The following is a 71,598-nucleotide window of genomic DNA, read 5'->3' as shown; positions in this document are numbered from 1 at the left end:
TTGATTTACATGTGGAAGCAAGCAAATGATTCAAAACAATAATTATAAGTTACAATAATGAAAATTACATTAATTACATCGGAAAAGGCGATTCACGTCGAAAATACCTTTAAAACGGATGATTTGATAAAAAAAAGGAATAAAAGAAATAAAAGAAATAAATTAACGAACAGAAGTTAGCGATAATACGAATATTAGTTGAATACTACGTATACTAATTAAACTACGTCAAGGCAGAAAAGGAGTTCAGAGACAGAAATCACCCTGGAACAGGCGCAGCAGGCCCTGCGCCCTTTGGAAGAGGCGCAGCAGTTGCTGCGTCTGTTCCAAGGGTGAGTTCTGGCTGTGAAGCCGGAACTGCAAACCGTTAATGTTAATTGGTAAATTTATGGATCGATTAAATTATCTACTCGGATGAAAGTGATTAATGGATTATTTACATGCGATTAAAGTCATAAAAACAGTAAAACATGGAATTTAGACGGATTAAGCGGATTAATTATGTGAAGGGTCGATGTTAATGAATGATTAATTAGTGACATCGGCGAATGGGACAAACTAAACAATTAATTAGACTAGACATGACGAATGATGACGAACATGGATGCAAATATATCAATGACGAATCTCAGAAACCCAATATGAACGGATTGAACTTCTAAAACCCGGGTTTGAATATTAATGACGAAAACCCGTAAACATTGATTATTTAGGATTTAAGTCGGAACAATGATGAATTAAACATGTTAATGATGATAAATTATAATACATGTGAATTATTAATGATGATGAACGAATTAACAGGCGAACAAAACAAAAGAAATATTTTTGATACGAATTACAGAGGACGGAGGAAGAAGAAAAGAAGCAGGAACTGCGGCAGCCTCACGAAGAGGCGCAGCAGGTGCTGCGCTCCTTTGAAGAGGCGCAGCAGTTGCTGCGTCTTTTCTCGACGTCTGTCTACTGGAAATCCGCAAAAAAGGTTTTAAAGACGGTTTTAGAAATCGGTTTTAATGAGGTACTTTCGACGTGAATCTTACAATGATGATTACAATAAAATAAATAACAATAAATAAAGAGAATTATTACACCCTCAGACTTACATGTTGACGAAACGAGATGAACTAAGAAGATCGATTAGTGAATGCTCGACGCGAATGCAAGGAAAGAATGCCCTCGTGAGAGGAAAACGATTTAACAAATTGATTAATTAGATTGATTGAGTGTAGTGGTCAAATTGGTCGGTCATGCAACGGAGAGGCTGGTACCCGGAAGGATCCGAGCTTACGTGGTCGAAGGTTCAAGCACGTAGGCGCCAATTAGTAAGAACGAAGTCTAGAATGCAAAGGGAGAAGAGAAGGGCGGACACTCGCGTGAGAAATATGAGGAACGAAAGCTCCTATTTATACTAATCACACGGAGGTTTAGGGTTTCGGAGACTCTTTGGAAGTGAATCTCGGAAAGATATAAAAAGATACGTAAATCATGCAAAGAAGGGCTCGGGAAGAGGCGCGCAGCGATCTGCGTCTCTTGGAAGAGGCGCAGCACCTGCTGCGTCTATTCCCAGGAGGTTTCCTCCTGATTAAGAAAGATTTCCGTGTTTAAGTTATGGTAGGACGGAATTGATTCGATTATCTTTAATACCTTACGTAAATATTACGGGATATTATTTGCCAAAAGATGAAATTTGAGAAATATGGAATAGAATTATCCAGGAACATTCCGAACATTCGACTCGGGATTTAACAACTATCGAGAAAATGGAGACGGTTTTTGACCCGGACTCGAATGCACTCTAATTCTGTCAAAACGACCGTATCGGGACGTAGATGACAACTAAGAGGTTGACATTAATATTTGAGCAATCACTTGACGATAATCTTACGAATTGTCACAAATCGTTCCGCGGATCAAACATGCGGCCCAATCATCACCGGGTGGTTTGCGAGAGGTGCAGAAACGAGGTGTCTACAGGTTTCTGAGTGCTTTTAACAACCCCTCCATTCCCGTGTTGAATCCGTACTCAGATAGCTTAGGAGGGTGCGGAGAATCATCAATTTGTTGAGTTTTTTCTGCTACCCTGCTGATATTGGGCTTTTTTGTATGGCTTAATTCTCGTCATCCTTCTTTTCGGTGCGAATTTCGCTTGTCTTGTCGAAGCCTCTTTGTACCCTTTCTAGCTTTGTATATCTTCTTCCAATCTTAACGCTGCAGTAGCCCTCTGCTGAACTTCCTCGAATCTCTCACAAGGATACATAGTTAATTCTTTGTAGAGGTTTGATTCCTTATCTGTGCCCCGCCAAGGCGTTGATAGCAAACGGTGGACATATCGCAGCCTCGTATTGAGACTTTTTCTGCGTTGAACCTAGTGACGTAGTCCTTGATTGATTCCCCTATCTCCTGAACGATCCTATACTGAGATCACTTGGTGGCTTGGGTGTTTGGGTTTCTACCGGAGAAGTCTTTGGTTGAAAGCGTTGACCAAGTCGCGAATGATGATATGGTTCCATTAGGCGGACCGACGAACCATTGTAATGCTGCTCCGGTTAGGGTTGAACCAAATCCCTTACACATACATGCCTCTTTTGAGGCTCCCGTGGCCGTAGTGACCATCATCTTTTGCTTGAATTGACTGATGTGGTCGTAGGGGTCTGTGGTTCCATCAAAGAGAGTCATTGTTGGGACGCTAAATCCTTTTGGTAAGGCCACTGTGGCTATATCGTCAGTAAACGGTGAATCAGCGTAGCTTTCTGGCGTAGCCATCTCCATAGGCAGAGGCATACCGGGGACCCTCCTGAGGAGGCTTCGTAGTTCCTGGTACTGCTGTTCTATGTGTGTCTCTCTTCCGGAGGGTCGCTGGTGCCCCTGTGGCTGGTGTCCTGCTCCTTGTACGAAGTTCCGTTGTTCCAGGATTTCTGTTTGACGTGTCTGCGATGCTGCTGCCACCGGAGCGTCTTCCCAGGTATATTCGCCTTGATTCGTAGCTAGCATCCTGGTTATCGGAACTGCAGTGGTGGCCCTGCTTTTCTGCGGTCCCGCCGCACCTGACGTGGGTGTAGGTTTCTGGTGCACTGGTTCCTCATCTGGTGTTAGTGCCCCTAGTCCTGTTGGGATCAGGCCTCCTTGTGGCTGTGGTGTTCCTTCCATATCCAGCCTGAGTGCTACTTGGCGTGGTAACACCCGTGCCGCCTTCGATCCCTACTTTTCTTGACGGCCTTCCAAATCTGTCTTCTTGCATCCTGTAAGGCTGGACTAGCGGCCTGGTTCCTTAATTCGTTGATCTGTGCTCGGAGGAGGTTGTTGTCTTCCTCCATCTGGGATCTCATGCTCCTATTCTCGCTCTGCATAATCCTGATGGTTCTGGCTAATGTGTCCAACCCGCTTATCATGATGCTGGTAGGACTCGGAGGTGCCTGAATCTGTTGCCTGGGTTGTGTTCCTCTCTCTGATTGCGGGACTCCCTGTTGTCCCTGAACGAATCCTGGATCTTTAATCTGAGCCTTTCCCGAGGATGGGCTTGCTGCGGCTTGAGAACTCTGACTTTGCTTGGCTGTTGGTATTTGAGCAGCAGTGGTGATTTTACTCGAAGTTGTACGTGCTACTGCTGCTGCCGAGGGAGATGGTATTTGTGTTGCTGCTGAAGGTGGCGGCACCTGTGTTCCTGGTGCGCCGCCGGTGTTGCCTGAGGTTGTTTCTTTGTGTCCGAACATGTTTTGATTGTTGAGTAGACTGACTAACGAAGACGACCACTATGCCCCACGGTGGGCGCCAAACTGTTTTGGTAAATTTCTACCAATTAAGGGTCAAAGCGGTCTTAGCGTTAGGTCTATATTGCGAATTGATTGTATGTTGTGTGTTAGTCTGTTTGAATGATGAATGCGATGAACACAAGCAATTTTGGTGACGCGGAAAACCCGATGTGGGAAACAACCGCGGGGGGAGACGGAATCCCACCAATATTTTCACTATAATTCGAGAGGAAATACAGTTCTTATGCTAACTATGGATGCTAAAGTGTGATTCTTGCGTTGTTCGATGATCGTTCTTCCTTGCATTGAGGCTCCTTATATAGGGGAGGTTGCGGAGCTAGGGTTTCTTACTTCTCCTCCAAGTTATTCCTAATTTAGCAACGGGTAGGTCTCTTCCTTCTTCGGATCTCGCAAATTACTTGGACTCTCACAAGCTTCGTCCGTGTGGATAAAAGCCCACTTCCTGCGCTGCTTGCTGATGCTGGCACCCTGGCTCCCTGATATCCTGCATCCGCGGCGCTCCCAGGCCTGCTGCCCCAAGTCAGCCCATATCCATATTTTGGGCCTAACAAAGACGATGATCGGATGATGATGATGATGATTTTTAGATCAGTGCTAATGATCTGGAATACCTTAATTATGCGGTTAATGATCAATTAATCATGCAATTGCTTGATTAAACAGTAAGCCTCTTTTAATTTTACGATTGTCATTTATATATGCATGTAACAGTAATTCTTGTTATTTACTCCATCCCTTCCGATCATTTATTTACCTTTCTTTATTATTGGTTAGAGCATTTAAATCTTTCAATCAGTCGGTTATTACATACTTGTAATTGATACTCCGTAATTGTCAATCTCTATTTGTTTATTAATTTATCGCAACAACGATATTAATCGAGTGTCGGACTATTGATTGTCGACTGTGGTGGAGTTACGACTTACGAGGCGAGATCGAGGCAGTCGCTCCCGAGCAACGGGAAAATTGAAAGTTTTAGTTAAAATTTTTGATTTTTATTCTAATTTACCTTCTACGAGTATATTATTAGTCCGCTGGTGGCTGGCCTTCCTCCCTAAAAATTTCCGCTCCTCCCTAAATTTAAATCTTGACTCCGTCACTACTTTTGCATGAGTAAGGAGGTCATACTTATGTTATTACAGTCTTTTATTTGTATGTTGAGAAATTCTTGCCTCCTTCCAGAGGACGTTCTCCCTACACACAAAGGAGGAGAACCAAAATGGGAATTAAATATTATAAAATACTCTTTTAAGTGTAGGGAGGACGCTAAGAATTTCTCTTGTTTTTTTTTATATTTCCAGCCTTTTTTCCAAATATGAAGACAGTGAATGTTGGTCCTTGTTTTGGAAGCCACATAGACAATGTCACCTTGTATAACCAAAATTCCACGTCACCGATTATAGAAAGCCATGTCATTATTTCTTATTTAAAAAGAAAAAAAAAATTGAACCACTAAATGCAAATAGCATAACAAACATTAACTTTGGCTTTTTTAATTTTTAGATAAATTAAAAAACCATTAAAAATAAATTCATATTAAAGTAACAAATAAATATCACATAATTATAATTTTACACCATTTATAAAATAATAAATAATTTGTAAAAATTAAGAGCAAATAATAACATACTTAACATTAAACATTAATATTTTAATTTTTAAAACTAGAATAGGTTAAACGAAAAATTATAAATTTACATCACTCTAATTTAAAAATGTTTATATGTGCAACTCTATCTTAAATCTTATTGAAATAAACTTGCTCAATTTTGTTAAATTTGATAAATAAATAAATCTATAAATAATTTATAAATAAAAGACAAGGCAAAATATCAATCTCTTTTAGTTCCGAAAGATAACTCCCTAAATAATTCTCATGTAATGTGAATTTTGAAAAAAAAAAAAAAAAAAAACCTTTTACATTTCATTTCTTTTTACTCTATATTTATGTCTATAATAAATATGCTAATGATGAAAACGAAGACTCAAAAATCATGAAACCTTTCTACATATTTATGTATATATTAACTTTGATAATAATAATAATAATAATAATAATAATAATAATAATAATAATAATAATAATAATAATAATAATAATAATAAAAAAAAAGTCTAAAAGTCATAAAAGGCATCCTTATTTGGCTATATAAATGTTTTAGGGAAGGCAACATTTGTGAGCCAAAATTCAAGACAAATTTTTTTTTATCCCTATTGCCAAAAGAACTGTATGTATGTGTCAATAATTTTTCCTATCATTATATCAATATCAAGGTAAGTGTATTAAGGTTTTAAATTAATAATTTTTTTTTAAGTTCGATTGGTTTGAAGTAATCTTCACATGTTTACCTTAATATATATGTAATTTTGTTTTCATTTAGAGGCTATCAAGATTTGTGGAGTTGAACTATTCAAAGGTAAATATACTTATATCTTTATAATTCAATGCCTATTTCTTACCTTATTTAAGAGAAAACTTAAATTAATAACGATAAGGTTAATATTACAAAAATCAAATTCCACCATTTTATTTGTTATTAATCACTCAGTGGATTTTTTTTGTATGTATAGTTAATTGGAGAAATAAGACTATATGAAGAAGAGAAATACCTATAATTGCTTAAACAAATACTCCCTCCATTACACTCAATACTATGTTATAAACTAACTGCAAGATTGACATCATGAATGTGAATGAGTAATTGTTTTTAGGTTCATAATTTTTTTTTATTATTTCAGAAATTTTCAACTATATGTTTTGTTTGGGTATGTGTTATTTTTTTATTCATCATTTTTTCTTTGAAAAATAACTCTCATAGAATGAAATTGGAGTTGTGAGGATCTCAATCTTATTAACAAGTTGGACAAAAAAATCTCTATTGCGTACATGTCATATTATCTTGTGTGTATATCTTATAACACAAATGAGATTGCAATGAAATTTGTAGTAGGCTACCATTTAACTCATTTTATCTTTTATGCAAAATTTTAAAATTTAGGATTTTTGATAAATTGATATAAACGATATATTAAGATTATTATTTATTAAACTTCATAATTAGGCTACTGTTTTGGTAAAAATTTACCGAGTTATTTATTTAATTGGTGAGTGATAGTGATTGATCTACGGCCGGTTAATATTGGATTATAACTAATTTAAAGAGTGGATATGCGATGAAGTAAAGAAGGAAAATATAAACAAAGGAATGACACGAGAGATTTTTGGTGACGCGGAAAACCCGGTGTGGGAACAACCGCAGGGGGAGTCGGAATCCCGCCAACTTTGCACTATAATCGATGTAAAAACGCCCAAGTAAGGAAATACAATTTTTACGTTGCTAGATAATTATCGTCAATTGCTGATGGATTTTTTAGAGTATAGTGTTGCTTGATGATCTCGTGAATGCCTTCAGTACTATTCTCCTTGTCCTTTTATAGCTGTTGGAGTCAAAGCTTAGGGTTTGGAAGCTGCCTCTGCGTCTGTTGCGGAATACCAGGTCAACTTCTCTACAAAATAGGAGTTTGTTTGGTGACTAAATTCTTATCCTTTCTTGCACGTGGGTTTCTTCCTTTTGGCCCATGTTGTGTTTGTTGTTTATTTGATCCTGCGGTCCATAGTGCGCCACCTCAGCAATCCCTCTCTTCCCTCTTCTACCAACCGTTGTGCTCCACGTGGCCATGCTTTTACCACTCCTTTCTGCTGATAATACGATGCCACGTCGGGATATTTAAATGATATTTTTATCCCTAACAATTGCCCCCAAATTTCCGTCTCAAATATTTTTAGGCGGGAATTTCTGTTGCGCTGCGGAGAACTGACGAAGTTTTAGCAGTTATCTTGGTTTCTACAACTTCTCCTCTTAATAGCTCTTCAACCGCCACAATAACTATCCCACTCTCCCACTAACTCTTCCTCTCTCTTTATATCCCCTCGGTATTCCCCAAAACTCCCTACTTTCTCACTTCTCCATCACCATCAATCACCTTCATCTCTTCTTCCTAAAAACTCTCTCTCCTTCTGCCGGTTGCTTTTCCACAGGTACTTCGTCTTCAACTTCGTTTTCTTTTCATTTCTTTGCATATCATGTCACAAAAATCCGTTTCTTCGACCTCGGCCTCGGATCCAGTGATGCCGTCTGACGATTTCCTCTCCGACGGCGTCCTTTCCGCCAAACATTCTTGTGATTCTGACTTTACCTCCGAGGATCTTGATTATATCAAGAAAACCTTTGGTTTCTCTGACGATGTGGTGTTTCACATCCCAACCCCTGGCCAAAAAGCCGACTCAGTGAGGGAGGGGTGGATATGTTTATATGAATATGCTTTCCGTCTGGGTTTGAGGTTTCCTTTTCCTCCTCTGGTTCAAGAGTATCTGAACTTGAATCATTTGGCTATTTGCCAAGTGGCTCCATATACTTGGCGGACCTTGCTTGCGATTGATGCGATGAATAACCGTTTTGGTTATGAGATTGGTCTCCCGGACCTTGCACACTTGTTCTCGGTCAGGTCCCTTGCTCGGGGTCAAGTGACCATTCGGGTTCGAGACGGGGAAAAGAATTGTATCATCTTCCCTGTGAAGCCGGATGACAGCAAGTGGTTCTCCCGCTTTATTTTCGTGAAAATTGACACTCTTCCTGCTCCGACTGACTACATTGTCAGTGTCTGGCGATCAACAGACGGTACTTGCATGCCCTTATTCCTGTGTATTTTTCTTTGACGCTTATATTTCCTTACTTGGTTTTTTGTGCAGGTCTGTGCCCCTTGCCTTTGTCTCCTGACAGAACCGCATCTCTTTCCAAACTATTTAGTCCACCTCCAGAAAATAGGACCTTTCCCAACCTGGTCCAGGATTCTGCTGCTGCGGTGAAGAAAACAGCTGCTGAAGAAAAATATTCAATGTCGACTAGTACATTGTTCTTCCTTTTTTGACTTGGTTCTGTTTCCGGATTTTTCGTATATTTGGTTCTGACTTGATCTTTGCTGCTTCCAGGTTCTGCAAAATCTAGAATTTCACTGGAAGATGTTTTGGCTCAGAGAGTGAAAGAGCAGGTTGTGGTTGCCCCCAAGCCTGCTGAGAAAAAGAAGTCTACCCCCGCCCCTGGTTCTAGGCCCCGTCCCAAGAGGAGGTCTGTTGCTGCGAACCGGGCTAAGGAGCAGTCTCCCATTGAAGCCACGCCTCTAGCTGTGAGGCCTCCGCTGCCTGGTCATGGGTTATCTGCTTCTGATGATCCTCCTGTTCCCAAATCTACTCCTGTTTCTGTCTCAACTACGCTTGCTGCTGGTTCGACCCCAATATCTGAAACTATCCCTGCTTCTGGGGCTGCCTCTGGTTCCAAACCTGCTCCTGCCATTTCATTTCCAGATGTCTTTGGTAAGGCCAAATCTGAACGCAATCTGGGCCTGATGGATCAGTTGCTGTTTCCTGTCCCTGAGTCTGTGATGGGGACAAGGGCTTTGCGCTATTTAGCAGATCGTGCAGCAGAGCAGTCTTTCGAGGTAACATATGTTTGATTGTCTCTGAAGAATCCCCCTTTTCTCTTTTGACATTTCGCTTTGGTCTGGCAGTCCTTCCAGATGTCCCTATATCTGAGGAAGAAGGTTCCTCTTATGGAAGCGGAAAATGCCAAATTTCAGAAGCTGGCGAAAAAAGCAAATGAGGATAGGCTTAAGATTCAGGCTGATCTGGATAGATCCCAAAGTTTGCTGCTGGAGGAGGCTGCTCAGAAGCAGAGTTTGCAGAACAATCTTTCTGCTGCTGAAGAGCGGGTTTAGTCTTGAGAGAAGAAGGTGCGATGTCGAGAAGGAGGTCTGCGATGCTAAAAGAAGGTGCGTCTTTGAAAAACGTGCCTCAGAAGCTGAGAGGCGTATCTCAGAGGTGGATAAACGTGCTTCTGATGCGGAGGCTCGTGTTGCCCAGATTCAGGAGGAGAAGGCTTCTGATGTGCAGGAGTTGAAAAGGACTCTAGTGGATGCTCTGTCCTATGCTGCTCTGGAAACGAAGATCAGCTGTATAAAGATGTTCCAGAAGAGGGAACATTCGGCCTGGGATTTAGGAGCTGAAGAGGGGAGGCTCGCTGCTACCTTTCCGGACGGTCTGAATCTGGATATATTGGCTGGCTTGGTGGAGCCCGGTACTGTTTCTGCTGATGACCCAGGCGCTAAGGAAGAGGTGAATTCTCTTGCTCCTGATGCTCAGGCAGCTGCTTCTGAAGCTGTGGAGCATATTGACATAGATTAGTTTTTTTTCTGCATCTGACAGACTTATGCTATGCTTAGTTAGTTTTTGGCCCTACGGGGCATGATATTTTTATTTTGGACAGCTTATGTACTTTTGGTCTGGCTCTGGTGCCAGACATACTTTGCTTTTGAAACTTAAGTATTTCCTAATGGTTATCTCTTTGTGTCGTACCGTTCCTGGTGCTTTGATTTGTGCATGCACGTCGTTTGTTTGGCCATCGCTGTTAGATTGATGGCTAAGGGGTCTAATATGCCCACTCGTTCAGAGGAGCCAGGCTTGCGTGGGTGCTAATGCATCGCGGGAGGCTGGTTGTCCCGGTTGTACGTGCTTAGCCACGGACACACGCCTTCTGTAATGAATACGAGGCTGCAGATTAGTTTGCATCTTATTTCCTTGGCTTATTTGAAAAAATTTAAATTATTCAAGGTGATTTTTTCAATTTAAAACTTGTTAGAATTAAAATACGAGCAAGGCTATTAGAACCATAAATGTTGAATTCAAAAAATAGCGTTTTGGAGCCAGAAAATATTCAGAATCAGGAGATATCTAGACCCAGAAAAATATTTAAAAATAGAAAAATATTTCAGAAGCAGGAAAATATCTTTAGGGCCAGAAAAATATTTGGAGATATAAAGATACTCAGAGACAGAAAAATATTGAGCGGAAAATATATAAGGCAATATCTAGAACCAGGTGGGTCGGATGTATCCGGTAGGTTGAGTGCCCGAGTTGTTGACCATCTTTGGTAACTTAAGTAAAATATTTTTCAAGTGGGTGATATTCAGGATGCGGGAACCATTTGCCCCTCCATAGTCATGAGTCGGTAGGCTCTATTTCCAATCGTGCTTTCTACTTGGTATGGTCCCTCCCGGTTGTAGGCGAATTTCCCCTTCTTTGGTTCTTGGTATTCGGAAGACTTTCCTCAGGACCAGATCTCCTACTGCAGAGTTCTTACTTTTACGTTCTTGTTGTAGCTTTTAGCCACGATCTGTCGGTAGGAAGCCATCCCGATCTGGGCGCTGGTTCTGAGTTCATCTATCGTCTCCAGACTACTTGCCATTTCCACCTGGTTCCGATCTTCTGTGATGCATCCATATCTATGGGTTGGGACCCTGACTTCAGATGGGATGACTGCTTCTGCTCCGAACACCAGGCTAAAGGGGTTTGCCCCGTTGCAACCTTTGGTGTGGTTCTGTCAAAGAGAGAACCGCAGGTAGCTCTTCCGCCCATTTGCCCCCAATCTCCTCTAGTTTCTTTTTCAAGTTTTCAATGATAATCTTATTCTTTGGATTCAGCTTGTCCGTTGGACTAGGGGTTTCGGGAGTAGATTTCGCAACGAGATATTCCACCTAGCACAAAAAGCTTCTGTCTTATTTCCAATGAATTGGGATCCATTATCACATATAATTTCAGATAGAATGCCAAACCTGCATATGATATTGCGTTTAATGAAAGATGTCACCTGGGTTTCTGTAACCTGGGAGAATGATTCTGCTTCTATCCATTTGGAAAAGTAATCCGTCATGGCGAGCATGTAGACTTTGTTTCCTGGTGCTCTGGGTAGTGGTCCCACGATATCCATCCCCCACTTCATGAAGGGCCATGGTGAGATAACCTGGTGCAGAGGCTCTGCTGGCTGGTGGCTGACATGAGCGTGCCTCTGGAACGCGTCGCATCTTTTTGCGAATTCCATGGCATCTTTGCGCATTGTGGGCCGTAGTATCCCGCCTCGGTGCCTTGTTGGATGGGCTCCGCCCCTGCATGGTTTCCACATTCTCCATTGTGGAGAGCATCCAAAACAGCCTGAGACTCTTCCCGATCCAGGCATCTGAGGTAGGGTCCAGCGATGGATTTCCTGAAAAGAACATCATCAATTAGTATGAATCTGAATGCTCTCATTTTAAAGCTCCTTACCTCCTTTTTATCTGCTGGTAGGACGTCATTCTGCAACCAGTCTAGGTAAGGTTTCCTCCAGTCTGGAGTATTTTCTTCACTGCTGGTGCTGCACACTTTTTCTGCTTCCTGCTGAGATTTTAGTGTTGCTGGCTCCAGCACGTGGACAATTGGTATCGTGGAGATAGTTCTGTTTTGAAGGTTGCCCCCGGGGGTGGCTAGTGCGTCGTCGCATTCTCGCTCCCGAGGATTTGCTTGATGTTGAATGTGACAAATCTGATTTTCAGCTCCTTTGCTACGCCTAGATATGCCATCATCCTAGGATCCCTGGCCTCATAGTAGTCATTGACATGGTTAACTATAAGCTTAGAATCACTGCAGACCTGAAGGTGCTTGATTTTCAGATCCAGTGCCAACTTCAGGCCCAGGATTAGTGTCTCATATTCTGCTTCGTTGTTTGTGGCTTTGAATTCACACCGTACAGCTTGGACTATGAGGTCTCCCTGGGGTGATTTGAGGACCAGACCCACTCCTGCTCCTTTGGCATTGGAGGCTCCGTCCACATGTAGCTCCCATACTTGCTCTCCTTTGTCTTCTTCCAGATTCAGGATATCCTGTTCGGCCTGGGTCCGGAGAGTCTTTGGATGAAGTCGGACACAAAGTGCCGCGAGCACGAGATTTTATGGCCGTACGGGGTTCAAACTTCAGATCGTACCCGCTCAGATGCACGGACCATTTAGCCATTCTTCCTGACAATTCTGGTTTTCTCATGATAGTTTTAAGAGGGTAATTAGTTATCACAGAAATAGTATGAGACTCGAAGTAGGGACGTAGTTTATAGGATGCAGTAACTAGTGCAAGGACAAGTTTTTCTAGTGATGTGTACCTAGTCTCTAGGGAGCAGAGACTTGCGATGTAGTATACCGGATCTTTGTGATCCTTCTGCTCTCGTACTAGCACCGCACTAATCTTCGCTTCATGGATCGATGATACGGGAAAAGTGGTTCTCCGGCTCTGGTTTTGACGGGAGAGGTGGGGTCTTTGAGATAGCGCTTCGGCTCTGAAATGCTTTTTCGTGGTCGTCCGTCCATTCAAATCTTTGGCTTTTTCTGAGTATATCATAGAATAGCCTGCATCTGTCCGAGGATACGGATATGAATCATTTAAGGTCGCCACTCTTCCGGTCAGTATTTGGACGTCTTTTGGTTTTTTGCGGTGATTCAGTGCCGCAGAATTGCTCTTATTTGCTCGGTCTTTGGCCTCTATCCCCCTTTGGGTCACCATGTACCCTAGGAACTTTCCCTTTGGATACTCCGAAGGTGCACTTCGTAGGATTGACTTCATTTGGTATTTTCGAGGGTATTGAAAGTTTTGCCAGTCTTTGGTGGTCTTTGTGAAGCTTGCTTCGATTTGACGACCATATCGTCTATATATACTTCCATAGTTTGGACTATTTGTTCTTTAAACATCATGTTCACCAGACCTCGATAGGTAGATCCTGCATTTTTCGGTCAAAAGGCATGACATTATAACAATAGATACCTCTCTCGGATCGAACTTTGTCTTTTCCTGGTCACTTTGGGGTGCATCTTTATCTGGTTATATCCGCTCCAGGCATCCAGGAATGTCAGCATCTCGTGGCCCGCAGTAGCATCTACCATGGCGTCTATGTGTGGTAGAGGGAATGGATCCTTTGGGCAAGCTTTGTTTAAATCCGTGAAAACGACGCAGACCCTCCACTTGCCATTCTTCTTTGGGACTACTACCACATTAGACAACCACTCTGGGTATTTTACTTCACGAATCTTTCCTGCAGCAAGCAGGTTATCTACTTCTTGATTTATAACCTGGTTTCTTTCAGAAGCAAATTTTCTTCTTTTCTGCTGCACAGGTTTATAGCTTAGATCCACACTTAGCTTGTGAGTTATCACACTTGGGTCTATCCCTATCATATCATCATGTGACCAAGCAAAGCAATCTATGTTAGTTCTCAACAACCGAACGAGTTCTTCACGAATCTTACCTCTACACTCAGATCCAATGAGAACAGTTCGTTCTGGATGCAGCGAGTCCAGGATGACTTCGTCTAGTTCTGCCTGCTGAGGCTCAATGTACTCGTCCTGGATGCGCTGGCTCTGTAATTGCTATGCGGGCGAACCGTTGTCGGCTTCGAGCCACCTTGTAACAATCCTTAGCTTCTTCCGATCCCCACGTATTTCTTGCACCCCCAAGGTGTTGGAAACTTCAGGCATTGGTGGTACGTTGAGGGAATTGCTTTCATCTCGTGGATCCAGGGGCCGCCAAGGATTACATTGTAAGTAGAGGGCCCATCAATAACCAGATACCTTACCTGTTTGTTTACACCTCCGGCGTAGGTTGGGATGATGATTTCTCCTAGGGAGTGCTTTGTTTTCGCCATTTGAAACCAACCAAGGGAATTGCCTTCTTTGCTAGATCTTTCTCGGTGAATCCCATTCCTTTGAGTGTTTCCATCATGATCAAGTTGGCGGAGCTTCCGGTATCCACCAGGATCTTTTTCACCTTGCAATTTCCTATAGGAAGCGTGATGATTAGAGCATCGTGGTCTTTGTTGGGAGTAGATCTGCGTCTGTTTCGTCGAAGGTGGTGACGGCGATTCTGGTGGTTAACCTGCAGGAGCCTTCCGGTCTGTCTCCCTTAGTCCTGGTTGCATGCCTCTTAGCCGCCGAGTATGTCGGCCCACATAGCTCGATCCACCGTAATGACATTCACGGTTCTAGAGCAATGAGGAGGAGGGGGAGGGCGAACCGATCCGCCGAATTTACTCGGGTTGTGTTTGGGTAGGAGATGATCCGGGTTCGTCATAGTGAAATTTGACTTCCTTCCGAGGGAGTGGCATTCATCGGTGTTGTGAGTGTTCTGTAGTGGAACTCGCACTTTTGCCTGTGTCTCTCGCCGCCGGGGTTTCCTTCCGGAAGTTTTGGCCATCGACTCTGCGTCCCGGCTCCTTCAAGGCTTTGAATAGTCTGCAAGATTGGTAGTGAAACCATACTCACTTACTTTCGGAGGCGGATCCGCCGGACTTTCCTTCTAAATTTCGAAACTTTATTCACGTCTGCTTTGTAGGGTTTGGATCTTTCGCTCTTCTTCTACCGGAGCCTTTCGGATCGGGTCTGAATCATAAGTGCCTCTTACAGGCGCAGAGTCTTCTTCCAGCCTCATGACAGCAATCGCCTTCGATTGCACCTCCTCAAAGGTAGTGCATGGATGCATGGTTAGTTCCTTGTATAGCTGTGAATCCTGGTGCAGCCCTCGGCGGAAGGCTTGTATAGCGGTTGCTATATCACACCTCGGAATTGACACCTTCTCTTTGTTGAACCGGTTCAAGTAATCACGGTAGATTCTCAAACCCTTGCACTAGCTAGGTAGAGGTCGCCGGTCCGCTTCTCGGCTTTCTGCTGCGAATGGCGATTGAAGGCATTGACTAGGTCGGCGAAGCTGGATATGCTCTTGTTCGGTAAGCCAACGAACCACTGCAGGGCTGCTCCTGATAGTGTTGATCCGAAACCTTTGCACATGCAAGCTTCCTTTAGAGATCCGATTCTTTGTTATCACCATCATTTTTCGCTTGTAGTGGTTGATATGGTCAAGTGGATCGTGGTCCCGTCATAGAGTGTCATAGCTGGCGGCACACATCCTTTAGGAACACCGATTAGAGCTATATCATCCACGAAAGGTGAGTCTGCGTAGCTATATTTGTTGCTTTCTCCAGTGGACAGGCTACGCCCGGTATCCTATACATTAGCTCCCTCGGCTCCCGGTATTCTTTGCTCGGCGAGTTACCGCTCTGCAAGAGGGTTAGAACAGGCGGGAAGGAACCGGCAGGTGTACCTCCTAGCTGTGGTGCCCCGTGAAGTTGGCCTGGTCTTTGGGTGACCCAATTACCGGTGTTATATCTTGCTTATGGATCCAGGCTGCCATCCTGGTGTCTGCTGTAATCCTTCGATCCAGGCTCCACTGGTGAACTGGTTGCAGGATGGAATTGCTGCATTAGGTCCAGACTGCCATCCTGGTGTCTGGTGTGCGGGGGTACCTAAAAAGGGTGGAAGGTCGATCGAGGAGAAGGGGTGCTAAACAAAGCGTTACATGTTGTCTGCTCTGGATGGGTGGATTATCAAATGACAGACATCCCAATCCTCTTGGCTCGATTGGTTATTTGGGTGCTACCCCTGCAAGATCCAGCCTGGTAACTAGTTCTGACGGGATTGGTCGACCCAATCCTCCACCGCTGGTTCTGGCTGGAGCCTCTGGTGCGATCTTTGGTTTGGATCGATGCCGTCACGATTTGAGCCATCATGTTCTCGGTTGTCTTTCCTCGGATCCTCAACGGCCCGACGCAGAATGTCCATCCCACGAATCATCACCTGATCGGATCGAGTCTTTGGGACCTCTCGCCGGAGAACTTCTGCGCTGAGCTTTCTGGGTCGGGCTTCGGATCTTGCTTCGCCTCTCTCTCTTGGGGTGCTTTCCTGCTTTGGATTTGGATCGATTTGGATGCACTGTTGCCTTTGGAATCTGCGGTGGTTTCGAGGTTGGGGCATGGCTCGGTCGTCGACATCTTTGGCAGAGATCGTTTGGTGGATCTTTGGGATGCACCGACTGGTCTCCTGCAGATGCGTAGTAATTCTGCCGCAGAAGATAGGGATGACATACTACCGCCGCTTTGGAAGGATTCTGGCTGGTTCCAGACATTGTAATGGCTGGTTCGGTTTCGCGAGGCTTGGCTATAGAAAGTGATCACTATGCCCCACGGTGGGCGCCAAACTGCTTTGGTAAAAATTTACCGAGTTATTTATTTAATTGGTGAGTGATAGTGATTGATCTACGGCCGGTTAATATTGGATTATAACTAATTTAAAGAGTGGATATGCGATGAAGTAAAGAAGGAAAATATAAACAAAGGAATGACACGAGAGATTTTTGGTGACGCGGAAAACCCGGTGTGGGAACAACCGCGGGGGGAGTCGGAATCCCGCCAACTTTGCACTATAATCGATGTAAAAACGCCCAAGTAAGGAAATACAATTTTTACGTTGCTAGATAATTATCGTCAATTGCTGATGGATTTTTTAGAGTATAGTGTTGCTTGATGATCTCGTGAATGCCTTCAGTACTATTCTCCTTGTCCTTTTATAGCTGTTGGAGTCAAAGCTTAAGGTTTGGAAGCTGCCTCTGCGTCTGTTGCGGAATACCAGGTCAACTTCTCTACAAAATAGGAGTTTGTTTGGTGACTAAATTCTTATCCTGCCAGATTCAAACAATGAAGCGGAGGATGAGCGATCGGCTTTGTGGCGTTTAATCTGGAAGCTAAAGGTACCTCCAAAACTCATCCACTTCACTTGGCGTATGTGTGTAAATATTTTAGCAGTGAAGAAGAGCTTATACTCTAAACATTGTTGCCCGAGTCCAAGATGTAGCTTTTGCGCGGAAGAGGAGGAGGATATTGACCATGCTATTTTTTATTGCGAATGGGCTAGGAAGTGGTGGGAAGAGAGTGGTTTTGGCGAACTGATTAATGAGGCTGTAGGGGAAACTTGGCCTGATCGTGTCGGATGGGTTTTAAAGCACCTTGAGGAGGATGAGAGAGGGCGGTTTTTGACTATAGCATGGGCAATATGGACTGTAAGAAATCAGAGTTTGTTTGAAGAATCCCCTCCTTTGCCGGATTTTGTGTTCACAGGTTTCACTAAGATGGTTGCGGACTATCGTGCGTATGCGAACAGTGAACTTTACAAATCAAGGTTGGTGTCTGATGTGGGCGGGAATTCTTGGACTCCTCCGCGAGCTGGGACTTTTAAAATTAACACAGATGCACACCTTATGGGGAATGGCGAAGTGGGCTTGGGAGCAGTGGCACGCGATATGGCTGGTACAATTATTTGGGTGGGCAGCAAGCGTGTGTTGGCAGAGTGGGAGGTGGAGGTTGCAGAAGCAAGAGCGGCCATCTTTGGTTTAGAAGTAGCACTGGCGAGAGGAATGGCAAATATCACCTTGGAAAGCGATGCCTTAAACTTGGTAAAGGCGGTAAAGAATCCTGAGATTGCGAGAACTCCTTTCGGTCTTTGTGTAGAGGACCTTCGTATTTCACTTAATCTTTTTTCGTCTAGTAATGTATCTCATGTTAAGCGTGGGGGTAATACAGTGGCACATTTTATTGCTAGGATGTGCGAGACAGAGGGTGATGAAATTGTACTTGGTTCTGATTTTCCGCAAGCTATTATGGCTCTTGCGGATCTTGATTTAATATAATGCCCTACCCACGTCTTTAACTCAAAAAAAAAAAATTCTTATCCTTTCTTGCACGTGGGTTTCTTCCTTTTGGCCCATGTTGTGTTTGTTGTTTATTTGATCCTGCGGTCCATAGTGCGCCACCTCAGCAATTCCTCTCTTCCCTCTTCTACCAACTGATGTGCTCCACGTGGCCATGCTTTTGCCACTCCTTTCTGCTGATAATACGATGCCACGTCAGGATATTTAAATGATAGTTTTATCCCTAACAAATTTCACGGGTCACAAACCTAGTTTGACTTTATTACTCTACATTATTAATAGGTACTCATAAATCCAAGGGTGTAATTTACTGTGCCAAACCAAAATGGCTTTGTATTTTCGACGGCATCAAAATTCTGAAAATAAAATACAAGTACAAGGATAGTATTGTCACATGACTCACATTAACTACAAATTTTTTGGTATAGTACATTTTTCCTTTGAATTGATGACTACCCAATTAATAAGGCGTACCATTTCTGAGTAGTTGAGTTGTTGTACGTTACAAGTCGTCGTACGACAATATAAAACTAGTAAGAATAAAAATTGAGGGTTTTTCAAGATATCTCACATCACTCCTTTTATTTGGTTTTATTCAAAATGGTTGTAAGTATCCATCATAACTTAAGACGGTCTTAATAAACAAGAATTTGTGTGGAGGTGCTCACTTTTCCGAACCCAAATAACTCCGTGCTTACCAACTCAAAGATCAAACTTACTTGAAGCTTTACGCCCACATTCTCATAAGCTTGATCCTTATTGTTCATCTCGCCGAAGAGCCTCAGCCATTTCCCCACTCCATTTTCCGATTAGTAAAAATGTCAAGTGTCTTTTTGAAGTTAAATCTGCTTGATATTGTTTGTACCTCTTTGATTGTTGTTGCACACAATGATCTTATGTTACCAAGCAATGATCGAGATGCCACCAACGGTGAGGAGTTGTGTTTTGTGACGAGCTAAACAACATTTATCCTATTTTGCAAATAACTATCTTTCTTTCTGTGATACCATTCAAATCATGTATGTGATCTAAGCATGGCCGAATTTTTAAACTTTTGTTCTCAATATTCTTAATCTGAAGTACCGTCTCAAATTTGAAATTTTGATCAAACCTTCAACTTTTCAACTTTTTATTCTCAATAATCTGTATACAAATCATCTAATTTATAACACTTAATTACGTAACTAACCGGTAGTAGGACAGCTAATTTGACCTCACTTCTTATTCTATTAAATACTCGTATTGAATTTCTAATGGTACACTATTGCCATATTTTAATCCAACTAGGTGGAAAATGCATGTATTTCATTAATTCGTCGGTGAACTCTTGTTAATAAACTTGAACAAATTAAAATAAATTGCCAAGCAAAGAACTCGCAAATAATAATATATTGAGGTATTGCTTGCATATTAAAAAGATTCACCTCCATTGCATTTGACTTTCCTTAAATAATAAGGTAATTATAACTCAAATAAAACTGTAGAGGATTGGGGACAAATTGCGAATGAGAGTTAGCCGAGTCGCTTGCGTTTTATGGTAGGTGTTCTCTTCCTTGTAAGGATAACCAATTTCCTATCTTTTGTTTCGCCATCTTTGTTCAAACATTCACCGTGTAAAGTGAGAAACAAAAGTGCATTTGTAAGATTACCCAACTTGTTTGGATATTTGAGCTTGAGCATTCAATTTTTGTATATGCGGACACTTTAACTGCGAATAAGATAAGTTGTAAATGAGTGGGTCGGACTCACTTAAAAATTGTTTGTTTAATACTCCCTCCTATTCACTCTTTTCTTCCCTATTTCCTAAAACGTATTATTCAGGTTTTCTTCCCCTTTCCTTTTTGAGAAAGTTTTTATTAATATTATACTCTTACCTCTTTCCACTCATCAAACCCCACTATATACTTTATTAATATTTAATTCTAATTATTCCTACCTCTCTCCAATAACCAAACCCCACCCATCTCCTTTATTAATATTTAATCATAATTATTCATACCTCTCTCCAATTACCAAACCCCACTCATATATTTATCAATATTATACTCCCCACCCTTAATCTCCGTACCCACTTCAAAGGGGAAAAAAAAAGGGTGGATAGGAGGGAGTACATGCTTATACATCATCTTTAAGGTTTTTCTCCCCTAATACGATGTGGCGTTGTAGGAGTTTCAACCTATTTACGGTGTTGCTCATTACTTTATTACTTAAATAGTTGCTAAATTCGAATTTGTCACAAGAATAAGCCAATAAGGCAAAACCCTGTAAATAATAATATCTTGGGGTATCGCGCGCACCGCGCGTGATACAACAGCTAGTAATGAAAAAGGTTGCTCCAATTATCGGTATCACACCCAAAAAAATAACGAGGGAAAAAGTCAGGGCCTGCTCCACATTTACTAAAGCATCATCAAAAGTCAAAACCATGATTAATGATAATGTCCATAATGATACGAAAAATTAGATCTACAAACGCACACATAAACAAGATTATGATCAAGTAGTAATAAAATCTATACAATTTAATTAAAAGGTTAGATAAAAGCATTAAATTAAATTACACATGGCATTAGTATTAAATTAAAATCCACATGGCTTTAGCATTAAATTAAAATACACATCACAACTCACACATTAATTCCTACACATTTTAGTCTACTACTCCGTACTAAATTTATTTATCTATCTATACTATATAGTTAAAAAGCAACTTAACACATTAAATTTTTTGTCATATAGGATTATCATAGTTAAATTCTATTAATTTATATTGGTTAATATTAAGGTTATTTTAGAGTTATTTTGTTAAAACCTATAAGGTTTATTAATATTTTTTTTGAAATCATAAAATCATGATTAAACCTATACAATATAGTTAAAAGACTACTTAAAAACATTTAATTTTATTGCATCTGACATTTTCATATACAATAATATTAAAAAATTCCTTCAAAATAAAAAATTGGACGACATGTTGAGTGTTTAATTAATGAGATTTTCTATTTTCATAACCATTAAATATTATTTCATGTGGCATTTTCATAATATCTTAATTTGTAGTATTGATTATCTCGCCATTACACGTACACTTTGATCCCTTGATTCTTTTATCCTTTATACAATAATATTAAAAGACTTCTTTCAAAAAAAAAAAAAAATAGAAAGCATATTGGGTACTTAATTTATGAGATTTTTCATTTTTTTTAGCTATGTATGATGTCACTTCACAACCATGTAGAACTAATACACTAACCCTTTCACATAAATATTAAATTTACTAAAATTCTTTACAAAAGTATCATTATATATTTTGTAACATATAAGTTAAAGAAAATTAAAGTATATCATTATTTTTAAATTAATTGTGTATATCATCATCAATTCCAACATTAAGACTAATGGAATATCAACATAGTGAAAAGCTTAGAGTCATGAACCATATAAATAATATCATTAATAATTTGATATAATTAACCCCATTAAGACACTTTAATTTACTCATTTTATTTTTCACTATTAAGGGAATAGGAAGAGACATCCATATGTCTTTATTATAAAGTATGAATTTTTCCTAATTTTTTCCACTAACTCCCATAGATGTTGCTAATATTTTTCTTGATTATTGATCTATCTATTTTATAGCAATTTAGATGTATTTATATTTTTTTGTTTTGAATAAGCTATGCATTATTATTTGTTAATTTAGGTCGATGAATATACGTTTATCAATAAAAATGCTTTGACTTTTGATATTTTGGCATTCTATTGTTAAATAAATAATTATTCATTTACATGTCTCTTATGAAGTTTTTATGACTTTGCAGATATGAGATACATGATGATAAGACAAACGACGAGTTTACAGGATGTTTGTTTAGAGAGTCCATTTATATAGTATGTGGACTTTTCTACCTGTTCCGGGTATAATTCCAGAGCAGTGATTAGTTACCACCCGTGGCTTGTAGAATAATGTCTTGAGCTGAATCCTTCTTGCTCCTATCGTCCCACTCGGCCTCTCCTGCAACAATGAACGAAGGCGAGGGCTTGGGCGTGTGCAGCGTACTCACTCCGACGCTCAAGTCGGTAGACTTAAAGGATTAAGGCGTGTTACTTGGCTAGATGCGTATTGTAGAGAGATAAGGAGATATTACGGATGAATAGTGTATTTAGGTTATAATTGTGAGATCCTCTCCTCAATGAAGGTTGAGGAGTATTTATAGACTTTCACCTTTTGTCACGTAGTGGCCAAGTGGCCAAGTGGCTAGCGGTGGAAAGATCGATCTACCCCTCGGCCGAGGGACCTATGGCAGGCCGGCGGACAATGTTGACTCGCCGCCGAGGGGTCTTGGATATGAGTACGCGGTTGTGTGTCCCGGCTGGCAGGTTGTCACGCCGGGACCAGTGTGGAGCCGATGGGATGCATCGGCTAGGCTATCTAAGTCGTTGACTTGTTGTGGATATCTTTGACCTTGCTCGGTGTGTTGACTTGGTCAGCGGTGCAGAATATGCCCCATCAATTTGCCCCAGCCGTAGTCATGCCGTGGTATGGCTCCGATGTACGTTGAGCATGTATCTCGCACAAGTAATTTTTAGAAATTTTCTGCGTCGGCTTCTTCTTGTGCATCGGCGTGGCTCTTGCTAGGCCGTGCCGTATACCATATCCCCCCTCCACATGGATGCGTAAAGGGCACTCGATGTGGAAAAGAATATGACGCGGGCCGTGACCAAGGCCGAGAGTCGGTTGATTTTGATTGCCCCCGCCGGTGCTTCCTAGCTTGGTTGATCGGGTGGCGGCGGAGACCGGATACCTAGGAATTTGTTGAGGAAAATGAATAGTTGAAGGGATGTGAACGGGCGTGTTGAAGACGCTTGGTCACTGTTGCATTGATTGACGTTTAAGCGTTGCGACGATTGACATTCCGTGGTTGCATGCTCGACACGTGTTTGCTCGTTGATTGGTTGTTGCTTCATGGGTCGTGCTCGATTGGCCCTTTATTATGGGCTTTTTCCCTATAAATAGGCGCTTTTTTCGTGATTTTGGTCACTAATTTCATTTTCTCAAATTTTCTTCAAAATTTCATCTTGCTCAACTGAAGGGCTTGAGCAAGGAGGAGGCGCAGGCCCGGGTGATTAGCGGCGTAGTGCGTCGGACGCGGAAAACGGCGTCGAAACCGGTTATAACTCCGTCCTCCTCTCCCTAAGAAGGTGGAGATTGTTGATATTCCCGATGAGGGGGACTCGATGCGCAGGGATCTCCCCTATATCGTAGGAGGAAAAGGACGGCTTCTCTCGCCGGCAAGGAAGTGCCTTCTCCGCCAAGAAGGCCGACATGGTATCCGTCTATCCCGTGGCTTAAACTTAGCCGTGCCATTAGGTGTTCCGATAAGTCGGTTGATACCGATGCTTTAATTGAATTTTTGCAGATCGGCCGCGATCGGCCATCGCTCACGTTGGGCGGCGGGCGGTGGGCTTTCTCTGCGCGCAGCTCGCGATCGGGCGCCACCGTCAATTCTTCATCCCGAAGGTTTCCTTCTCCCGGCCCGGCAGCTGGTGGCCAATACCACCGCCGTTCCTCCCCTGGAAGGCTTCCGTCTCCCCCTTATAGAGGAAGGCACAAAGCGATTAGGGGAGCTGGCGAGGTGGAACGTGGCTACGGGGCTCGCCTCAAGGAGCGGGGAGAGGGTCATTGCTCGAGCCGTTTCGAGTGTAATGCCACTAAGCGGTGGTGCGTCGGCGGCCGAGTCTCCATAATGAGCGAAGCTCGGGGAGATCTTGAGAAGGCGCTCTTGGCCGAGCGAAAGCTCGGGAGGACGCCGAAAGGAGGTCCTTCCGAGAGAGCTAAGGCCGAGGCTGCGGCGACCGAAGCCGCGAAGCCGCTTTGGAGGAATGTAGCCTTGCTCGAAGCGCGCCGACCTCTCGTCTCAGCAGAAGGATCAATACGGGGGCATGTTTAAGGCCCAGCCGAGCCGATTCGTGGCAAAGAGGCCATCATCAAGCAAAAGGAGGCGGACGTCGATATGCTCCAAACCGTCATGCTCCCCAAATCGTGCGCCGAGTTCGGGACTTGGCCGAAGATCTTGCCGGGAAGTTATCGGGGAGCTTTTCCTCTTGATGGCTCCTTCCCGTGGGACAGGTTCGACGTGCTGCTTGATGACAGAGTCGAGGCTAAGGAGAAAGCCGCGGTGGAGGCGGCCAAAGAGGCGGCGAAGGCGAAGATGGAGGGGGAGGCGGCCGCGGAGAAAGCGGCTCTTGCTGAGAGGGCTAGAGTGGCTAAGGAAGAGGCCGAAAGGATGAGGGCAGCTGAGGATGCCGAGGCCAAGGCTGAGGCTGCTAGAGAAGCTGCTGGGTTGCCTACTGGGGAAGATGCGGCCGCCGATACTGATGGCAGGCAGCAGCAGGCCTAAGAGAGCAAGTTCTGACAGATCTGTTTGACTCCTCACTAACATGTCTCGCTTGATGAGAACAAGTTTGGTGATCGATTTCAATTTGTTCGTGGGCCAATTACTCAGCTCTTCTCTTCCTTCCCGCTATCTCTTGGTATAACTGTAGCTTTTGCTTTTTGTACAACTTTTAGTAGGTTGTGTCTCGGATTATCCCCGCGGGGACGGCCGTCGTCTGTATTCTTCTCACTTGTAAATCTTGTAACTTATCTTCTAATAACAATTCGTTTCTTTCGCCTGCGGCCTGGCCGTGGTCTTTATCTCATCTCTATCAGAGTTGTCTTCCTGTATTCTTAATTGAGCGCCCTTCTTGTTTTCGCCTCGGCTTGGCGGGCCGTTTTTTGAGTGCGTATCTCAACCGTGTTTCAACGCTTCCAAGACACTTTGAATGTTTTTGCGAGTGTAATGTGCGATGGCTCTTGTTGGATTGACCGGGGAAGCCGGCGTTGGTTCTTAATAGCGTGTTACGTGGCGTCTACCACTTGGAGGATCTGCGACGGCGTCTACCTCTTGGGGTGATCGCCGTGGCGTCTACTACTTGGGGTGGCTGCGACGGCACATGTAGTTCTTCATAACGATCGCCGCTCTTGTCGGTATGATGGTGTGTGAGCGTCTGTTTCTTGATAGCGTGTTACGTGGCGTCTACCACTTGGGTGACTGCGACGGAGTCTACCTCTTGGGGTGACGTCGTGGCGTCTACTACTTGGGGTGTGCTGCGACGGCGCTGTATTTCTTCGCAACGATGCCGCTCTTGTCGGTATGATGACAAAGGTGTGGCGCGTACATTTCTTGATAGCGTGTTACGTGGCGTCTACCACTTGGAGGATCTGCGACGGAGTCTACCTCTTGGGGTGATGCCGTGGCGTCTACTACTTGGGGTGACTGCGACAGCGCTGTATTTCTTCGCAACGACTGCCGCTCTTGTCGGTATGACAAAGTGTGAGCGCGTACATTTCTCGATAGCGTGTTACGTGGCGTCTACCACTTGGAGTGAGCTGCATGACGGCGTCTACCTCTTGGGGTGGCTGCCGTGGCGTCTACTACTTGGGGTGACTGCGACGGCGCTAATTTCTTGATGGAGATTGCCGCTCTTGTCGGTATGACGGTGTGAGCGGCGTACATTTCTCGATAGCGTGTTACGTGGCGTCTACCACTTGGAGTGGCTGCGACGGCGTCTACCTCTTGGGGTGACCGCCGTGGCGTCTACTACTTGGGGTGACTGCGACGGCGCTAATTTCTTGATGGAGACCGCCGCTCTTGTCGGTATGACGGTGTGAGCGGCGTGTTTCTCGATAGATAAGCGATGGGAAAATTTCGCTTTGATCGAAGGCTTGATGGTTTCTCATTAGGTGAAAACATGCGTTGGGGTGTCCACAGATATTTTGGACACCTCCGCGGCTACATAAATTCTTACGAGATTACCGATGCCCTATCGGCTCATTACGAGCACACTTCCTCGTCGGCCCCTAGTTGTATCCATTTGGTCGCCCTCCCGCCGCAAGGACGGACTCTTCCCTTTTTCGGACTTTCTCGCCTCTTTGAGGGACTGCATGTTGCATCCTCGGGCGGCTATCCGGACGTTGATCACCTCATCCTTCTCGTCTTTGGAGACGAGCTTATGCGCTTCCCCCGGTCCGAGACATACATCGGTGTTAGGGCCCGGATGGACATCACTGCGTCGGCCTCGCTTAGGGTGACCCGGCCTATGAGGACGTTGTATGCGGACGAGCCGTCGATGACCACAAACTCGGCTAGGACGTTCTTGGCTGACGTCTTTTCGCCGAATCTCACCGGGAGCCTAATTGACCCGGTGGTACAGGTAGGCCCCGGAAAAGTCGTATAGCGGGTTGGTGCAGGGGCTTAAGTCTTTGATCTTCAAAGCCGAGGCCGAGGAAGCATTCTCTAAACATGATGTTCGTGTATGCGCCTGTGTCAATCGGGCACCTCTTGACCAGGTGGTTGGATATGTCTAAATTGACTACGAGCGGGTCGTTGTGAGGGGCGATGACCCCTTCGTAGTCCTTTCTTCCAATAGTCATGTCGGGGATGCTTGCAGAGGGGATCCCTGAGTTGGGCACAAAGTTGATGGCCTGATATAGCTCGTTTAGGTGTCGTTTGTGCCCATGAGCGGACCCTCCGTTCTCGTTGCCCCCGATGACAACGTGAATCACTCTATCCGTTCGAAAACGGACTTTTTATCTGAACGCGCCGGCGTCGGTCTTTTGGCCTTTGCGACGTACTTGCAGAGGCTTCCCTTCCGGATCGGTTCCTCTATGGCATTCTTCGATGGCGGCGTCGTTGGTTAAATGGCGGTGTGGCCGTGGTACTCACAGATCTTGGCTCGTGTCACCGTCACTTTTTGGCTTGGGGGTCTCTCCCACTTCTGGCCCTCGTTTTTGCTCAGGGCGAAGACCTCGGCGGCACGATACGACGAGGGGGTTTTTTCACTATACCGCCCCGGTGGTACGTTCCCGAATTCCACCCGGCGCCCACCGAGTCTTGCCTCCGGTCGGATCTGTCCGACCGTGATCTATTATTCTCACGGCGTTTTCCATCGGACCGCGAACCGTTGTTGTCGCGGCGTTCTTCGTCCGGGCATGTCTGCCGGTGACTCCTCTTTTCGAGTGCTCGGCTTCGCCGGGATCTACCCAGTCTTGTGATAGTCTTCTACCTTGATGGCCTGGTCGGCCGCCTTCCGGCGGCGTCCCGGCCAGGCCTCCGCTCTTGATGAGCTCGTTTTTAGGCTCCCCTCGGGAGGCCCTTCATCGCCGCGAAGGCCGCCGGCTCGGGATTAATTTCTCGAATCTGCTTTGGACCTTTCCATCAAACCTCTTCACGTAGCCGGAGAGACTCGCCCCCTCTGTCGATAGTTAGGAGGTCGGAGGTCTCTACGGCCCTTCTCTTATTGCGAGAGTCCGGGTTAGGAAAGCGCCCTTCGAGGTCGGCGTAGTAGTACACCGAGCCATCGGGAAGCCCTTTGTACCAGCTCTGAGCCATCCCATGCGAGTTGTTGGGAAAATTCGGCACCGGACCTCGTCGGGCCGCTCCCATACCGACATGTAAGACTCGAAAGCCTCGGCGTGGTCGGTGGATCGCTATCCCCCTTGTATGATAGGGGTGGCGAGTTTTAGCTTGTTTGGCAGGACTTCTAGGACGAGGCGTTGAGGGGTTGCGACCACGTGTTGAATGACACGTGGCGATCGGCTCCTCGCATCCCTATCCGGGCTTCTCCCCTCGTAGCGGGAGGGGCTCCTTCTTCGACTATGACTCCTTCTCCAACTCGCCGAGTCGGACTCCTCCAGCTCCTTTGGGGTATGCCTCGTTCGTGTGGCGGGGACGCTGTCCTTCCGCGAGTGCGGGAAGGACTTAGGTCTACCGCGCCCACTTTGGGCTCCCGGCGTCTTCGACCGGGTCAACTTCTCCTAGTGCTCCGTTCGATTTCTGAGTCACGTTTTGGGCCCTGTTATCCTGGACGGTTTCCGCCGCTCTTGTCGGTGTGACAGTGTGAGCGGGCGTGTTGCTGATTAGGTCCAGGAGCATTTTTAGCTTTTCTACGTCAACCACATGCCCCATGATGGTGACCTGGTTGGTTGGCACCGGCGCGTCGGGTATTATTGGCATCCCGAACTCCGGTTGGATTACTCCGCGGTGGAGGGCGCATGACTCGGAGTTGTTGAAAGCGTCATCTTGGTAGAACGCGGTTTCGTCGGTCACGACTGCGTCTTGCTGTTTCGACATTTTCTCGGCTTTTTGGGTGGGTTTCTATTTTGAGTTTTGTTTTTGTTTGGGAATGAATGTGACTAGCTTCTAGTGTCTTCCCCACAGACGGCGCCAATTGTTCCGGGTATAATTCCAGAGCAGTGATTAGTTACCACCCGTGGCTTGTAGAATAATGTCTTGAGCTGAATCCTTCTTGCTCCTATCGTCCCACTCGGCCTCTCCTGCAACAATGAACGAACTGAGGGCTTGGCTGTGTGCCAAGCGTACTCACTCCGACGCTCAAGTCAGTAGACTTAAAGGATTAAGCTGTGTTACTTGGCTAGATGCGTATTGTAGAGAGATAAGGGAGATATTACCAGATGAATAGTGTATTTAGGTTATAATTGTGAGATCCTCTCCTCAATGAAGGTTGAGGAGTATTTATAGACTTTCACCTTTTGTCACGTAGTGGCCAAGTGGCCAAGTGGCTAGCAGGTGGAAAGACTGATCTACCCCTCGGCCGAGGGACCTATGGCAGGCCGGCGGACAATGTTGACTCGCCGCCGAGGGGTCTTGGATATGAGTACGCGGTTGTGTGTCCCGGCTGGCAGGTTGTCACGCCGGGACCCAGGTGGCAGGCCGATGGGATGCATCGGCTAGGCTATCTAAGTCGTTGACTTGCTGTGGATATCTTTGACCTTGCTCAGTGTGTTGACTTGGTCAGCGGTGCAGAATATGCCCCATCACTACCCAAAAGCAAATAAAATGTAACATTTTTGATATTTTGGAATTCTATTGTTTAAGAAATAATTATTCATTTACATGTCTCTTATGAAGTTTTTATGACTTTGCAGATATGAGATACATGATGATAAGACAAACGACGAGTTTACAGGATGTTTGTTTAGAGAGTCCATTTATATAGTATGTGGACTTTTCTACCCAAAAGCAAATAAAATGTAACATTTTTGATATTTTGGCATTCTATTGTTTAAGAAATAATTATTCATTTACATGTCTCTTATGGAGTTTTTATGATTTTGCAGATATGAGATACATGATGATAAGACATATGACAAGTTTACATGTTGTTTGTTAAGATAGTCCGTTATTATTGTAAGTGGACTTTAATTTCTACCCAAAAATAAAATAAAATGTTATATACCTTTTGCATATCCCGAGTATTGCCATCGTCAATCCATTTGGCCCTCCTTTTGTTTAGTGACTTTGGTTTTGTTATTTTGTCAACGATTAATAGATGGCAACTTTTGCTAAGGTTGATTGAATAAGAATGTTGAATTCGATTTCATTTTGCAATTAAAACGACCATTATCCCTCACATTTGTGTTCAGATTCTTAATTACAAGGTTTATTGTATCATTAATGAGGTATCAAATTTTATGTATTGGTAAGTAAAATTAGCCTAAGAAAAACCGAGTTCTTTATTTTCCTATAAACATACAAAACACAAAACAAATAAATCATTTAAATTAAATAATATGAACATTATTAAACATAAACATTACTAATTACTCATACATCATCTTGTAGACATTCAAAAAAATTTAAAATGGACAACCATTATTATTTGGAGCATTGTGAATTTTGATTCATCTCCATATGATTCTATAAGCAGTTGTACTACTTTTAATTTTAATGGATAAGTACTTTGATAACAATTACGAATCATATTATTAATTTTGTTGTCGTAAAAATACTCCCTCCATTTTTGATTGAAAAATGTGTTCTCATTTTCTGAGTCTTTTCATTTTTTAGATACTTATTACTCCCTCCAATTTTGATTATATGACGTTTTATCTATATGCACAAGAATTAAGATATGCATTTACTCTACTTTTTTTAATCTCTCTTCATTTACTTAAAGTATATGTGTAAGACTAAGATTAACCAGGTATGAAGAAGCGTCTGAAGTTATAGTGTAGAAAAATCTGAGGGTGAGTGACTCACCTTAAGACCTTACAGTATTTTGTGTAGATAAAAACGGGTCTTATTTATTGTGTGGATAAAAACACAATTACTCATATTTTTTGTTTTTGTTTCTTTATACCTATGGACATAAATGGTAATGTTTTGAGCTACTAAGCAATGATCTCCTTCTACTCTTATAGCGAGTCTTATATCTATTTGTACTACGATTTAAGTGGCAATTTAAATTCATAAATTAAACACGCGGGCATACATTCTAAAAGTACACTTTGAAATCCCCTTGATCATCTAACTATTATGCCTCTTTGTTATCCTATCCCAATCCAACCATTAAATTCTCTAATAAAAAGTTCATTATATCGAGATTCTCCATCTTCTAATGCAATAAGTTGGGAAGTAGCATAATTTAGAGCAATAAAGCAAGCACTGCAGAATATGTGAAAAAAATATTGTCAAAAAACTTCAAATTATGTTATTACTCCGTATTAACCAAAATGGAGGGACCAATATAAAACTTATTTAATAAATAAAACAAGAAAAAATATACAATGATTCACACTATAATCAATAGTCAAATTTTAAAAAGCAATTCTTTCTACGGGCCCGTGCTTTTGCACGGGCATTAAAACTAGTTACAATATAGAAAGTCGGTTGCAAATATATTCAATAATGTAATTGCACATCAAGAATACTAACAATCAAAGAGGATGAAACTCCGGAATGCGCCACGAATAAGAAGCGGCCAAAAACAATTGTAGGCGACAACTTAGACAGTAACTTGGCCAACAATTAAAGACCTAGCTGCAAATATATTCAATAATGTAATTGCATCTTAACAAAACTGCACAAGAAAACGAATCCTTTTTTTTTCGTTTGTCACAAATAACAGAATTTTTTTCAAAAATGGGGTTATGTAACAAAGTATTTAGCGGATTGGGTTTACTTTGAAAGTAATTACCCAAAATGGGTCCACGTAGGCTCGGTTTTAGCAAAGCTGTGGTTTGGACTAAGGTCGCTGTGCCGGAAAGCGATTTGGGTTCCGGTCGTCCAGCGGCTGAGCGACTATTGACGATGCACAAAAAAAAAAAAAATATATATTAAGTTAGGGATACTCGAACCAGAGATTTTTTACCTATATTGTGCAGTGTGCATACTCTAACCAGCAAGCCAAAGTTACTATTGTGATATTTAATACGGAGTATACTCACACATTTAATACTAGATTAGACCATCCCCAAGCAGTGGTCGCGCTAACTAGGTCGCGACCCGATTTTACTCTTAATCCTAACTTATTAATCTTGACCCATTTACACCCTCCTGGAAGGTCGCGACTGCAGGTCATCAACCCAATCATTATCCACTTTACAACATTCCCAATAATTGTTTTTTATTGTTTTATAATTGTTCAACCAATAAGAAATTGACACGTAGAAGGTCAATAAGACCCCTCTTTTGATCAACCTTGGTCACAAATTGACCAACCTTGGTCACAAATTGACCATTTCTTGTTTTTGGTCACAAATTAACCACCCTTGGTCACACATTAACAATACTAATTACTTGATTAACAGCGCCAAGCGAGGAAGTCGTCACGTACCAAGAATTGGCGCTGGCAGGGATGGTCTTAGTAGTTGCAAAAAAGCAGCGAATACCAGATAACGCATTTAATGCTTTCACGCTATAGAATTTGATATATAATTTTTCTTGCTCTGCTGGTAGACTTGCAGTACAAACAGTCAGAAGGTCTGTAGTTCGATTCCACATGACTGCAATTTTTTTTTTTTCCTGCATCTGCTATGGTCGCTCAGCGGCTGGACGACCGGAACTCAAGTCGCTTCCCGGCCAAGCGACCTTAATCAAGTCACAGGTTCGACAAGACCGAGCCTACGTGGACCCATTTTTGGTAATTACTTTCAAAATACGCTCAATCCGTTAAATACTTTGTTACATAGCCCCATTTTAGAAAAAAATTCCAAATAACAACACAACAATTGTTCAAAATCAGGTCAATTCGTTGCACAGTTTAATAAGATTAATGATTACATACGACAATTTAAAGTGTATCCAATAGTTCTTCCAAATGTATACAATAAAACAACAAACCAACAACGCCCCGTGAATCTCACGGGCTATAGAACTAGTTACAATTTAGAAAGACGGTTGTGAATAAAGTGTTGAACCTCATCAAACAACAACGTAGATTCAGGCAACTCAGGGAAAACATAAAAAGCATGAATCGTAGGATACTCAACTAACTTAACCACCTTCCCACTCTTCCTCAACCATTCATAATACCTCCTTTGCCAATCCTTCAACGGATCAAACCCGCCTATAAACAACAGCGTCTCCGGAAAATCCAACCCTGTTATATCCACCGCATTCGGCCCACTTACATTTACGGCCCAATGATCCGTGTCTAGCCCATCTGGCAAGAATGCGTTCCACAACCACGTTGCCCGGGCAACAGACAGCTCTGTTTCGGACGCAACCCTATCCATCCCTCCGAAAAACGGCTGTATGTTAATCAACCCGATGACTCTGAGTTCCGAGAATTGCGTAGTACACGCTGTGACAGTCACATTATGTGAGATATTCCCTCCCGCGCTGTCTCCTGCGATAAAACAGCACGACACTGAGGCATTTTGGGGCCACATGGGGATTTCATGGCGGCGGGTGTCGAGGAATTGGAGGACGGAAATGCCGTCTTCGTACTGACAAGGGAATTTGTTCTCCGGAGCAAGACGATAATCGACGGAGCACACGACGGCGTTGAGTCTCCGCGCAAGACGGCGACAGACAGCGTCGTAAGAGGAGGAGGAGGGGGAGAGTAAGGTGAAGCCGCCACCGTGGAAGAAAACAATGACGGGGATGGGTGACGTGGTGGTGGTTGGGTGGTGTGGGACGAAGAGGCGGAAGGAGAGGTTAGTGGTGGGGTCAACGGTGATGTCGTGAGTGGAGACGGAGTTGATAGGGGTGGGGTTGGCGGAGACGCGGCGATCAAAGAGGTTGAAGACGCGGCGATTGACGGTACCGTTGTCGCGGCGGACAGTGTCGCTGACGAGGCTGAATAATTTGAGGAGGATGCGGGTTTTCAAGGGTAAAGAGAGTGATTGTAGGTTAGATGGTTGAGGTGCCATTGATTGAAAGATTGTAAGTTAGATGGTAAAGTTTGGTTTGTGTAGTGATAGTGGGAATGTGTGAATATGTGCTGATATTTATTATTCTCTTTGATTGGGTTGGATTTTGGAACGCAGGAAGTCTTGCTAAAGACGGGTCGGAACAAGTGACGGATAATGTCACTTACAAAATGGATAGGGGGACAAGGTGGGGGCACCCCTATATGCTTCCCTCTCTCCTCTATTTGGATCATTTGTGAGAGAAAATGGTATCTATCACTCCAAAATGACGGATACGTGCCGTCACAAATGAGATTTTGTGTTTGGAACGTTGCCTAGTAGTTAGTCCTCCGTATTTATCATACAACAAATCATGTGATCCATCCAGACTTACGTATCGTAGACACAAGAGCCAGACTGTGACGTATGATTAATGGTAGTCGTATCAAAATAACACAATTAAATCAGCAACAAACAATGTTTATGGTACCAAGCTATTTGCTTTTTAGTACTCCCTCCGAACTCCGTCTCAATCATTTCTTTACTTTTGATTAAAATACTACCTGCAAAGAATATAAAATAAAAGGTAAACAAATAACTGAAACAGTTGCGAATATTATATTGGGTTTTTCTAACGTGTGCCCTAACGGCACACAATAACAGTCTAAATATAGAAAGAATTAAAAGAATATATCATGAGAAATGTAAGAGCACTAGCAATGGTAGTTTGTCGAGGAGTTCTTATCTATATCTATATACAAGTATAATAGAAGAACCATTATACATCAAACTTGACACGTGTCCTTTTCTCCTTGCTTTTTTTCCCGCTCACTCAAAACCCTAAACTAAGCACTTATAGTCCATCTTTGGTTTGCCGTATGTATATTTCCCTTCCATATATTCAATCATTCTAATCTTTAATTCTTTATTCAAATTCCTTCTTTACCTAAAACTCAACTAATTTCATTGAAAAATCATATCATACAAGGAGTATTCATCCAGTAGTTAGTTTTTACCGATGGTTCCTTCAATTAGGGTAGATGCATGCAATTGTTCTGTCCAGCAATTGTCAAATTCTGATGGTAAGTTTTCTTTGCCGATGTATTTCTTATGCATCTTTTCTTCTATCTATCACTAATATATTAATAATATGAACAAATTATATACTCCATAATTGTTATTACCATAAGTGTTTAAATTTCATAATCGCAATACAAAAAAGTTTACCTGGTGAAGTAAAACAATACTAGAAATTAGAACATGATTTAAGTTTAAATTTGATTAGTTGATTAGAATTTTGATGGCAATTGATAAGTTTAAATTTGATTGTACTCCCTTTGTCTCAATCATTTGTTTGTCTTTTTTTATTCTTCGTGAGGAGATTTTAAATAAAGGCGCAAACAAATGATTGAGACGAAGGAGTACGTCAATATTTTCATGGTCTAATTGATTCATATTGTACGGTGCTTAAAACGTCACTTTTAAGTTCTCAAATACTTTTTTTAGATCTCCAACTTTTTTTGGGGTTTGTTTAATTTGTTTTTTTTTTTCATAATCATTGAGTTTATAGGGAAAACATTGAGCAAAATTACATAATGTGATATACTTCGTATTAATTTCCATACCTTTTATGTTGATGGTCAGAATACAATGGGTATGTGAATCATCTAATGATAACGCTTAGCTTATCCAAAGCGGTCAGGTAGCCTACTTGAATGGTGATTACAGTTAAACATGATAAGGCATCCATCCATGGTAAGCTAGGTTTAATTTCATGAAACTCAATTTTGAACACATTAATTATTGTTAGTTAAATTACATATTACTAAGTGAGCCCACATGATTTAGACTTGCATTATTATGATGATTTTTTGGGAAGCCGTAAATTGCATTTGTGAAACAATTATAACCACTAGATCGTCACAAAATATAATCTGGGTCGTTCCTAGAAAATGGAGGTCCATTTCTTTGCATAATGGAGAGGATCTTCGCTCCTACCTATCATGCTATCGCCATGGTACTCTTTATACAATTTTTTGTTAGCTGTCCCAAGCCATAAGAGGCCATATTGTTTGGGGAGGTTATTGGTGAAAGTTTCATAGCTTAAATATTACCTTGATATTGTCCGTTGACATACACTGTTTCAGAAATCATGCAAACGGTTATTTATAACGAGCCATAATAGAAATTAGTCGAGAATTCATCGTAAATATTAGCTAAATGATCCGTCTCTTTTGAAAATTGAATAATAAAGTAACTACAATTATATGGTATTTTTAATTTTAAATATGTATGAGAATTTGGTGCACTAAATCTCTCTCTTTAATTTTTATGTAAAATAGTATGCTCAGGGAGTTGGGGACTATCAATTGGAAGTGGCCACCAAGTTATGGTGGCATATATACATCTTATTACAAGTACTTTGTACACTATTTGAATCCAGTTTAGAAGTGTATATCAAGGACTCAAGGCTACCATACAGCTACAGTGGGATATGACTATTGTTATATATAGCTACGTGGGATATGATTATTGGTATACGGATGCAAGCTGCGACATTAATAACTTCGACAACACAGACAGTGGCATTCTTACCTTGGTGGGTGTGAGGTTTAAAGACCTCACGAGTTTTCGCTGGTTCTCTGAATTTGGAACCGAATAAAAGCGAAAATGTGTAAAATCGTACCAATTTTTAATATGTAAGACAACGTTATTTGTATGGCTGGTTCTTGAACATACGTTATGACCCCACTGGTCAAATTTCATGGGTACGAAGTACGCCTCTGAATACAACTGAGATCAGCAACAAAAGGAAAAAGAAACTAAGCTATTGTTTTTACATAAATTGAACATCGTTAGTGTAGAATAGGTAGAGCCTTTGTGCTAGACACATTAACACTTGAACAAATTTACGCCTTCAAAAGGTGACATAATAGCTACACTACTTTTGTCAATATTACATGTTCAAAGCCTTTGGCCGAACTCACTACTCTGTTCCTTTACATTTGTTGCTCCCAAAGGGTTTATTTTCAATTCCTTTACAATAGTTACTTCCAAGGTTTTATTTACCAATTATTGGTTGTACAATTTAGGCAACCTTTAATTCAATAATTTAGCTAACTTTATGTTTCATGGACAATTCTCAAATCACTGCGGGTTTAAAATCTGTTGATGACAACATCTGCCATAGTAGAATAGAAACATTTGAGTTTTCAATCTCCACTTTGGAATATAAACATATGAGTTTTTAATTAGTATTGTTTATGTTCTAATTACTTTGTTTAATGTAACTTTTAAACCTTGTGAGATTTATTTTAATTAAAGATAAATAGATGTTGGTTATGTATGTAGTAGTGCTTTCCAATTTTTAAAATCAAAAATAAAATTTAAGGGATGAGTTTTACATTTAGCTAAAGTACCGAGGTACTATCTTAGTTTGAAACTTTAACAATCTAAGAGATTATAAAATTAAGTATTCCGCATCGGGAAAATAAAGTGTTTATGATATGTTCATAAGAAATTTTGCCCATTATATTAAGATTTGTTACGATGGTGGTGGGTTAGGCTGCTAAACTATCTCATTTTGAAATATTTACATGAAGAGTGAAGACTATGCTTGTGCATTATATGGTTTCTAAAGTAAAACCCTATTTCATGGTATCAAGCTATTAGAATGACTAACTATAATTTTTAGATATTCTCCTACATATACCCGTGCAATTTTGCACGGGTTCTAAAGTAGTTTAAGAACGAACTGAAAACCATTGTTGGAGAACATTTGGAGTTCGTTCGTCATTTATAATTTGTGCAGACGAACGTGGTTCGTTCTGAAGAAAGTCACAGTAGAAATCAAGTGGGAAAATGAAAGAAAGAGAGCGTGATGGTACGTGCATAAATTTTAAGAAGAAAAAAAAAGTGTGTTAGAGCAAATTCAATGGTTTGGCTTATGGACTTGCTTGCAATTTTTTAAAATTGTAATCAAGTGGCTAAACCATTGGACAAGTACATATAGATTAGCTTAAACCAAGCAACTAGCTTCATTAAGCTAGTAGCTTAAATGACCCTACCACAAAATTCAACCAATAGAAATTAATTTGCTTAATTAACATATGAGTCAAGCTAGTTAAACTTTTGACTAAACCATTGAAATGAATTAGTAGCTCAAAAATAAACTAGCTTAAAATGTGATGTGACAATGGTAAGCTAGTTAAACTTTTGACTAAACCATTGAAATGAATTAGTAACTCAAAAATAAATTAGTTTAAAATGTGATGTGGCAATGATAAGCTAGTTGAAACCAGCTTACCATTGGACTTGCTCTTAAGCACCCAGCAAATAACATTACATGGGAATTGCTAGTGGGCCCACTACTATTTAATTTGCCTCCACCGTTTTCTTGAGTACTAGTGGATTTTTGTAAAACACTAATTTTATTAGGTAGTGGAATATGGGTTCAAGAATTCACGTTTGTCATTGTTGAAATTAGTTTTTAAAAATTTAATCTAGTGGTTAAGATGGAGGTATTGTGGACAATAGGTCCCAGGTTCGAATCCCCCCTTCCCTTTATTGTAATGCGACTATGTGCGCGCTTCGTGAGACTAAAAAAAAAAAAAAAAAATCTAGTTTGTTATTTGGTGACATGGCGATGATGTGTCAAAGAAAGAACGCATTTTTGGTTCTACCACTGCTAATGCTCTAAGAATCAACTCATTTATTCCATATTTAGTGAAATATTCCTTTAATTCTTTCTATATATAGACTCTTAATGTATGCCCTAAAGGCACACGTTAAAAAAACCCATATTATATCATTCCTATCATAAATCATAACATTCAAATCCTCAAACATGAATACAACATAAATACGAAATCAAGATCAAACATTTCAAGATTTATGACACATGCAATCAAAATTTTAAAAGTTACCTATTTCAACATTGCTACTCCCCTTCTGTGAAACTTGATTGCATGTAAGGACAAAAAAATTTTAGAGATAAAAATAAAATGGAAATGACACTCTTAATTAAGATAAAATGTGACTGGGAATGTGAGATTTGGGGAATGTGTGAACTTCGTTAACTTTTCAATAATTTTGTTGAAAATATATGTTGTACAGGTCTGGAACAATATGAAAATTTTGGGGGTGATTTAGATCAAATGGGAATGTTGATGTAATGTTTTTGAGTTTTATTGTAATTTTTTAGAGCTTAATGTTTAAGTGAATAAACTCAGAAACTTTATTGTAAAACTCATAATTTTTAAAACAAAACTCAAAATTTTTATTATAATGCTCAAAAACTCTAAAATTGGTGGTAATACCTCAGATATATAATCCACCTACTGGTATTGATATGATATGGTTAGTCGGTCGGTGTGTGTTTGTAATTATTTTTTACTTTTTTTTAATAATTATAAATTTTTTAAACAATAATTCTCCCTTAGGACGGATATATCCGTTCTACGTTTTTTCTAATACAGAATTTCACAATCCGATAACGATACTATACTACATTAACATTGTAAGACTACTGTGGAAAATTTTCTATCCAATTATTATCTTCTACCTACCCGTGCAACTTGCACGGGTCCTAAACTAGTTTATTATACAAAAAATCATGTGATCCATCGAAACTTACGTATGATTAATGGTAGTCGTAGACACAAGAGTCAGACTGTGACGGATTTAAGTTTGCAAGGATACAATTATCCGAGGAAAGTTTCTCTCCATTTCCTAAAAAGAAATGGAGAGGCCATTTTCTTTCGGTTGTCAAGATCGAATTCTGACATCATCGAATGACTCAAAATTTATGAATAAAAATAAAGGGATAATGAGGTTTTGTGGGAAAAATATTATTAAATGAGTTTAAGAGAGGAAATGTGGAGGAAATGGAGAGAAAGAAATGGAGAGGATCTTTTCTCCAATTGTCCACAGGGTTTTAAATACGCTTCATAGATTTTTGTCGTAATCTTATCTTTATTAATTCAGAAGACAATACTCAATCCAGGACGTGCCACCTCATTAATTCAATTTTTTTTTTAAAATTCATGTTATGGTGGGACCCGTAAATGTGCAAATGAGTATATTTCTTCAGAATTCCGCCAATACAAATATCATACAAATTCAGTCGTAGAACAAATACTATGAAATAATTTTATACATTCCGAATAAATGAAATTAATGGCATATAAGCGGTTTGAATTACAAATCGGAATAAATGAAAATAATACTATGAAATAATTTTATACATTCCGAATAATTTGATAAAACTATATTTATACATATGTAATAAATTTACTGACAACGAGTCCAAAGCGATAATAGCCCAAGCTTTACACTTTGATTTTATTTGTATACAGGTTTGATGGGGCATATTCTGCACCGCTGACCAAGTCAACATATTGAACAAGGTCAAAGATATCCACAGCAAGTCAACGACTTAGACAGCCTAGCCGATGCAGCCCATCGGCCTGTTAGCCTGGGTCTCGGCGTGACAACCTGCCAGCCGGGACACATACCCGCGTACTCATATCCAAGACCCCTCGGCGGTGAGTCAACATGGCCCGCCGGCCTGCCATAGGTCCCTCGGCCGAGGGGTAGATCAGTCTTTCCACCTGCTAGCCACTTGGCCACTTGGCCACTACGTGACAAAAGGTGAAAGCCTATAAATACTCCTCAACCTTCATTGAGGAAAGCATCCACAACTGAACCTAAATACACTATTCATCTGGTAATATCTTCCTTATCTCTCTACAATACATACCTAGCCAAGCAACACAACTTAATCCTTTAAGTTTACTGACTTGAGCGTCGGAGTGAGTACGCTTGGCACAAAGCCAAGCCCTCAGTTCGTTCATTGTTGCAGGAGAGGCCGAGAGGAACGATAAAGGCAAGAAGGGTTCAACTCAAGACATTGTTCTACAAGCCACGGGTGGTAACGATACTTGCTCTGGAATTACACCCGGAACAATTGGCGCCGTCTGTGGGGAAGACACTAGAAGCTAGTCACATTCATTCCCAAACCAAAAAAAAAAAAAAAAAAAAAAAAAAACCCACCCAAAAAGCTAAGAAGATGTCGAAACAACAAGACGCAGTCGTGACCGACGAAACCGCATTCTACCAAGATGATACCTTCAAAAACTCTGGAGTCGTGCAGCCCTCCACCGGCGGAGTAATCCAACCAGAGTTCGGGATGCCAACAATACCCGACACGCCGCCGCCAGCCAACCAGGTCACCATCATGGGACATGTGGTTGACGTAGCAAAACTGAAAATGCTCCTGGACCTAATCGCAATACTTTGCTCACACTGTCACGCCGACAAGAGCGGCGGAAACCGTCCAGGAGACCGGGGCCCAAAATGTGACTCCGAGAAATTTGAACGGAGCACTAGGAGAAGCCGACCCGGTCAAGTCGCCGGGGAGCCCAAAGTGGGCGCGGTAGACCTAAGTCCTTCCCGCACTCATGGGAGGACAGCGTCCGCAAAGCACGAACGAGGCTTACCCCAAAGGAGCCGGAGGAGTCCGACTCAACGAGTTGGAGGAGAAGTCCAAGTCGAAGAAGGAGTCCTTCCCGCTACGAGGAGAGGAGCCGGATTAGGAATGCGAGGAGCCGATCGCCGCGTGTCGTTCGACACGTGGTCGACACCCCTCGGCGCCACGTCCTAGAAGTCCAGGTGCCAACTAAGCTCAAGTTGCCACCTCTATCATACAAGGGAGATAGTGATCCAGCCGACCACGCTGAGGCTTTCGAGTCTTACATGTCGGTATGGGAGCAGCCCGATGAGGTCTGGTGCCGAGTTTTCCCAACAACTCTGCATGGGATGGCTCAAGGTTGGTACAAGGGGCTTCCCGACGGCTCGGTACACTATTACGCCGACCTAAGGGACGCCTTTCTAGCCCAGTACTCTTGCAACAAGAGAAGGGCCGTGGAGACATCGGACCTCCTAACTATCAAACAGGAGGGAGGCGAGTCTCTACGAAGCTATGTGAAGAGGTTCGACGGAAAGGTCCAGCAGATTCGAGAAATCAATCCCGAACTGGCGGCCTTGCGGGCCGATGAAGGGCCTCCCAAGGGGAGATTTAAAAAATGAGCTCATCAAGTGCGGAGGCCTAGGTTTGGACGCCGCCAGGAAGTTGGCTGACCAAGCCATCAAGGTAGAGGACTATCACAAGACCTGGGTAGGCCCCAGTGAGGCCGAGCACTCCGAAAAGAAGAGTCGCCGGGAGGACAACCCGGATGAAAGACGCCGTGACAACAACGGGTCACGGTCCGATGAAAGACGCCGTGAGAATAATAGGTCACGGTCGGACAGATCCGCCAGGAAACAGGACTCGGCGGGCGCCGGTGGAGTTCAGAACGTACCACCGAGGCGGTATAGTGATAAAACCCCTCTCGTCGTATCGCCGCCGAGGTCTTCGCCCGAGCAAAACGAGGGCCGAAGTGGGAGAGACCCCCAAGCCAAAAAGTGACGGTGACACGAGCCGATCGTGAGTACCACGGCCACACCGCCATCTAACCAACGATCACGGCAGATCATCGAAGAATGTCATTGAAGAGCTGATCCGGAAGAGGAGCCTCGGCAAGTACGTTGCCAAAAGCCAAAAGACTGACGCCGTCAGTTCAGGTAAGAAATCCGTCTTCGAACGGATAGGAGTGATCCATGTTGTCATCGGGGGCAACGAGAACGGAGGGTCCGCTCATGGGTACAAACGGCACCTGAACGAGCTATATCAGGCCATCAACTTTGTGCCCAACACAGCGATCCCCGCTTCCAACATCCCCGATATAACCATTGGAAGGAAGGACTACGAAGGAGTCATCGCTCCTCACAGCGACCCACTTGTAGTCAATTTGGACATATCCAACCACCTGGTCAAAAGGTGCCTGATTGACACAGGCGCGTACACGAACATCATGTTCAGGGAGTGCTTCCTCAGCCTCGGCCTGAAAGTCAAAGACTTGAGCCCCTGCACCAACCCACTATACAGCTTCTCCGGGGCCGGCCTGGTACCACTAGGATCAATCAGACTCCCGGTAACGTTCGGCGAAAAGAATGCGGCTAAAAATGTCCTAGCTGAGTTCGTGGTCATCGACGGCTCGTCCGCCTACAACGTTCTCATAGGCCGAATCACCCTGAGCGAGGCTGACGCAGTGATGTCCATCCGGGCCCTAACACTGATGTATGTCTCGGACCGGGGGGAAGCGCATAAGCTCGTCTCCAAAGACGAGAATGACGAAGTGGTAAACGTCCAGATAGCTGTCAGAGGATGCAACATGCAATCCCTCAAAGTAGCAAAGAAATCAGAGAAAGGGAAAAGTCTATCCTTACAACAGGAGGGCGACCTCATGGATGTAGCTAGCGGCCGAAGGAAGGTGTGCCTTTGATAAACTGTTAGGACACCGGTAATCTCGGAAAACTCGTAACGGCGGAGGTGTCCAAAACAGCTGTGGGCACCCCGACGCATGTTTTTATCTAATGAAAAATCGTCCAAGTCTTCCATCAAAACGTTCATTTTCCCCATAGTCAGTAGGAAGCAGCAGACGCCGTCGCAGTCACTCCAAGTGGTAGGCGCCGCGGCCATCGTCATCAAGAGATAAGACGCCAGCTCACACTGTCACACCGACAAGAGCGGCAGTCTCCTCCAAGAAATAGGCGTCGTCGCAGTCACCCCAAGTAGTAGACGCCACGGCAGTCACCCCAAGAGGTAGACGTCGTCGCAGTCACTCCAAGTGGTAGACGCCACGGCCGTCATCATCAAGAAATAGACGTCAGCCCACACTGTCACACCGACAAGAGCGGCAGTCTCCTCCAAGAAATAGACGCCGTCGCAGTCACCCCAAGTAGTAGACGCCACGGCAGTCACCCCAAGAGGTAGACGTCGTCGCAGTCACTCCAAGTGGTAGACGCCACGGCCGTCATCATCAAGAAATAGACGCCACCACATCGTCACACCAACAAGAGCGGGCAATCACTAACAAGGAGCACTCCGGCCGACACCATCACACCGGCAAGAATGGCAATCACCCTCAGGAAATAAATACCTCGACGGTCACGACCAGCGCGTTGATTGATACTCGCAAAGCGATCAAAACGCCTTAGAAGCGTTGCACAGTTGAGGAACGCACTCTAAGACTGCCTCGACCAAGCCAAGGCGGAAACAGAGGAGACGCCCAATTAATAACATAAAAAAAAAAAAAAAAAACTCAGACAAGGATGAGAAAAGACCTCGGCCGAGCCAGAGACAAAGTGAAACGTTAAGTACAGATTGAGATGCACAACTATTAGCACAAGGAAAAGGGAATGAGGTAAAGACCTCGGCCAAGCCGGAGGCAGAAGAAACGAGCTCTTATTAAATGTGTTCAACAAATTACAAGAAATACAAACGACGGCCGTCCCCATAAGGGTCAGCCAAAGGACAACCTGCCAAAGTTGTACAAAATACAAAGACGGAAAGGCAAAAGGGTACAGACATCATCTCCCTATGTCTGTTGCTGCTCGCCATCAGCAGCAGTAGCAACGTCTCCTTCGATGGGCAACCCAGCGGCTTTCCTGGCAGCCTCAGCCTTTGCCTCGGCAGCCTCAGCTTCCCTCATTCTCTTGGCCTCCTCATTGGCCGTCTTCGCCCTCTCAAAGAAGGGTCGCCGCCTCCTCGGCCGCCTCCTGCTCTATCTTCACCCTCACCGCCTCCTTGGCCCTCTCCTCCACGGCCTTCTCCTTAGCTTCGAGCTTGTCGTCAAACAGCTCGTCGAATTTGCTCCACGGAAAGGAACCTTCAAGAGGGAAGAGCTCCTCAATTACTTCCCTGGCAGCGCGCTTGCCGGCCGGATCCCGGTCGGAGCACATGTCGGGAGCATTTTGGTTTGGAGCATCTCAATGTCGTCCTCCTTTTGCCTGATGATGGCCTCCTTGCTCCGAATCACCTTCCCCGGATCTCGAAACCGTTCCCTGAATTCATTCCTCTGCTGGAGATAGAGGTCGGCGTGCCTCTGAACGAGGTCACACTTCGCCAGCAGCTTTTCAACTTCGGCCGCAGAAGTCTCGGCCTTGGCCCTCTCAGCAAGGACCTCCTTTTCAGCGTCCTCCCTAAGCTTTCTCTCAGCCAAGAGCGCCTTCTCGGCCTCCCCCCGAAACCTCTGCTCATTGAGAAGATCCAGCTTCGCCTTCGTGGCCACCTTCTTAGTGGCATTAAGCTCAAAAGCGGATTGAGCCACGGCCTTCTCCTGCTCCATGATACGAGCACCGGTCAGCTCGTTCCACCTCGCCAGTCTCTTAATCAACCTCGCGCCTTCCGCCACAAGCTGAGATGAAGAGCCGTGGCGACGTTATGATCACCAAACGGACGGAAAGGGAAACCTTCGGGATGAAGAGTCGCGAGCGACGTTATGATCACCACCGCGCGGGTTCTCCTCCGTTCTTCGCTTTCAACAAGAGCGGCGTCGACAATGGCCGATCTACAAAATTTTTTTAAAAAAAAAAAAGGGGCATCGATATCAACATACATAGGCATGCCGAAAAGCTTTGTCATCGCGGCGCTGATGAACCAAGCAACTGAGCCACCGGATAGATCAATACCGTGCTTGGCCTTCTTGGCCGAAGGGCGCATTTCTCGTCGGCCCGGCTAAGCAACGGCAGCGGTAAAGGTTCTCGCTTTCTTTTACGGACAAGGGGAGACCCCTCCTCCTCACCGGAATCATCGCCATTGGAGATATAAACGACTTCCACCGTCTCCTTCTGAACAGGGGGGTGGAAGGCGGAGCCGATGTCGACGCCATCATCACCGAAGGATTTGTTTTTCGCGTATGGCGCGGCATATTACTAACAACCTTCGCCTGGGCCTCCACCACATTCAAGCGTTTGTTCTTTGGTCCATAAGATCATTCGGCGACGCCCCGCGGTCGTGGGTCAGAGCCTTGGGATGCAAGTTAGCAACGGTTTTGTCTTTGTGCAGCCCCATTCTCCGGAGGATATCCTCAGACAAATCCGGTCCAAAGTGGTTTGCGAAGGAAACAAAACAAGAATTAAATAGAGGAATTAAATCGGAGTTCGAAGAACAGGAACATTGACAGCGGTGAGGGGCCTCATACCGACCCTACTCACCCTGTGCTAAGGCCGGTATGAGGCCGACATGGCAGAGCGGCTCATCCTGAAGAATGATCTGCGTTGGGGGAATCCATCTTTTCGGCACCCCACTCTTGTCCGCCTCAAAGAGCCTCATCGCCAGCCTCTCATCCTCCCTAAGAGAGACCCTGCTGGCATCCATCTTGAGTTTTTTCCGGGAGACCCATCTGTCATGTTCCGCCTTAGTCTCACACCGCAAGTTAACTTGGTGCTGAAAGCAGTGGGGCAGCGGATAGTCATCCGGCACCTTAACGTACACCCACCGATCTCTCCAGTCTTTGCAAGAAGTAAGTTTGTCAACAGAGACATAACCCTTCTCCATGTGCACACTGTACCAACCGACGCGCCGAGATTGATGTACTGGAGATAATGCGGCCGGAGGAATAAATTCACCGTCGGGGCCTCCCCCTTGAAGAGACAAAGCCACACAAAGCCGACTATCGTCCTCATGGCCAACGGATGCGGTTGGGCCACACGCGTTCATAGCTTTGATGATAGCCATGACGTACTCGTTCAGCGGAAACTGAGCCCGTACTCCAAGTGTCGCATATATACACCGGTATGGCCCGGTGGAGGGCAACAGAGACGGCCGACCCTACTCGGGGATGACAATCTTGTATCCCCCGCCAAATAAAAAGTGGCCCTCAAAAAACTTCTCACCAGAACAACTGGCCAACTTATGGGTCCAAGCTCGGTCAAGGCTTGCCTTACAGACGTCACCGTGATCCATAACGTACTGCCTCCTCTCTTTGGGACGAGCACTTTCAGCATCATCACCAAAATCGTCTGCGTCATCATCGACATCATCGTCATCCTCCCATTCCTCCAAAATTCGAGGATCGACTTCAGGAGAAGGAGACCTAGGGCCCCCAGGCCTTATCAGGAGGGCGTCCAACTTCTCCTCCTCATCAAGACGCGACGGGAACCCCGTGCGCCGGTTTACAAGGCTCGGCATCGCAGAAGACATGTTTACAATAAAAACTTACAAAGTTAAGAAATTGGGAAGTTTGTTTACCTTGAAGAAAAACACTCGCCGGAGTAACAACTCTGAAAATTAGAAGACAAGGAAGCCCTTGAGAGTTTAGAGAGAAGAAAAATTTTGGAGAATGAAATTGGTGGCCAATTTCACGGAATAACTGCCCTATTTATAGGGAAAAGCCCATAAAGAAGGACCAATCGCGAATGACCCCATGAAGCGTCATCCAATCAGCGTGCGAGACACGTGTCGGACATGCAACCACGGGATGTCAATCGTTGCAACAGATTAGACGTCAATCAATGCAACAGGATGACCAAGCGTCTTCAACACGCCCATTCATATCTCTCCGCCTATTCACCTTCCTCAACAAATTCCCAAGCATCCGTTCTCCGCCGGCCACTCGATCAACCAAGCTAGGTAGCGCCGGCAGGGGGCAATCAAAAACAACCAAGCACTCTCAACCCTCGGTCGGCGTCACTTTCTTTTCCACATCGGATACCCTTTACGCATCCATGTGGAGGGGGGATATGGTACGGCCTAAGGTAGACCAGGCCGAGGTAAAAGAAGCCGCCGCAGAAGAAGCCGATGAGTAACATTTGTTACAAATTACTTGCGCAGAATATACGCTCAAACGTACATTGGAGCCCATACCACGGCATAGACTACGCTGGGGGCAAATTGATGGGGCATATTCTCGCACCACGACCAAGTCAACATATTGAACAAGGTCAAAGATATCCACAAGCAAGTCAACGACTTAGACAAACCTAGCCGATGCGACCCATCGGCTGTTAGCCTGGGTCTCGGCGTGACAACTCGCGGTCGGGACACATACCGCGTACTCATATCCAAGACCCCTCGGCGGTGAGTCAACATGGCCCGCCGGCCGCCATAGGTCCCTCGGCCGAGGGGTAGATCGATCTTTCCACCGCTAGCCACTTGGCCACTTGGCCACTACGTGACAAAAGGTGAAAGCCTATAAATACTCCTCAACCTTCATTGAGGAAAGCATCCACAACTGAACCTAAATACACTAATCATCTGGTAATATCTTCCTTATCTCTCTACAATACATACCTAGCCAAGCAACACAACTTAATCCTTTAAGTTTACTGACTTGAGCGTCGGAGTGAGTACGCTTGGCACAAAGCCAAGCCCTCAGTTCGTTCATTGTTGCAGGAGAGGCCGAGAGGAACGATAAAGGCAAGAAGGGTTCAACTCAAGACATTGTTCTACAAGCCACGGGTGGTAACGATACTTGCTCTGGAATTACACCCGGAACAAGGTTATTAATTTTATTTTAACAATTTGAAATTTTATGATATATACGGCATCTTTGAATTTGTTAGTTAAAAATAAGAAATAGTTAATCATCAAAACAAAATACGAAGTATTATTTATCGATCCATGTACTTCATTGTATATGGGCTTATTAGCGCACACACTAATTTCACCAATAAATCATATAAACTTTGATATTCTGATGTTACGCTAAGCTGTGTTAAAGTAGATTATTAAATTATATTTCTTTATTCGGGATGTAAAGTTTTTTATGTATGCAAATTTTATTTACAATAGTATTACGTTATTTCCTCTTAAACCATTACATTTGAACACGTATTTGAAATAAGTGTAAATATTAACTATGTGGATCGTTGATTTAAACCAACTAGATAATTACCAAAAAAAAAAAAAAAAAAAATCATCCAAAATCATTAATACTGACCCAAATACATACCCGTGCAATTTTGCACGGGTTTAAAACTAGTTGAATAAAAAAGTATTGCAAAAATAAACACTAGAGCTGACAAACAAATCCGACCTATAAAGGCGGACCTGACAAATGAAATTGGCCAGAACTACAACCCCCGAAGCCGAATGTGACCAGAAACACAATTTGACCCGACCTGATCGACACATGACCCGAAACCCAGAACTAAACTGACCCGGATGATCTAACCCGAAACCACCCAACCGGAATATCCTCCGGTAAAATATAACACTAGTTGAACAAAAAAGACTTGAAATGACTAATTTAAAATCAAATTTTATATTGTTTACGCTAAAATAAAGAATCGGTCAATATTAAATCAAAAATAAGTAAACACTACAAGCTTATTTTCTCTTGTAATCAAACCCGAATTTGACCCGAACCCAAAATAACCCGACTTATTTGACCCAAAAATAACCGAGCCAACACAGACTTGACCCGAAATGATCCAAGCCGACCCGAAAATGTATAGATTTTTTTTGGGTGTTAAAAATTGGGAAAATTGGCGGGAGGTTATAGTATCAATCGCACAATCACCTAAATCTCTAATAATTTTCCCTTTTTAATTCACTAATCACTTGTTCTTGTTCTTCCCTTTCACCATTTGAAAACCTAATTATTATCTTCCATTGTACAATCCGCGGAAGCCATGGATGAAACTGCTCAACCTTTGGATGCTTCACTACGTCGCTCGGTTAGTTTACTCCTTCTCTCCGCTGTAATCTCTTTCACTTCAATGTATTTTACTGTTATTTAATTTCTGCTTTAATGGCGGATTTGAGCAGAAAAGGACGAGAGTTACCAAGTCAACCTTTGTGGACGCCGATACTCGATCGAGTGAAAGCGCCGACGATTTTGCTGAAGATTTTGAGGAAGTTCGTCCTAAACCTAAACGCGCCCGCGCTGTCGATTCACCTCCGAATCATGACCTTACCTTGATTGGTAATTCAATTAGGGTTCTTATTTCGTCGTCTTTTTAGTTGAATTTGTTGCTTTCAATTACTCTTTGAATTGGCCTGTTTCAACAGCCTGTTTCGGTTGAAACTAGGGGAAGTTATTATGGAGTAAAGTAGGTTTTGTAAATAAACATGTTCAATTACCGATCTTGTTTTCGTAGTTTGCTTGCGAAGCGATGGTGTTTTATTTGCTATTTGCGTTACGCGCTCCAAATTGTTCCTGTTAAGAAAGTGCCAAGTGATTGCATTGTGTATTGGTGAAAAACATGATTTTCTTAATTTTCGGCAATTAAATTTGGTATTAATGTTGCATTTGACATTGCAATTTAACGAGTACTTTGTAAAAATACAAAAGCCATTGGGATTTATAGGAACATTTTTATCAATTTTCAAACTGTGTGTTACTTTAAGTGGCGGTCTTACATGAGGAAGGAGCCTTATTTGATCTGACTTGACAATATAGCGAGAGGTTACTACTGTGATTTTCCTCACACGCAAAGGGGAGTGTAACACGGGAGGGACGTCAGTTGTAGTAGCGCTTTTGTTTTTGTTGGATTGCTTGTAATACAATTTTGCTGGAGCTATTTCACTAGTGACTAGTCTGACTACCTATTTGGCTGGGATTTGAAGCATTTGGTTGAGCCTACTTACGAGTTGTGCATTGAAGTAGTATGCTTGGAATAATCAATTGTTCGTGAATTAACGTGCTGGCTTATCTGATAGTTCCTATGTTGTGGGGAGAGTAGTTGCAGCTCTCCTAGCTGGTATGATAGATATTTGATATTTGGTAAGTTGGTCAAATTGTAAAATGAATATATACAATATTGTCCGTATGAATGCTTTTCCTGCAAAAAACTTGTCCCAACGTGTCAATTTCTACTTTTGTTTTAACAAAATTTAGTTGTTTTGCAGAGGCCATTAAAGGGAGCAGGAAGAATATCCCTCCACTTGTCAAATTTTGGGTAGAGCGCTATGAAAAGGATCCAAAGCCAGCAATGCTAGACCTTCTGGCCATGCTATTTGAGGTAATTAAGTAAATTGTCACTGGAAGTTCTGCAATTTGAATTCTATTGGCTAACTTAAAGATTATTGAGAAGCTTTGAAAGAAATTTATGTTATCGATGATGTTGCAAAGTTATTCATGAAGTTTCTTTTTTCTTCAGTCATGCGGTGCGAAGTATCACATTGAAGGAGATCCTTTTGAGGAGCTTGATGTTGACAATGTAGTCCTGGCTTTGGTTAATCTCGCACGGAAGGTATCTATGATTTTTCTTCAACTTCATGCAGTTGTAGAAGCTTAAGTTTCTGCTGTGTGATTGCACTTGAGTGCTCTTCGTCTCTTTCCATTGGTTTGTTTAACACTCATGTAATCAATCATCAGGGTGAAGTTGAGGATTATCAAAGCTCAAAAAAGAAGGATTTCAACAATCTCAAAGATAACATTGTTTACTTTTGGGATAATTTAGTGGTTGAATGTCAAAATGGCCCAATGTTTGATGGGGTTTTGCTTGAGAAGTGCACAGACTATGTAATTGCTATATCCTGGTCAGCTACCTTACACTGTAAAGCTTTTTCTTGATAAATTTTAGCTCCTTGATACCCATGACTCATTGACTTCACATTTCAGCACTCCACCACGAATCTTTCGCCAGGTCGCTTCATTGATTGGCCTTCAGCTTGTCACATCATTCATCACCGTTGCAAAAATGCTTGGATCTCAGCGTGAAACTACACAGAGGCAGTTAAATACTGAGAACAAGAAAAGAGCAGAGGGTCCTCGAGCGGAGTCTCTCAACAAGAGACTGATGACAACTCATGAAAAAATAACAATGATTGAGGAGCTGATGGACAAGATATTTAAGGGGTAAAATTGTTTGTTGCTTTCTCAAATGTTTTTCCAACTGGTAACACCAAATACATACATTCATTAGGTTTTTGTTTTATGGGCAATATCTCCTGAGCTGACCAACGTACACGTGAGTTGAGTAGGCAATTGTGGCAAAAAATGGAAGGATGAACTTGTACCATAAAGATATCGGTTAAAGTTGTTGACATTAGAACCTTTCAAATCTTTCAGCTTCGGTTATGCTTTTTCTTGGGCCTTTATTTGAGAGAGGGGAGGAGGGGATCGGGAGGACTTAGAAATGTTAAATGTGCTTCCCACCAGGTAGCTTTATACAGTTGTCTGTATTATACTATGGCACATGTTATTAATTTAACTTATGCAAGTGTGCTCAATGATATCTGATCTCCTTATGAGTGAGAGATTAGTGAGTTGGTGGCTTTCCTTTCTATATTGGAAACCTTTCAATTTATTGTTGATGTCTTTTACACCTATTTCTGTGTTTTGAGGTAGGAAACTTCTCAATTGTTGTACTGCACGTGTTAACTACTTGATACCTGTGCTAATCTAGTTTTTTAATGAGCAGCTAGTTTTACGTCGCTTCATGTGCTTACGTTTTTAACAAAATTCATGCTCATTGTTTGATAATCAGCTGAATGTTGTTTGTAGACTATTTATGCATCGTTATCGAGACATTGATCCCATAATCCGGATGTCCTGTATACAATCATTGGGTGTCTGGATCTTGTCATACCCTTCGTTGTTCCTCCAGGATCGATACCTTAAGTATCTTGGGTGGACTTTGAGTGACAAGGTATGCACTGGTATTTTCTGATAGGTTACCTTATTGCAGTGGAAGAAACTGATTTCTTCAAGTGTTAATTTGAATGTGCTACTGAAATGTTTTCTTTCTCTCTCCTTGTTATGGACTTGATATGAATCTAGAGTGCTGCTGTGAGAAAAGCTTCCATCGGTGGGTTGCAGAGCCTTTACGAAGTGGATGATAATTTGCCATCCCTTGATCTTTTTACGCAGAGATTCTCCAACAGGATGATTGATCTTGCTGATGACATTGATGTCTCAGTGGCTGTATGTGCCATTGGACTTGTTAAGCACTTGCTAAGGTATCTATTGAATCATTTGGTAGAGAACTCCATCTCTCATTTTTAGCTTTGAACCGAAGCCTTGTTGTGGTTACATTCTTGTTGCCCTTCCAGGCATCAGCTTTTAAAAGATGACGACTTAGGCCCCTTGTATGATCTGCTTGTCGTTGAACCTCCAGAAATCAGACGTGCAATAGGAGAGCTGGTCTATGATCACTTGATTGAACAGAAATCGAACAGTTCACAGTCTCGCTCAAAAGGTTTATATCCAATAGATTCAGTTTCTTGCAAGTATGTGTAGGGGACTTATTTGTTAACTGTGGTGGCATGTTTTGCTGCAGACACATCGTCATCTCTGGTTACGATTAGTAGATTGTTACAAATCCTGAGAGAATTTTCAACTGATCCTATTTTGATAACATATGTCATTGATGACGTCTGGGAGTACATGAATGCCATGAAAGTAAGTTCTGGAGATCAATTGAATGTTCGCTTTCTTAATGTGTCCATGTCCCTACTTTTTTTTTTAAAGCTTTTACATTGTCACATACATGTCCCTTCTATATACTCGGTGAATAAGAAGGTAAATACTCTTTTCTCTCTGATGTATGTTTGTAGGACTGGAAGTGCATAATTTCTACACTGTTGAATGAAAATCCATCAATTGAGCTTACTGAAACTGATGCAACAAACTTGATCCGACTTCTTTGTGCGTCTATTAAGAAGGCTGTTGGAGAAAGGATCGTACCCGCTACTGATAATCGAAAACAATACTATACAAAGGCTCAAAAGGTATTCTATGTGTTGCAAGTCATCCTTATCACATAATATTCTACGTGTTTTTTAATGGAGCTGCATTATATCTCTTTTGTTGAAGGAGGTGGCCGGGGGGATAGTTATGTAGGAATATACTTGTACTTGAAAGGACAAAAAGGGGTTGTCACACACGTTTTATTATATGTGGGCAGTGTCATTGCATCTCAAACACCTTGTGGAAGTCTCTAAGGTAACTAACTCACTGCAACCATATTTTGAGGCGGTACCAGCCACATTTATGGCACACCAACCCAAGATAATATGTAAATTGAGTTATTCAGCACCTCTTGTTTCTTATTTCGCATTATGAAATCTAAGTTCTAAGTCCTGAAATTGTCCCTTGATTTTGTGACTGGCTACCTTGTTTACAATCATGTATGATTACTATCTCGACACTGAAGGAGAGTTTGACCTGAACTTATAAAACTACCACTAGCACAGTATTTGCTCCTTTTGCCTTTTGGTACATCTTGTTAGAGCGAAATTCCCGGGATTCATTTTGAAATGTGTGTTAAGTCAAAAGTGTACTCAGCCAATTCAACTTAAGCGCATTGGTGCCTTTTCTTAAGCTCTCCATCAGCAATGGTCAATGGTTAATATTCAAAGCCGCTTTCCATTGAGAGGAAACAAGGGTGTCGGTAATGATGTGAAGGACTGGAGGTGACTACCGGCTATCTCAGTCCTGCTTCACGAGACTCTTACAATTACCCAACGAATGTCCTCATTTATCTCCTTGTTGGTTCTCATGAAGACAAAAAGTCTCTTTCAATCAGGGTACCCTAAGAATCGCTAATTGTTAAAGAGCGAATTCTATCATGTCGCTTACTGAAAATACATATAAGTATGTAACACATTCTATTAGAGCGAATCACGAATCGGTAAAGGCGTATTCATAGGGAATCCGGTAACCATGCTTTCAATCTTGTACAGTTTAGGGCTGTTATTGCTAGAAGGTGAATTATACGTGGAGTAATTATGCAGAAACTCAATCTTCTGTTGTCAACATTAAGGTTTAACGTCTTTTCCAAGCTCTCTTTGTGTACAAAGGTGTCATCGAATGTACAAAGAGGTTTTCAAACAAGAAGAGGAAACAAGAAGCCAAAGAATTAGAAAATATGCAAATTTTTGAATCAGGCATCTCATTATCGCAGAATATAGAATTACAATTTTATTAGGTTGGTGGTCAACCTCTGTTGTTTCAAATCAGAGAAGGGCTGATGTTTAAATGACCCAACATTTCTCAGTGAAAGGTTTGTTTTCAAAGCGATGTATGATATGAGATCTTATTTATTTTTTCACTCATTGCGAAGGTAAAAAAGAAAGGAGGGCAGATCTGCCTTAATGCAATTGACAATCTCCGCAGCTTGCAAAAAAAAACAACTGGCCCCTGTCTTCTTAAATAGAATCTTGTACAAGTCGCAGAAGTATGATTAATTGTTTATTGATTTGGAGCATTCACATGTTAGTATCTGCTCTTCCTTTGTAAGGTCGGTATCTTTAAACCGTCCGGCCTGTGTCTGATTGTGGCTTGCATTGTTGTTGTTCAGTGAGCTGTATATTAACTTGGGGTGTGGGGGGTTGTTTTCTGGAAAGCATTGTTGTTCAGTGAGCTGTCTCTTGAAGTTCTGCACTGCTAGTCTGCAGTCTGCTAGATAGGTGGGGTTTGGTCTAGAGGAAAGCTGATTTTTAGTATTTATATTTTATGTTTGTAGCTCCCTTTAACATTATAATTTTGAGATACCATTATCTGACTGCTAGATAGCTCCAAGATGTACAAGCACAAACCCTCTCCCTTGATTCGCTACTCTCTATGAATTGGGGTGAGGACTGAGGAACAGTTGCCTTTATGGAACATATAGTGTTGTGATATCTGTAAAAAGTGAGGATAATAAAAAAGACCGGAACATGTATTCTTCAAGAAGTCCTAATTTTCATTAACAATGCAAATTCTGAATCAGTGATCTGATTGTGTCTTTGACTCTTTGTGATCAAATATATCTAAATTTCATTTTACATATATTTCTAGGAAGTTATGGAAACATCCAAGCGAGAAATTACGGTGGCAATGATGAAAAACTATGGTGAACTCTTACGTAAATATGTGGGAGACAAGACAAAAGCTCCACCGTTGGTTGAAATCTCCCTATACATGAATCTTGAGCTTTATTCTCTTAAAAGACAAGAACAGGTAACCAAGTGCCTCTTTTTTCGTTTTATTTGTGTTATTTAATAAAGTAATTTTAGTTCCTGAACTGAAAAATTCCTTCTTTGTCCAGAATTTTAAGACCGTGCTTCAGCTCATGAAGGAGACATTTTTCAAGCATGGTGACAAGGACACTCTTCGGACATGTGTAAAAGCTATGAACTTCTGTTCAGTTGAGAGTAAAGGAGAACTTCAAGAATTTGCCAACAACAAACTCAAGGAACTCGAGGATGAACTTTTATCAAAACTCAAGATAGCTATGAAAGAAGTGGCGGTATTTCTCTTTCTAAGTAATTTTTTTTCTTTTTTTTAACGGGCCTATTTACTTAATGTCACAAATTCGTACTTATTGTTGACTACAGGATGGTGATGATGAATATCCTCTTCTTGTGAACCTGAAAAGACTGTACGAGCTTCAGTTGTCAAAATCTGTGCCTATAGATAGCTTATATGACGAGTTCACCTCTATGCTTGAAGGTTTTAGGAATGTGGATGAGGAAGTATGTTTAAACCCTAGCAGCAATAAACTTTGTTAGTTTACTTCAGTTGCTGCCGTCTGTTTCTTAATTGTAGTATCATTTGTTGCCTTTAACAGGTGAGCAGTTTCCTGCTGCTTAACATGTTTCTGCACATCAATTGGGCTCTGTACTCTGTAGTGAACTCTGAATCTGTATCAGAAGGGGCTATCTCTTCTTTGCTCTCTAGACGTGATATTTTGTTTAAGCAGTTGGATTACTTTCTGCCGCCTTCTCAAATCCAACCAGAGATAAAGCTTGGAAATCAGCTTGCTTGCAGAGTAAGCTCCTTTAACCATTACTATTTTTATCTTTCTAATGAGTGCAGATGTTTTGATGTAGCATCTATGTAAAATGCTTTAGATGGAAGTGTGTTTGACTGTGTAACTGAATTCCATATTTGTTGCTAGGTTTGTACAATGCTCGCTGAGCTCTGGTGTGTATTCAAAAAATCCCGGTTCACATCTACAGCCCTGGAAGTCCTGGGGTTTTGTCCAGAACAGTCCATGGTTGTGAAATTTTGGACTCTATGTTCGCAGCAGCTTGATATATCGAGTACGTAATCTCTTGCTCAAAATAGGTCAAAATCTTCATTAGTTTAATGTATTTGTTTTTGGGCTTTGATGGATTGGGGTTATATGCAAGTAATACAAGTTGTTGAAGGACGCAGGGAATACACTACCAAACAATGGCAATTTGATGTATGTGTGATAGGCTGGGTGCTTTTGACTTAGATAGCGTAGTTCTTAATTATACTTGTTGCACGAAGAGGGGTTTGGAAATAATATACCCCGGCACTAGAAGCTATTTACGTAAGAGCCGTGCATGTTCCCTTCTTATAACGACACCATTATCTGAGTGCTTCAAAGGCTTGCCTATGGTGGGATAAAGGGTGAGATGTCTGGTGTATGAAAGCTTTTCCACGTGCTGAGAGCATGGAGAGCTTTGTATGTTACTATCCATTTGAAAAAAAAATTAAGCGGAAAGATACTCTGCCTTTTGTACAACTAAATTGAGCCACCAGTTCTTCTGTTTCTAATTGAAAAGATAATGGAATATAACATGAAGCGGATCATTTTGATTGTGAACTTGACTCATGTAAATATACTCTCTTTCAGATGAAACGGAAGATGAAGATGTCAACCGGGAGTATGTAGAAGACACAACTCGTGATGCAGTTATGATTGCAGCTGGAAAGCTTGTTACTGGTGATGTTATTCCGCTGGTAAAGGACTTTGTCGATCTTATCACTGCTTCTAGTCATCTAACTTTTTTTTAAGCTTGTAGAAATGGAAATCGCACGCGTATCATAAATTATCTTGTAAAATGAATTTCCTGGTGGATTGGCAATGTTGATGTAGGAGTACCTTGCACCTGAGATTGTCTCTCATTTTGTGATGCACGGAACCAATATCGCTGAGGTGGTTAAGCAGCTTATTGTTGTTCTTCGGAAAAAAGATGTAGACATTTTCGCTCTCTCTCTCGAAGCGCTGAAAAGGGTAAGTCATTACTCAGCTGTTTCTGAACTGAGTTTTACCATCCATATGTCATTAGCCTGCTCCACTTTTCTTTCGGATCAGTCCTTCACTATTGGCAGTCTTTCATTTTGTATGAAGATGTCATATGTAGAACCTCTCTAGAAGTGTTGTGGAAATTACATGTTTGTGGGGAATGAGAAGGCAGAAAAGAGCTGGAGATGAAGTAAGCTTTCAATAAAATGCATAAAAAGGTTGAGAATTTGGATTAATGAAATAAAGCAAAAGTTTATAGAGTTAGAGAAACTCATTGTAATATGTCATTTCGTAAAGCTAATTCTTGGTCTGTATATATCTGATACTCTGATGCATGGTCAAACACGATGCAGTTAAGAGTCTCGACTGGTGATTTGTTTTTTTTTTCATTCGCAAATAGGGGAACATTGTTTGTGCATAAGCAAATATTATTTGTTCGCTAATAGTCATTTTCTGTTATATTGGCAGGCACATTATCGTCATATGGCCCAACAATCTAAAATTGGTGACAACTCTTCTGTGAACAAGTCTTTCAACGATTTGAAGGAACTTGCCGTTCACCTATCAGGAACAATTGTTGGTGCTATTAGAAGTAAGCATAGATCAGATATCCTTAAAATTGTGAAGGATGGCATAGACTATGCGTTTGTAGATGTTCCCAAGAAGCTATCGTTCTTGGTAGGTGCTGTGCTACCTTTCATCGGGAAACTTCCTCTTGTTGATCTTCCTGACCTGTAAGTGATTTCTTTTACGACTTCAAGTTATTTCCGACTAGTAATTATAACCTAATATATGTGTGTACTTTGGCTCCTGTAGCTTGAAAAACATCCAAGGACGTACAGATAATATAAACACAGATGAGGACCCTAGTGGCTGGCGTCCCTATCACATATTTGTTGAGACCCTGAAAGATAGATGTGCAAAGATGGAAGGATTTGCAGGTTCTTTTGTGCTATTTTTTACTTTATTTTTCAAGTTACACTATAAGTGAGATGTGTTTGAGCATTATGTGAGATTCGTAATTTAAGGATTTGCAGCTTATCCTCTCTCTAGCTATGCATTAGTTGCCAAGAAACCTTATAAATCCCCACATTTACATCTTTAGCATTGTTACAAGAGATGCATTATGTTTATCTCAGATGCACGAGTCTGGAATCTACATGAATTCGTTCCATGACTATCTCCTGCAACCGGAGTGTTCCCTTCACCTTTGTATAATACCATAATGTGTAGCAGTATAAGTTCATCATTGCTTCATTGTCGCCTTCTCTGTGCTACCTTTTTATCAGTTTTTCAGTTTCATAGTTTTTGATTCCCAAATCTGCATGTTAGGATGCCCTTTTCTTCGTTTTTTTCCCCATGTAAATCTACCATTCTATGGCAGATTTGCTGCAAGCTTACAGGCACTGCTATAGGAAATTGTGCTTTGTACTTGCGAGACTTTCCCAGTTTTGTAGTCGCATCTGACCCATTAGGCAGTTGGCAGAAACTTGAGAGTTCGATATCTGGGTAGACTGTCTTTTCAGTAGAGATGAGTGAACTTTTCTTAATTAGACTGTAACCTCCTGAAAACAGTAGCCTCTTTAACCATCTTTCTGTCATTAACAACATTTAGTGGAAGTGTTATTCCGAAAAAGCATTTTGTTTAGTGCTAGGCGTTTATTCTTTTCTATTTGACTCTTTAAACTATGATTTGTCTTAGACATACCCTGTGTTGATGTTACGGAATGTGATTCCAGGTGCTGATGAGAAAGAAGGATCTTCTGTGAGACGAGGCCGCCGACCCAAACAACGTAACATGCGGGGAAAGAAGTTGTTTGATGAGCAAAGTTCGAGTGAGGAAGAGGATGCAATTGGGTCATCTGACCAAGAAGCACCAGATGAGGAAGATGAACAGGAGGAAGATGATGTTGCGTTGATCAATGTCATTAAATCGTCATCCAAGTTGAGGTCTAAAAAGGTGTCTAGGCCAGAAAACAGTGGCAATGACCGATCTGGAGATGAGTAACCAGAGAGTATTCAACACCCTCTATAACTCCAGGTACAGGATGGGCCTTTTCCTTTTCCTTTTTTTTTTTTTTTTTTTTTTTTAAGATGAAATAAAGCTTTTTGGAGTGGGAAGAGAATTTGAAAAATGAGCAAAACATTAGAGCAAACTGATAGGAGAATATTTTACAAGATTTGGCTTGATCGGAACCTTCAAATCTGAATGTTATAATTATCAAGGTCATTTTTAGCGGTGCTTTTTGAAGTGAAGAAGCCAAAATGTTAATATAACCGACTTATAATCCCATGGTATTTTAAGGGCCTTAGAGCATAGTGTCATCCGAATTATTGGAGAGAAAAACAAAAGAGCTTCATTGGGTGCTCAATTTAGGCTTTTGTGTCACAAAAGGTCGAAAAGTACACCCTCCTAATCCCTATCTCCACCAAACCCAATGCATGTATCAATCATAGGATTAATGGATTGGTCTCAAATGTGAGACCGTCTCATATATATGTAATTGTTTGTGGTCTTTTGCATCTGATTTGCTATTTCTGCAGGTCAATTGGAGTTTGCAACTGATTCCAGGGGATAATCTAATTTTGGATGGTTACATGCAGTAGCGCATCTGTAGTGATTTATGTAGATATAAGTGCTAGCTTTGTTTTATTATCTATTGACAGCGTTTTCTTTTGTCTTGATTGCGGAATCTTAGCACGAAATGATCAATGTAATGTGAATGTAGGATTATTGTAAAAAGCATGTAAATTTCGGCATAAAAGTTGTGTTTAATCTTGAATTTATTCGGACATTCTTGCATAACTTTGCGCAGGACGTGCTCAATTTGGCTGAGGTCATACTTTTTTTTTTTTTTTGAAACCCAACAGGATAAAAATAAATTAACCAACGAAACGAGCATCTACCTCAGCAGCGTTCCCACCCACACAGTTTTCCCAACTACAATCGGTAAGACATGCGCAAGAGTGTGTGCTAACTCATTATTCTTCCTACTTGTATGTGACCAAGCAATTGAACTAGACAAAGAACAAACACTAAAAGGGAGAACATCAATCGCAGAAATTATATTGGAATAACTTTCATTGTGACATTTCCTTGTCTTATTCACCCTCTCTTTAGAAAAGGGCGGCGTTCACATTGAGCTGTCACTGTCATCAGAATCACTTTCTTCACTTCTTGATATATATTCATCGACATATATTTTAAGACCTGGAATATATTTCTTAACCATACGTGGATGTCTATCAACTCTGAACCTTGGGTGGTCATGATGATTGATAATGGGCCACTATGAAAGACATGTAGCATTTCTCTGATTTCTTGAACAAACTTCTGAGGATACGTGTCTGTATGATGCCAATTTGTTGTGAGTAAGCAAAATAACCTTCCATCCACGGTAGATTCTTTTACTTCATTGAGAGCCGCTAGTTCACGTGTTCGTGTGCTGAAATGCTTTTCTTTAGATAATGATCCCTTATATCCTGCCCTGACTGAGTGTCGTATCTTCGTTGCACCTGGATTCCATTGCCTTCTTGGACCGGGAAGATAGTAATTTTGAAGGTGATAAATATTGTATGGCCTTCTTTCTCTCGGATACTTTCTTGCCACCAAGTGGGATTTTGGAACAAGGTTAACCATTTATACAGTAGCTTGTGTAATGAGGCTTCCTTCTGGTTAAAAGACATTTTGCCAAATACTGTAACATTGGACCTTTTTCTATGAGCACCCCAATAGTGTATAATTCAGCAAGATACCAGAGCAGGAGATAGGCTTCACAGGGAAATTTGCTATAATGGCTTGGATTTAGGCTGATAGTGGTGAGGAACGGATACATCGGATGGAAAGGTAGACCAAGAAGGGGGCCTTCATCTAACCCATATCTATAGACGTATAAGATAAGGAGTTTATGAAGGGTTTCAATGCCTCTGGTGGTTAGGACTTTTTTGAGAATTTCTTGTAAAACTTGAGGTATACGACGTACCAAAGATTTCAGGGACTCTTCATCTGATTGTGCAGGATTGAACATATAAATCATAGGGTTGATTGAGGAAATTTGACGTTATGTTCTTGACAGGAAATCTGGAAGGAAATTATCTTTTCCTTTTATATGTTTGACATCAAACTTCCATTGAGAAAAAACCACTTGCCGTCAAATGAGTAGCCGTGTGTTTGGGGAAGAGTTTTCTGCTTAAATTGTATCATTTCTGGGAATGATGACATGTTCATTTCTATCAGGAAATGTTGCCCGATAAGATGGAATTCGAATTTTTCAATACCTCTTTTGACTGCAAGAATCTCCTTGTAAGTTGAGTGGTAATGTTTTTCACTTTCTTTGAAAGCTCCGCTCTTATATCCACATATCCGCCTATTGCCTTTCTCGTCTTCTTCAAGTAGGATAGCACCCCAATAACAATCACTTGCATCTGTTTGTAGAATTCTTTTTCCTTTTAAAGGGATTGTTAATGCTGAGAGAGTTTTTGTAATACGTTTTAACTCTCTTATGTCTTCTGTGCATTCTTGGTTCCAAGGAGCAACAGTTTTCTTCAACTGGGCTGATAATATTGACTTGTGCTTTGCTAGGTCATGAATAAAATCTGCCATATAATTAACAATACCAAGAAATTGCTGGATTTGTTTGTATGTGAGCTTTTCATCTGGGAACTCCTCAAGTTGGGTAGCGATATGAGGTTGAAGATGGTATTGGCCTTTGGAGATATTCATTCCAAGAAAATCTATTTCTGTTTCTCCGACGACCATCTTTTTCTTGAAAGCATTATCCCATATTGTTGGACAATATCATGAAACTTTATTATCAGGGCTGAGTGCGAATCAATATCCGTAGAAAATAAGAGAATATCATCTATGTAGACCAAGGCGTCGGTGAGGATGGGTTTAAAGATTTTGATCATTGCTTTCTGGAATAAGGATGGAGCTGTTTTCAACCCAAATGGCATAACCTTCCATTGGTAATGTCGGTCAGGAATGCAGAAACCGGTTTTTGGCCTCTCTTCTGGTTTAATTCCTAATTGCCAAAATCCAGCTTTAAGATCAAATTTTGAAAATAGTTTTGCTTGGGGTAATTTTTGGAAAAGAACCTCTCTTTTTGGTAGTGGAAACTTGTCATCTGTAAGGAAATGGTTAAGAGGTTGGTAATTGATGATCAACCACAATTTTCCACGTACTTGTTCTGCTCTTTTGTTGACATAAAATGCTTCACAAGCCCATGGGGAAGTTGTTGGCTCAATTAGGTTTTCTTTTTGTAGCTGGTCAATTTCTTGGAGGGCTAGAGTGTAATGATCTGGGTTCATTCCTATATGACTCGCCTTTGTTGGGTTGACATCCTCATTCTTTTTAAATGACAAAGTGATAAAGAATTCAGGATTTTGCCATAATGGAGAGGAGCATTTTGTGAGAAATTCAGAGTGGGACTTTGCACATGAGGTTTTGGCTATGCTATCTCTTATGGGATGAAGGATTTCATAAGAATAAAGGCGAGGGGTTGATGTCCGTGGCAACAAATGATTTTTGTGTTTTAGGCCTTTTGGATGCCATGATACTCTTTTAAGACTGTGTAGGACATCAAAACCAAGTATAAAGTCTTTTCCAAGAAGATCAGACCCATATACTTTAGTTTTGAGTGTGTAACCCGGAAATAGTTGAATGTAGATCGGCTTACTCTTAAGAGATATATAGAAAACATGTCCATTTGCTGCCTTAAATGCTACAGAGCATGCCTCCCAATGTGATGATGGGAGAATACTCGGTTTGATTATGGAAGATGCAAAGACCCGAGATCAAAGTATGCAATAACAGGTATTGGTTTGTCATATTTATTTGGAAAAATGTAGATTTTTGCATTTGGGGAAGGCTGAAAGGGATAAGTTGGAATAATGTCATTTTGTGGTTCTGCTTTACAGGCTTCTATGGGACAAAGATCAAACCTAACAAATTGATCGGTAATACCTTCATCATAGTTAGAGTCTTGGTCTGACTCCTCAGATGAATCCTCCCCAGGTTCCATTCCCATTGCCAAAATGGTGTTATCTGTTGGTTCATCATCAAGGGAGAAGATGGACTCAACATCGGCATCATTAATATCTTCAATTTGTGCCAGATATCCCATAAGATTCTTTCTTTTCTTTTTGTTTAGGCAATCTTTTGCATAATGCCCTTTCTTTTTGCAAATATAGCACCGATCTGATTTCTTGAACCCTCTCTGTTTTTTCTTTCTGAAAAATTTCCATTTCTTTTTGTAACCTCTGTGTTTTCTTCCTTCTGAGGATGTGCATCCACATTTTTTAGGTTTGCACTTAATGGAGAGCTCAAGGTGATCACATGCTTTTCCCAGAAGTTTTCCTTATTCTTGTAGTTGCTTGAAAAACTTCTGATGGTTACATAGTTTTTCAAGAGCTGCAAGCGATGTTTGATAGAGTTCTCCTAGTGTGGCAGTATTCAGGGGTATGTTTTTGAGGGAGAACTGCCTAGCGGCTTCGTTTCCCAATGGCTCTGGAAGGCAATTTAGATAAGCTTGCTTGAGATTTACATCATCCATTCCTCCAAGAGCATAAAACCGCTTGGACATTCTTTCATAATGTCGTTCAAGATCTTTTCGCATGAATGAACAACATTTCATGCTGAGGAATTCTTCTCTTGCTTGAGTCGTGTAGTGATCCCAAAGTCCCAGAAATTCATTATGGATGTTTTCAATGAAAGCGTCAACTGTGGAGGAGTGTCGGATTTGCAATTGTCTATAACCTCCAAGACTAATCCACCATTGCCGCAGACGGCCATAAAATCTTGAGACTAGTCTATCTATTACTGTTGTAAGTTGAGCTCCAGGGTAAAGAAGTTGTTCGGTACACCAGGCATGCATCTCGTAAATCTTGTCTCTCCATTTTGAGGGTGGGATATTATCAAAGGAGAAACCATGGCCTGATATATCTTAACCTTTAGGGTTCCAACCTGGTGGGGGATGAGTTTCAAGTTGTTCAGTTCCTTCTGGATTCTCTGTATCACTCTCAACGACTTCTTCAACTTGAGTTGGTTCAGCCATCATAAATTCTGGCATTAAAACCTCGTCTACTGAACATTGAGACGTAGACTTCTTTATTTTGGGATTGGCTATCTTGGTTAAAAAGAAAGAGATGGGATTATGCTATTCCATCATAAATTGTGAGGCGTCTTCTGGATTTTGAGTTGTAGAAGGTTCAGTCTGGGTTACTGTAGATGTTTTTCCTTCATCAGTTGATGTTGACTGCCTCTTTTTTTGTGACATGTCCTTCCTTCAAAAATTTTGTTGGAAGGAAAGACGATACTCCGAAAGGATTTGATTCTGGAGGTAGTATAGGAAGGGGTTGTGGATGTTTTTCAAAAGGTGGTGTATAAACTGGGTATGGAGTGAATATGTCGCAGGGCATATTTGGTGGTGTTTTTGGCGGATTTTGTAAGGAGGATAATTGTGCTTTTAGGTATTTTAATTCGGACTCTTTTTGGGAAATAATTGGAGATGCTATGGAAACTGTTGTTGCAAGTCGCAGGAGTTCTTGGTGTAATGAAGAGATCTTTTGATGTATCTCTTTTACTGCAAGATCCATGACTGTCACCTTTTTATCTAGTTGTTGCAATAGATTGTTTTGGGCTCGTGCATATTCTGATTGCCAGTTTAATGTTGCTTCTGCAGCACTTATTTGCTTTGTGGAACCATCAGGGTTTTTGATGACTGAATTTTTAATTTTCCAAGAATGTTTTGAATTTTCTTCTTCAAACTCGGTTGGTGGAAAATTTTTGTCTTGAGAAGAGGATGGACCAAACATGAAATAGTTAGGGATCTCTTTTTGTGGATTGGTAAGTTTTTCTTGGCTGGAATATTGTACATAGTACTCAAAAGTTTTTCCAGTTGGTTCTCCCAAGAGACCAATATTAGGATCCCGTGATATATATTTTTCTTTAAGGATTTGTTGTGAGGATTTTTTGTTTTTGTTTCTTTTCTTTGGATAGTCATCTTCATTTGAGTCTGTCATCATGCAATTCTCACAGTTACAGATGTCAAAGTACTTGTGTCCTGACTCATCTTTAAATACGTATATTGGATCTCCAAGAGAGTTAAAGGAATGTATAGGAATATTAAGGTAACTCTCATTTTGTTTCATATGTACAGCCCTAGATAGTATAGTATTTATTTCAGTACAGAAGATTGGTGGACACGATTTTCCATTTGGTTCTTTTTTGAAAAAGATCTCAATGGTGCCATCTTTTTGTTTGGTAATTTTGGAGTCTATGAATTGTATAGGAGTGTTAACATCATGTATTCTTTCATAATGAGTAATAAATGTACAAGAGAAAAAGGAGATAAAAGTCCATCATAACTCACAAGTTTAAGTGAGAATTTATCAAAAAAAAATTTGATAATAAAAATAAAATTTTAACCGAGTGGATATTAAAGTGAACGTTTTTTTAAAAGTAGTGCTCAAAAATAAAGTATTTATCGTTTTGAGTTGATTTTGAAACTATTTGTCAAATGGTGTTCACGGAGATTCGGATTTTGTTTTTGTTTTTGTTTGAGTTGTATCGCTAAACAAAGTGACTTGTGTAGTTATGTCAAACATTTTCGGCAATAGTATATGAGTAGCGCCACTTAATCAGAAAAATGCAGAATTTTTTTCCTACTACCATTGGTTATTACTTATTAGATTTTCATTTTCTTAACTAAGTAGCGATTTTCATCTGAGAAATGAAGAGGGCATTCCATCAAAGCAATGGGGGAGGGGGGGGGGGGGGAGTCTTTGTATTGTCATAATTAATTTTGAATATTATTTTGCTCATATTTTATAGGGTATTGCTATATTACACCCTCGTTTCACTCGTAAGCGTATGTCCCTAAGTTTTTGATGGGGCATATTCTGCACCGCTGACCAAGTCAACACATTGAGCAAGGTCAAGGATATCCACAGCAAAGTCAACGACTTAGACAGTCTAGCCGATGCAACCCATCGGCCTGTCACCTGGTCTCGGCGGACAACTAGCCGGTAGGGACACATATCCGCGTACTCATATCCAAGACCCCTCGGCCAGCCTGCCATAGGTCCATCGGCCGAGGGTAGAGCGGTCTTTCCACCTGCTAGCCACTTGGCCACTTGGCCACTACGTGACAAAAGGTGAAAGTCTATAAATACTCCTCAACCTTCATTGAGGAAAGGATCCACAAATAAACCTAATAACTATTGTTCATCTGGTAATATCTTCCTTATCTCTCTACAATACGCGTTTAGTCAAGTAACACATACTTACCTCTCTGAGTTTACTGACTTGAGCGTCGGAGTGAGTACGCTCGGCCAAAGCCGAGCCCTCAGTTTGTTCATCGTTTCAGGAGAGATCAAAGGAGGATTCAAGCAAAGACGTCATTCTACAAGCTACGAGTGGTCACAAATATCTGCTCTGGAATTACACCCGGAACAATTGGCGCCGTCTGTGGGGAAAGACACTAGAAGCTAGTCACATTTATTTCCCAAACAACAAAAACAAAAACACAAAAACCCACCCCAAAAAGCTAAAGAAGATGTCGAAACAACAAGAGGTAGTCGCGACCGACGAAACCGCATTCTACCAAGATGATACTTTTCACAATTCTGGAGTCGTGCAGCCCTCCACCGGCGGAGTAATCCAACCGGAATTCGGAATGCCGATAATACCAGACACGCCGCTGCCCGTCAACCAGGTCACCATCATGGGACATATGGTTGACACAAAGAAACCGAAGGTGCTCCCGGACCTGGTGGGAGTACGCCGCCACACCGTCACGCCGACGGAGCCGCAGAAACCGTCCAAGAGACCGGGGCCCGTAAAGTGACTCCAAGAAACTTGAACGGAGCACCGGGAGAAGCAGATCATGCCAAGACGCCGGAGGAGCCCAGAGTGCTAGTGGTAGACCTGAGCCCTCCCCGTACTCACGAGAGGACAGCGTCGCCGCAGCACCAACGAGGCCTGCCACAGAGAAGCCAGAGAAGCCCGACTCAGCAGAGTCGGAGAAGGAGCCCGAGTCGGAGAAGGAGTCCTTCCCGCTACGAGGAGAGGAGCCGGACCAGAAACGCGGGTAGCCGATCGCCGCGTGTCATTCGACACGTTGTCAGACAGCCCCTCAGTGCTTACGTCCTTGACATCGCCGTGCCGACTAAGCTGAAGTTGCCGGCATTCACATACAAAGGAGACAGTGATCCCACCGACCACGCCGAGACTTTCGAGTCTTACATGTCGGTGTGGGAGCAGCCCGATGAGGTCTGGTGCCGAGTTTTCCCAACAACTCTGCATGTGATGGCTCAAAATTGGTATAAGGGGCTTCCCGACGGCAGATATCTTGTTTCGCCGACCTAAAGGATGCCTTCATAGCCCAAGACTCTTGCAACAAAAGGAGGGCCATGGAGACGTCGGACCTTCTAACTATCAAACAGGAGGAGGGCGAGTCTCTACGAAGCTATGTGAAGAGGTTCGACGGCAAGGTTCAGCAGATTCGGGAGATCAACCCCGAACTGGCGGCCTTCGCACTGATGAAGGGCCTCCCAAGGGGAGACTTAAAAGACGAGCTCATCAAGTACGGGGGTTTGGGCCTAGACGCCGCTAGGAAGATGGCCGACCAGGCCATCAAGGTGGAAGACTATCACAAGACCGGGTAGGGCCGAGGTCGAGCCCTCGAAAGGAAAAGCCGCCGGGATGACAACCCGGATGAAAGACGCCGTGACAATAACGGGTCACGGTCCGATGAGAAACGCCGTGACAATAACAGTCACGGTCGATAGATCCGCCAGAAGCGGGACTCGACGGGCGCCGGGGAATTCGGGAATGTTTTACCAAAGGCATTACCATGATAAAACCCCTCTGGTCGCATCGGCCGCCGAGGTCTTCGCCCGAGCGTAAACGAGGGCCGAAGTGGGAACGGCCTCCCAAGCCAAAGGAGACGGTGACACGAGCCGATCGCGAGTACCACGGTTGCACCGCCACCTCACCGACAACCGCCGATATCGAAGAATGCCATTGAAGAGCTAATCCGGAAGGAAGCCTCGACAAGTATGTGGCCAAAGGCCAAAAGACCGACGCCGATTCAGATAAGAAATCCGTCTTTCAACGGATAGGAGTGATCCATGTGGTCATCTGGGAAATGAGAACGGCGGGTCACTCATGGGCACAAACGGCACCTAAACGAGTCGTGATCAGGCCATCAATTTTGTGCCCAACGCAGCGATCGCCCCTGACATTCCCGATATGACTATTGGGAGGAAGGACTACGAGGGAGTCATCGCCCCTCACAGCGACCGCTTGTAGTCAACGTGGACATATCCAACCACCTGGTGAAGAGGTGCCCGATTGACACAGCGCCTACACAAACATCATGTTCGTGGAGTGCTTCCTTAGCCTCTACCGAAAGTCAAGGACTTGAGCCCCCGCACCAATCCACCGCATGCCTTCTCCGGCCGGCTCGGTACCCCTAGGTTCAATCGATCGCCAAGAATGCTCGGGCGAGGGGAATGCGGCTAAGAATGTCCCGCCGAGTTCGTCGTCATTGACGGCTCGTCCGCCTACAACGTCCTCATAGGCCGGGTTACTCTGAGCGAGGCCGACGCAGTGATGTCTATCCGGGCCCTGACACTAATGTACGTCTCGGACCGGGGGGAAGCGCAAAAGCTCGTCTCCAAGGACGAGAAGGACGAAGTGGTCAACGTCCGGATATCCGCGGAGGATGCAACATGCAATCCCTCAAAGTGGCAAGACAATCGAGAAAAAGGGGAAAAGCCCATCCTTACAACGGGAGGGCGACCCTCATGGATGAATCGACGGCCGACGAGGGAGGTGTGCCTTTAGTGAGCCATTAGGACACTGGCGATTTTGCGAAAACATTGTATAGCGGCGGAGGTGTCCAAAACAGTTGTGGGCACCCCGACGCATATTTGTATCTAATGTAGAATAATCTAAGTTTTCCCATCAAAGTGCTCATTTTTCCGCAGTCTCTACCAAGAAGCCGACGCCGGCTCACACTGTCATCCCGACAAGAGCGGTGGTCTCCATCAAGAAATGTAGCGCTGTGGCAGTCACCCAAATGGTTGACGCCGCGTAACACGCTATCCAGTGACAGACGCCGGCTCACACTGTCATAGACAAGAGTGGTGGTCTCCATCAAGAAATGTAGCGCTGTGGCAGTCACCCAAGTGGTAGACGCCGCGTAACACGCTATCCAGGAACAGACGCCGGCTCACACTGTCATAGACAAGAGCGGTGGTCTCCATCAAGAAATGTAGCGCCGTGGCGATCACCCAAGTGGTAGACGCCGCGTAACACGCTATCCAAAGGATGACGCGCTCACATGTCATAGACAAGAGCGGTGGTCTCCATCAAGAAATGTAGCGCCGTGGCAAGTCACCAAGTGGTAGACGCCGCGTAACACGCTATCCAAAGGATGCACGCCGGCTCACACCGTCATAGACAAGAGCGGTGGTCTCCATCAAGAAATGTAGCGCCGTGCGATCACCCAAGTGGTAGACGCGCGTAACACGCTATCAGAATGTACGCCGCTCACACTGTCATAGACAAGAGCGGTGGTCTCCATCAAGAAATGTAGCGCTGTGGCAGTCACCCAAGTGGTAGACGCCGCGTAACACGCTATCCACAGACGCCGGCTCACACTGTCATAGACAAGAGCGGTGGTCTCCATCAAGAAATTTAGCGCTGTGGCAGTCACCCAAGTGGTAGACGCCGCGTAACACGCTATCCAGTGACAGACGCCGGCTCACACTGTCATAGACAAGAGCGGTGGTCTCCATCAAGAAATGTAGCGCTGTGGCAGTCACCCAAGTGGTAGACGCCGCGTAACACGCTATCCATTGACAGGCGCCGGGAAGCAGACACCGCGACAGCCGCGGCCAGCACAGTTGATACTCGCAAAAACAATCAAAAACAACCGGCACTCTCAACCCTAGTCTCGGCCAGCGTCATATTCTTTTCCACATCGGACGCCCTTTACGCATCCATGTGGAGGGGGGATATGGTACGGCCTAACAAGAACCACGCCGATGCACTAGAAGAAGCCGATGCAGAAAATTTTGCAAAAATACTTACGCAGAATATACGCTCAACATACATCGGAGCCCATACCACGGCATAGACTACGCTGGGGCAAATTGATGGGGCATATTCTCGCACCCCGACCAAGTCAACACATTGAGCAAGGTCAAGGATATCCAAAGAAAGTCAACGACTTAGACAGTCTAGCCGATGCAACCCATCGGCTGTCACACTGGGTCTCGGCCAGACAACTAGCCACCGGGACACATATCCGCGTACTCATATCCAAGACCCTCGGCCACCGCCATAGGTCCATCGGCCGAGGGTAGAGCGGTCTTTCCACCTGCTAGCCACTTGGCCACTTGGCCACTACGTGACAAAAGGTGAAAGTCTATAAATACTCCTCAACCTTCATTGAGGAAAGGATCCACAAATAAACCTAATAACTTTGTTCATCCGGTAATATCTTCCTTATCTCTACAATACGCGTTTAGTCAAGTAACACATACTTACCTCTCGAGTTCATCGACTTGAGCGTCGGAGTGAGTACGCTCGGCCAAAGCCGATCCCTCAGTTTGTTCATCGTTTCAGGAGAGATCAAAGGAGGATTCAAGCAAAGACGTCATTCTACAAGCTACGAGTGGTCACAAATATCTGCTCTGGAATTACACCCGGAACAGTTTTCATAATAATAGTAATAAATAATATAAATACAAAGTAATACTCATATAATAAAAATAAAAAGATGAACTGAATCAAATTGAATTAAACCGAGGTGATTCAACTGAACTAATAAAAAAAGATATTAAAATCCAAGGTGTAAATTTATTGATTTAATCTACATAGTATAAAAGCCAGGTTTTTTCTTGGCTTTTGATTGGCTGCTGATTTTAGGATTGAAAAAACATTTTTTCTGATGTGGGGACCGCCATGATCTCTACATAATTAATTACTCTCTCACTCATACAAAACCATACATCATACAATTACACATTAATAAATTACAATTACAAAAAATCAATACAATTTTCGATAATCGTCCGCATAGCCGAAATACTTTATAAATTAGAATAATGCCAACTATTGTGCTCGAAATTACGAATTACTGGAAAAAAAATAACTTTAATTTTTTTTTTAATTTTCTAGATCTAGAATAATAACACAACAATCATCAGAAATAGATTATGGGAATAAACAGTATAGTTTAAATAGTGAAAAAAAAAATTTTGAACTGGACAAATACTAAAAACACCTCATTAGTATAATAAAAAAAACAAAATATAAAAAATGCTCATAAAAAGTGAAAAAAAAAAGCGTAAAAACT

At 42.5% G+C, this 71,598-nt stretch overlaps 4 protein-coding genes and 1 long non-coding RNA gene across 5 annotated transcripts; 3 read left to right on the top strand and 2 right to left on the bottom strand.

Moving 5' to 3' along the window:
- Positions 1–15,843: 15,843 nt before the first annotated feature.
- Positions 15,844–18,189, top strand: LOC141636938 (uncharacterized). Its single transcript, XM_074446762.1, has 3 exons — positions 15,844–15,989; positions 16,066–16,190; positions 17,192–18,189. The coding sequence occupies exons 1-3, from the start codon at positions 15,844–15,846 to the stop codon at positions 18,187–18,189; spliced, it is 1,269 nt and encodes a 422-aa protein (XP_074302863.1).
- A 14,098-nt stretch (positions 18,190–32,287) lies between these two features.
- On the bottom strand, positions 32,288–33,830 carry LOC141598454 (putative carboxylesterase 18). The gene has a single exon (XM_074418179.1). It carries the CDS (start codon positions 33,431–33,433, stop codon positions 32,438–32,440), a length of 996 nt encoding a protein of 331 aa, XP_074274280.1. The 5' UTR covers positions 33,434–33,830; the 3' UTR covers positions 32,288–32,437.
- Positions 33,831–34,213: 383 nt separating this feature from the next.
- LOC141649958 (uncharacterized) lies at positions 34,214–36,468 on the top strand. The gene is made up of 3 exons (XR_012546063.1): positions 34,214–34,494; positions 35,057–35,167; positions 35,755–36,468. It is a non-coding gene; the product is annotated as an uncharacterized LOC141649958 (long non-coding RNA).
- A 12,279-nt stretch (positions 36,469–48,747) lies between these two features.
- On the top strand, positions 48,748–60,067 carry LOC141598339 (sister-chromatid cohesion protein 3). Its single transcript, XM_074418125.1, has 22 exons — positions 48,748–48,973; positions 49,065–49,221; positions 50,148–50,260; positions 50,399–50,491; positions 50,617–50,780; positions 50,863–51,099; positions 51,748–51,892; positions 52,024–52,202; positions 52,296–52,441; positions 52,523–52,644; positions 52,800–52,973; positions 55,024–55,185; positions 55,274–55,474; positions 55,563–55,700; positions 55,796–55,996; positions 56,126–56,270; positions 56,834–56,940; positions 57,077–57,214; positions 57,695–57,960; positions 58,043–58,167; positions 58,966–59,267; positions 59,771–60,067. The coding sequence occupies exons 1-21, from the start codon at positions 48,929–48,931 to the stop codon at positions 59,232–59,234; spliced, it is 3,327 nt and encodes a 1,108-aa protein (XP_074274226.1). The 5' UTR covers positions 48,748–48,928; the 3' UTR covers positions 59,235–59,267; positions 59,771–60,067.
- Positions 60,068–64,170: 4,103 nt separating this feature from the next.
- On the bottom strand, positions 64,171–65,377 carry LOC141636627 (uncharacterized). The gene is made up of 2 exons (XM_074446754.1): positions 64,748–65,377; positions 64,171–64,353 (listed from the first exon to the last, which is right to left on the bottom strand). Exons 1-2 carry the CDS (start codon positions 65,375–65,377, stop codon positions 64,171–64,173), a joined length of 813 nt encoding a protein of 270 aa, XP_074302855.1.
- Positions 65,378–71,598: the final 6,221 nt, after the last annotated feature.

Source organism: Silene latifolia, chromosome 1 (assembly GCF_048544455.1).
Source record: "Silene latifolia isolate original U9 population chromosome 1, ASM4854445v1, whole genome shotgun sequence".
Classification (NCBI taxonomy): domain Eukaryota; kingdom Viridiplantae; phylum Streptophyta; class Magnoliopsida; order Caryophyllales; family Caryophyllaceae; genus Silene; species Silene latifolia.
The sequence above is the reverse complement of the archived record's forward strand: the minus strand, read 5'-3'. Positions and strand labels throughout refer to the sequence as shown.

Bases quoted from the DNA above. Each gene is read 5' to 3' on its own strand.
- LOC141636938 (XM_074446762.1), top strand. From the start codon at position 15,844: ATGGATCCAGGCTGCCATCCTGGTGTCTGCTGTAATCCTTCGATCCAG. The intron at 15,990-16,065 runs GTCGATCGAGGA...ATCAAATGACAG, and splicing joins GTACCTAAAAAGGGTGGAAG to ACATCCCAATCCTCTTGGCT. The intron at 16,191-17,191 runs GTGCGATCTTTG...TTATCCTGCCAG, and splicing joins GGTTCTGGCTGGAGCCTCTG to ATTCAAACAATGAAGCGGAG.
- LOC141598454 (XM_074418179.1), bottom strand. From the start codon at position 33,433: ATGGCACCTCAACCATCTAACCTACAATCACTCTCTTTACCCTTGAAA.
- LOC141598339 (XM_074418125.1), top strand. From the start codon at position 48,929: ATGGATGAAACTGCTCAACCTTTGGATGCTTCACTACGTCGCTCG. The intron at 51,100-51,747 runs GTAAAATTGTTT...TGTTGTTTGTAG, and splicing joins ATGGACAAGATATTTAAGGG to ACTATTTATGCATCGTTATC. The intron at 51,893-52,023 runs GTATGCACTGGT...ATATGAATCTAG, and splicing joins GGTGGACTTTGAGTGACAAG to AGTGCTGCTGTGAGAAAAGC.
- LOC141636627 (XM_074446754.1), bottom strand. From the start codon at position 65,377: ATGAAACAAAATGAGAGTTACCTTAATATTCCTATACATTCCTTTAAC. The intron at 64,354-64,747 runs GTTTCCATAGCA...TTTTTAACCAAG, and splicing joins TCCTGCGACTTGCAACAACA to ATAGCCAATCCCAAAATAAA.